Here is a 54,525-nt window from a genome sequence, read left to right as displayed (position 1 = left end):
AAACATGCATCTGACATCAGAGCTTCTCTTGAAGTAGTTCTATTTTCTTGCATAATGATAACTGCATGCATTTACAGGAGCGGGGCGGAAGGAGAAGTTTATCATAGCAGCCTCTGCCCTTCTGCCCCTGTGTGCTATTGCAATAAGTAGTCATAAAATCACTTTTTTTTTTTTCCCTAAACAAACTGATAAGTCTTGCAGGCTACGTTTGTTTAGTTTCTGTGGACACTGCAGTGATCTGCCCAGTTTAGGGCATTTTTGGACTGCGTGTACTGTTCCAGTTTGCTGTCCTACAAACCAATGAACTTTTCAAAAGTTACCCTTTGTGTGTATTATTATATAATAATATATGAACCAATATAATCAGTAATTAAAATAAATATGTGGAAACTCCCTGTGTATCTAAGTAAAGAATACAAAAAAGTCAGAGTGGAAAGGACTGTGAACATCTCTGACTTGATAACAACTAAGCTGAAGAGCTGTTTAGAAATCAGCAGGAAGTGATCAGCTGTACTGAATTCTGACCAAGCTGTGATTAAAGATGTGTGTTGGAGAGAAAGGGTCAGTATTTCAGCATACATTTAATCCACTGTGGGTGCACAAATCGTTTATAGCACATGAAAACAAAAGCTGTGATTGATCTTTCCTGCATGTGAAAAGAACATCTTCACCTGCGGACTTTGAGAGGAGTGTGATCCACTGCAAGTCTGTGGTGTGGAAACAGGCATCAAGGAGGCCGGGAGGCAAACTGTTGTTGAGGAAGCAGTATTCTCGCAGCTGAAAGCAACACCCTGAATTTCAGCTTGCAAATAAACCCATCCAGTTTGGGTGGGTGTAGTGAGTTACTGGTCTCTGCTGTTCTGAGAATCAGCAGAATCAGACTGCCCCTGTGAGCAAGTAGAGGATGACAGTACATTGACAGGATTTGTACAGGCACATATGTGACAAACTTCTTAACGGGGTAATTGTGCCCCGCAGGGATAAGAGAAGCACTGCCTGCTCTGACAGCAGCAATCCTGCTGGTTTACACAGATGAGTGGCACACCAAAGTGTGGCTCACCTACAGGAGGAAGCACGGGCTGTCCTCTCCCAGTTCTGCCTGGCTCCAACTGCCATTTGATAGCCATTTGGTTTGCTTCCATTTTATTTTAAGGGTTTTTTAATCTAAGTCCTTTTCTTTCTTCTTCTGTTCTCTCTTTTGCTTCTTAAAGTACTTCTGTACTTTTATATATTGTTTGCCTCGACTTTATTTACTCGAGACAGCTAGGTTTTGTCTTACAACTCTCCCAGCAATGCCCTGAGCCTTTGAGGTGTATGGAATCTGTAAGAGAGGCAATGCCACAGACATTTTTTGGTAGAGAAATGAATGCCTGCAGCAGGTTCTTTCTCAGCAAGCTGCTTTACTCAGCCTCAGGAGGACACGATCAGACTTCTCCAAACTCAGCTTTGGAGGGGAACAGATGAACTCTGGTTCACCAAGATGCCATGGTTCACATTTTTTTCTATTGTTCACACTGCAATCAGGCAACCCACACCAGGTTTTGTGTCCATCACCGTTGCTCTGCTAAAGTGCATGAAGGTGCATATAAACACAGGAGAAAAACATTCTTTTTCTTCTAAAGAGGATGTACTCCTGAGGGCTGGCTACACCCCAGTTACTTACAGCACATGTACAAGGAGCAATCTCACCTACACAGGACTGCCAGAAGGGCTGTGCTGTGTGTAAGGGATCACCTTCACAGCTGGAAATGGCAGCAGGTACTTGCTGCACGTGCTGTCGTGTCAGAACTGAAATCTGGGAGACAGGTTATAACTGAAAACTTAATATCTTTTGGAACGTTAGACAAACATCCTACAACCACTACCAGTTTGGTCTGAGAATATAGGTAAGGACATCAGTCCTTGTATGTGCTTGCCAACAAATATATATATATATATATAAAACTACTTTTCTGTGATTTTAAGGACCTCAGACAATGAAATGTAAAATACAGATAAGGTGAAGCTGAGCTCAGGAGCATTCTTCCCACTTATCATTCAGGAGAAGTGAGAGCAAAGTCACACTGCAGATCCCCTCCTTGGCACCGGTTATGCACAACTGCTCTCTGATTTTCCAAAAGGAACACTCCTTTTGTTTGCAATTCAAGCAACCAATGTCAAGTTTTGAGTTCCTTATGTTCCTTGAGGCCCTGGTTTTCAGTGAATGTGAAGAAGATGACTGCTGCTACAGCAAAAGCAGGAATAACTGAGTCAGGACACTAAAGAGCATTTTGGAGTATGGAGGGGGAGAAAAAAAAAAGAGAGAGAATGGAGAGAAATAGCTTTTAGCATCATCATAGTTTAAGTAGTTCATAAAATTCAGAGTTTAAGACTCACTTAAATTAACAATAAGAAAATAATGAAAAGGAAAAAAAAGCACACCAAGTTCCTGAAGCTACTTCTGCATTAAGGCCTTCTTCCCTCCTGCAGCCAGGTGTCCCAGTGCCTTCAGAGAAGAGGAGATGCAATTGCAGAGCATGAAGAAGCAGGGGCACAACAAGGAAGGCACAAAGAAAGGAGAAGGAGAGACTCACAGACTGCAGGTGATAGCAGCAGTCCAGGCTGCAGTAATCTAACCAGCGCTCTCAGTACAGACTTTAATGCCACTGGAGGAGGAGTTAGCCACCCCGTGAACATCCATGTGAGTACTGCTAAACTGCCAGCAAGCAGAGCTGCTTTGCCTAAAAAGCTGCTACAGTGCTGGAGTTCTCTAGCACTGACATACTCCTCTCAGTTTTGCTGGGTGAGGACTCCAACCACACTTATTCCTCGGTTTTTGTTTGAATTGTTTAGAAGGGGGCTGTACAAGCAGCAGGTGGGTGGAAGTAGGAAGCATTCCTATGTTGATGGTAGCTACAAAGACCACAATGAATTTTGGTTACCTCGTCACAAGCATCACATCCACAAAGTTTTTGTGCACCTGAAATAATTGGTATGGAATAATGTTAATGTACCATTGTTACAAACATATCCCTATGAGTTCCAATGAATTTCCATCTGCTAATGCAAAGCCTCAGTGGCACACGCTGCCAGTGGTGCATTTAACACATTCAGTGTGTTTTTGTAGTGCTATAAATAGCAATCACTTTGAGCAATAGCTGCTGCATCTCTTCTCTCCTCCTCTCCACTCCCACCCCCAAACAAATCACTCACGTCACCTTTTATTTGAACACAATGAGCTGTAATCACATGAGGTATTACTTTGCTTTAATCCTATTTGCTTCAGTTTGGTTTGTAAGGAGTGGCCAATAATATGCGGTTCCATTGTATCCTATGGTTTCTTATTTCGCACCAACTTTCATCCTCTTTGGCCAGAAGAACAAATTAATAGGTTCTGGCTGGTAAGGAGAAGCCTGTGACTGGTGATATATTTTTTTTTCCCTTTCATTCTTTCTTTTTTTTTGTCCTTGCCTTTCCATTGCTCTGCTGTCACAGCTGTTGGCTAGATTGTGAGCCCCAAATATTTTTCAGGCTTTCACTATTTTGCTTTGTCCAAGAAGAGGTCTGACCTCTCACAGCAAATTTTTACTTCTTTTAGTGCCAAGCAAACAAGTAGATGCACAAATTCAGACCTGTGTTTGATTTTTTTTTGAATCAACACCATAATTTAATTAAATATCACTCCACTGTGTGCAGTTTAGTGCTCCGTTTGCCATGCCTGACAGAGACAACCAACCTGCTGGGTTTGGGATTTAAATGAAATAACAGGCACCAGGAGGAGGTAAGTCACCCTACCCTGCATTCAGATCTGACAGGGAAACTTGGGGTGGGCATCAAGCCACACCTCATCCCATACTCTTCATCCTGGGATGAAGGATGAACCCAGGATGAGGAGGAACCCAGCTCCCAGTGGGCTCAAAGCCAGGTTCATTCAGCATTACTGCACAGGAAGCTGCAGCATTACTGTGCAGCATTACTGCCTGCTGGGGAGCTGGCCCAGGCAGGCTTCATAGAATCATGGAATCAAAATACTTTGAACTGAAAGGGACCCAAAAGGATAATCGACCTCAACTCCTGCCTCCACACAGGACCATCCAAAATTAAACCCTATGTCTGAGAGCGTTTTCCAAAAGTTCCTTGAACTCTAGCAGCCTGTTCCATGCCCACTGTCCCAGGCAGCCTGTTCCATGCCCACTGCCCCAGGCAGCCTGTTCCATGCCCACTGCCCCTCAGCTTCCTCTTCTCTGGGCTAAACATGCTAAGGGACTTCAGCCGTACCCCATTCATCTTCTGTACTCATCACTGTCTTCGTCAGGGCAGAACTGTGCCAGTGCAATGGCAGCAGCAAGTAACTTTGCTCACGCCAACATCATCTTCATGGGCCATTACTTTGGCACTGATCAATGGATCTGCAGAATATTTTACTGAGTGATGGGAAGCAAAAGCAGCTAACACTGAGGGTAGTAAAAATTTGACAGCTTTGAAAAAATATTTCAATTGGCTCATAACATATATATACATTGTTGTTGTATGGTTCATAATTTCCTTCTTCCTCTCATCTTAGCTGGAAGGGAAGTTTAATGCCCTCAGGGTAATCACATGGGGTCTTATCTGCAATTACAGATGCACATACAGTTCCACATTTGGAATTATAAAGGCAAGTTTTAATGTTGATTATACTCCCCACTAATTTCCTGTAATAGCTGTTTAGCTCATAGAGTGCACATTAATTAGACTGTTGTGCTTTAACTATTTTTGCCATAGATTTTTTCTTCAAATCATAAAACACATTAGAAAATGGTTCCTGATCTTCAATAAAAAGAATGAAACATCTGACATTTCTCCATAGAAAAAGAAACAGATAGAATATGAAAGTGACTTATTTAATGAATCAGATCAAGGATAAAGGAAATATAAGCAGAATGTATTTAGAATGCCCGATAGAAAAATATGTTACCTGGTGCAATTGAGTGACTAGGTGTTATGTAGCAGAGCAATGAGAAACACAACTGTCTTCAGATTCAAATAGCTTTCTGAAGATATATCATGCTGAATACCAAAAGGTAAGCTAGCAGTGCAGGACATGTATACAACAGCTCAATCTTCTAGTTGTGAGAAAATATATAGTTGGAAAATAATTAACTACCATTAAAAATAATCAAATTGTAAAATAAATACATAAATAAATCCCATGAGCTTACTGTTTGCAGCAAAATGGTAAAGCACGAATGTCCAGGTCACCAGCTATCTCCTTCTCTACAACCTGTGTTAAAACTGTCACAAACAATTGTTATCAAAAGAATTCAGGTCAAGTAAATCTTGGCAAACAGACATACTGTGGTGAATTAGGAAGTTTATGGACACTTATCAAATGCTCTGCAGGCCAACAGAAAGTAAACAGAGAGCAGGATGAGATGGAGTGGGACTCTGGCATACCTTTCATGAACCTCCAAAGGCAAAGAACTGCTGTAGACCATCATTCGCTTTCCTATGAGAGAAGGTTTCTTCAGATATCAATGTGCTTAGTAAAGACTGTGTTGGATTTTAAGAACGTGTTCAAATTCATTTGATTATATGAAGAGATGAGATGACTACAAAAACTTGAAAATATGTGTACCAGAGAAAGATCTGACCATTCTGTTGGACACAAGCCTGAAAAACTGACTTCTTCCAATCATTATCTGTCGTGCAATGTACACTTGCTCTTGCCCGTTGGTGGGAATCCTCACACGGGAGTACCATCAACCAGAGGTGAAGGTGGATACCGCTCACTACAAAGTACCGCTCTTTATTCACCTCGCATGCACACACAGACCTTACAGCTGAACATCTTATTCAAGATTTATAACATTCATTTATATTTTCAGTTTTCAGCGCTTCACCCAGATGCCCCACAGGCCTTGTATACATATGGGAATGTGAAACCTTGGCCTCCTTCCTGGCACATGCTCCTTGCAGCCCCAGCTGGCAGGACGACACTGGTAGTCCTGCTGCCTGTACATCCACCATCTTGTTCCCTACAGTGCTAGTTTTTTTTGGAGAGAGCTGGGTTTGCCTGCCTGATGCTGGATACTTGTTTCACCTAAGGAAAGCCTGTCTGGTCCCAGCCCAGAGCTCCTTACTGCATCCGTTGGCCCATGCATGGTGATAGGCTCTGTTGAAACTGTATGGGCATGAAGGCAATGCCCCAAACACATCCCAGTCGTCTCCATAGGGATGTCTTTTCACTCATGGAAATCATTGCCTGGGTGAGGAAGAAGTTAAAATCTATTAACATCCATGCTTAAAGGCACCAACGTTTTGTAACCTGCTCAAGCTGCTGCTATACTGGGACAGGTTTGAGCTCTCATCTCAAAATCAGTTTAGTGGGCTCACTTGGTTGAGACCTTTTAAATATCTTCAGTTTTCAGCCTGAAGCCATACAGACATGGTTCACCTAGTCTTGGGTCCAATGCAGATGTGGCTAGATGATGCAGTTTTTGTCTTAGCCTTCCTCTCTCTTCATCTTCTACAGGACCCTTGTGAGACTAAGGAAGTTCTACACTACACCAGGAATGAATCTCAGGGCTGAAAACTGAGTAGAGGGAAAGATGAGAGACAACAGAAATAAGTGAAGCCAGAAACAAAACTATTTGGCGCTTTCTAGCTTCTGCAGAAACACGGTAAATCCTGCATGAGTCTCTTCTTCCCTCACACTGATATCCAAATGCTAAAAGTTTCTGACCTTTGTGTGCTTCCCTGCTCGTCTTCCTCTGCTGAAATTCCCTCAAACTGAAAACAAAACCCTTCTTCACATTTTGAAATCTGTCTCAGAAGTAAAGGGAGCCTTTTCTCCTTCTGTCATCACAAATGATGAGAGGAGCTGATAATCTCTATCACAAGTTGGCTCAGCACCGCCTTTTTTGAGATCTAGTTTCTACTTGCTCACAGTCTCATCAGAGATGTTTTCTACCTCATGAGTCTGACTCAGATTCAGATATTTTCAAGAAAGCAGCAGCTAAAATGATCACATCTTTCTGATAATGTGTTTGCCAGAGAGTATGGTGTGCAGTACACTGAAAAGACACACAGTAATCTTGCTATCCAGACCACCTTGCTTTAGAAAAAGTCTTTTTAGCAAAGAGAGTTGCTTAGCAGAAAGACCACCAATGCGCCTTTTGCTGCAACAACCATAAAATTTGTACAAGATCCCTCTGGGCAAAAAAAAAAAATAATCAGTTCGCATACATTCAGCAGTACGTGTGCCTAACAAGTCTATTATTTAGCAGCTAAAAATCCCACATTGTCCATGAACTCAGTGGACACCAGTCTGAACATAAGTCAGCATTGTGCCCTTGCCACTAAGAAGGCTAATGGCGCTGTGGGCTGCATTAGGCAAAGTATCACCAGCAGAGTGTTCCTTCCCCTCAGCACTGGTGAAGCCACATCTGGAATCCTGTGCTCATCTGGGGGCCCCTCACTGCAGAAGAGACACTGACATACTGGAGAGAGTTCAAGGCCACAAAGATGAAGTGGCTGCAGCACTCTTGTGAGGAGAAGCTGAGAGAGCTGGGACTGCTCAGCTTGGAAGAGGCTCAGAGGGTCACATCAACACTTATACAGACCTGAAAAGAGAATGCAAAGAGAACAGAGCCAGCTTCATTTCTGTGGTGCCCAGTTCCAGGACAAGAGGTGACGGGCACATAATGAAACACAGTGCATTCCCTCTGAGCACCAGAAAGTGCTTCTGTGCTGTGCAGGTGACAGAGCACTGCCACAGGCTGCCCAGAGGCTATGAGTCTCCTCCTTAGATGTCTTCAATCTGGATGTGGTCCTGAGCACCCTGCTCTGGGTGTCCCTGCTTGAGCAGGGGTTGGGCCAGATGCACCCAGAGGTGCCTGCCAATCTCAACCAGCCTGTGTTTCTGTAACACTACTTGTTCCTTTTCAGGAAGGTGGACAACTTGGCTCTGCAACTTGGCTCCCCTGACCCAGGGACGTGCTCCTTGTAAGCACTGGTCAGAGCAAGGTGCTTGCTCATTTACCAGATGAAGCAAAAGTGAAATTCCTCTTTAATTTGTCATAACACAGCACAGATTTACCTCTATATAGGGAACAAAGGCATGTGATCTGCACTGGCTGCACAGTCTATGATCTGTGGCACTAAGCAGCAAACAGAGAGAATTACAGCATGTTTGCTGAGCCTCAGTCCATGCCAGAAAATCTAAAAAGAAAAAGAGAGAGATTTATTTTGATTTCAGCCCTACACTGCTTGTTGTGAGGGAGAATGGAGAACTGTTATCTGTAGAACTGGCTTTGTGGATGGCTGCTGTTTTTCAAGAGGTAAATCATGGTTCCACCTCAAGCTTTAAAGGGCTCTGCACTTATCTAACAAGCTGTGTAGCAGTTTGGCATTGTCAGTGCTCTTATTGGCATCTGGCACAAAAAGACAGGGCCCCAGCTTGCTCCTAGAAGGAACCAAGCATTCCCTGTGTGATGAGAGCAGATACATTCACAGGCAGCCCAGGAACAAGCTGCTTAAAAGCAAAATGTGCACACAGGGATAAGGTTTTTTCAGCCTACATAAGTGTTGATGCATCTGTAAATGGATGTAGATCAATTATTGATTTTCATTGAAGCTGCATCAGAGTTCTCATACTAGGGACAGAAAAATCCTCTCTGTTCACTGTAAATCTAGGGTTTGCTGCTTGTAAAACCTTTTACTTCTTTTTCCATCTTTCCAAATCATTTCTCCAATTTTGCAGTGGCCAAAAGCAACATTTCTCATTTTCCAAAAGCCACCCAAAAATCACAGTGGGCTCCAGTTGTTAAGGGATGGCCATGGGTGCAGGAGGAAAGGCTTCCACCTTGCTTAGGGACTGTTATCAACAGTTGTGATGGGTTCCAGCTCTTTTTCTTCTTCACAGTTAGCATAGAGAACACTAGGAAAGAACTGATAAATCTGTTCCTTCAACAGGATGGCAACTGGATGCTGCCCTTGGTACCCTGCTTTGGGTGTCCCTGTTTGAAGAGGGGTCAGATGGACCCAAAAAGTCCCTGCCAGCCTTCGTCAACTGGTGATTTTGTGACTCTTTCCTCACATAGCCTCTTCTGAGGCTGCTCTCCTTCACTCAGTGTGCACAAGGCAGTATGTTCCTACCACACTTTGCTAGTTTCCTTGTTAGAGAAGCAGCAGGGTGTACTTGGAGTTAAGACAATGACATTGTGGTGAAGCACCACATCACCTGTACTTGCCACGGGTGTTTTCCTTCTGTCCTAGCTATTTTCTAGCATTTCAAATCTCCCTCTCTGTTTATCTGAATATTAGGTTTGGTTTAGAACCTGGAAACCAGCATGGTTGTTGAGTGGAACAAATATCCAGATTCAGAGTCTTTTGGTGCCTCTCAGGTCTCTATCACATGGGAAGCTCTGGGCATGGCTCCTCTTCTGACCTGTGAGAATGAGTCTCCACAAAGATCCACCAGTCTTGCAGAGCTGTGTTTGGAAAGATAACATATCAGCCTCTTTCTGAAGCACTCATCAGATGCCATGCCACCTGAAGGACATTACAAAGTAGAAAAATAAAGGCACACTTGGCCAGTCACCTTAAAAGACTTCAGCAGCTACAGGAGATTTGTCTTTATTGGAGAGACACCTCATGCACCAGCAGGAAGAATGGAACAACCATGCTGGTACATGAAGCGAATGTGTCTAGCATAAATATGTCTGTTTATAACAGACGAATCCTTTATAAGGGAAAGATGTCCAGCCTTAATTTTTCTACCGAGTTTGTCCTCTGGCAAAACTCGCTGTCATGATTTCAAACGTGTTTACATAGCACAGGCTTTCCATTGTTGGAAAGATGAGGTGGTTTAACAGAAGCTTAAATTAAAGAAAATAAAAGGCTGAAAAAGCTAAGTAGATTTTTTTTCTTGAAACTTTAGACTGAAAAAAAAACAAACCCAACAAGGTAGTTTTTCATGAACACGTTCACGTTTCATAACAAACATGAAATTCTCATGTACTTGCAGATATCCTGTTGCCAGCCTTCCCCCTAGCTCTGATTTTTATAAGCTGTTGGAAAGTGTTTGACAAACCGTATCAAGTAATAATCAAAAGATAGGAATGTTTGGCAAGGAGGATGATCCCATCAGACCTACAAGAAACAGGCCTAGCTGCAGGGGATGCTCAAGCATGGGAGCCTGCAGCAAAGGAAAGGTGAGCAGTGATTGTTCACTTGCTGCAGGAGAAAGGAAGCGTTCTTCTGAGCAAAAGGGAGGGCCAGCTTTTAGGGCAAGGGCAGCAGGAGCAAGTCATTACCTGTTGCCGGTAATGTCCTTGTGGGATCGGATCAGGGATGCCCCTGGGCTCACACTGCTGCTGATGCTGTTGTCAGCAGAGCCAGCCCCTGTGGTCAGAGGGGTACAGCCTTCAAAAAGAATATGAATTTGGAAAGATCAAGCTCCGGTCAGAATCCGCAGCAGAAACAGTAACCAAGTCTAGTAAACATAGCATTGCAGGGAGGAAGAAATGTAGTGAGCTACTCTGTGCTTTAAGTATGCAAGAGTGCAGCAATGCAAGCTTTTACAGAAATAAATAGTTCAGTCAACAAAAAAGATGGAACAAACTACACGTTCTGAATGCTGTAGGAGTTTAATAGCCCTAAAAGTGAAACCAATTCTGTTGCTGATTCTCTTGCTTTATGGGTGGTAAGCTTGGAGTTTGGCAATACACAGCACACATAGAACATCTTTATGCAACACTCTGCAAACGTCAACATGTTTCTTTCCGGCTGATCAACCTTTGCAGACCTTTGAAAACGAGGACATCCAGTGGCTAAACGTTGCAGCAGCGATTTTCACGAAGGATTTGTGTTTGTAGCAGAAACACCTGACCCGTTATGTCAAACTTCTGCACTTCATAGAGGCCTAAAATAGGTCGTGTGTGGAATAAAGGCTTTTAGATAAGCTTTCCACACTGGGATAAATTCCATATAATCAAGGGCTCACAGCTGCAACAAACTGGGGGCAGCCTCAGTAAGTTTTACCCAGTAATGTGTAGCCAAGAATATTGCTTCATCTTCTCTTCTCTGCTTCCCTGTGACGATGGGCTCACTATTTTATTTGCATCGTAAAACAAATAAAAATTAACAAACCCCATCACATTTCTAGGTTAGCCTCTAGATATCTTATTTAGCTGTAGATGGTAAACATGGCTGTGAGTTTTAAATGCCCTTTGTTTCCAGTCCCTTTGGAACCAATCAGTACAGCAAGCAACCTGCACCATACCATCAGAAGTTTAACCTAAACGCCCCAGTTGGAATATTAACTCCTAGCTCTTGTTACTGTAGTACTGATAGCAATTAATTGCAAGAGATAATTTAAAACAACATTCTAGGATGCAAAAATTGCACCTTGTAGAAACCACAGTAGAAATAAAATGAAAATACATAAAAATCAAAATCTCTTCTGGAGGAAATGGGCCACTTTTGTACATTTACAGGCTTTGATTTTCCCTGGGGACTGGCTGTCAAGCAACAAGAAGTAACATCTCATCTAAAACCAGACATCTTGTGGAATGATGAAACAAGAAACCCTCACCTTATTCAAAAGTTGTTTTGAATTAATGTCTCTTAGGATGAGAAGTAATGGCCTCAAGTTGCACCAGAGGAGGTTCAAGTTGGATATTAGGAAAAAAATATTCTCAGCAAGGGCACGAAGGCACTGAAACAGGCTGCCTGGGGAAGTGGTGGAGTCACCATCCATGGAGGTGTTCAAGAAATGTGCAGGTGTGGCACTGAGGGACATGGTTAGTGGGCATGGTGGGGATGGGTTGGCAGTTAGACTAGCTGATCTTAATGGCCTTTTCTAATCTTAATGATTCTGTGATTCTTTACTTACATGTTTCAGAGCAACCCCTTGAAGGTTTGTCAGGCAGCTCTTCATACATCCACCATAGCTTTGCACCAGCAGAGCACTGAAAGCAAGAGAATAAGCTCCAGACCTTCCATTAGTAACTTCCAGCATGGAATGCATGGAACAGTCAGAGAACAGGGACCTGTGTAATCTATATCTCCTCTTTTTCACTTTCATTAAATCTCTGCACCAGAAACTGAACCCAGTGCTCATGGTTAGCAAACAGAGAGTGCAGCTCCAAGGTACCCAACTCAGCACTGCTCCCTGGCAGTCAAGTGCAGACAGAGCAGCTCCCAGAAGGTTTCAAGTCACTTGTCCATCCTAAGCCAATCTTCAGCCTAAACCTTTCAGCTGCTGAGAAAACACTCTTCTCCTTCATCTCCTCTTGCCCTGACTTTCCTATGCATTGGCTGCAGCAGAGAAATAATCCAAATCGGTATGAGAAATACAGAAAGATTTATCTTTTCTCAATTATTATTGACATTGTTTTTTGAACCAATGCACCCTCTACTTACAAGAGCACTAGATCTTATTCCAGAAAGGAGGTGGAAATGTTTGCTCAGCAATTTGGGAGCCTATTTTTACGAATGTGTCTCGCTGCTAAATCGGGAAAAAACTCAACTTGGTGCAATGAAGGGTTCAGGAACATAAGGCAAGAGAGGAGAGAAGCTCTGGCAATGCCAGTTGTGATGAGCTCACACTGCTATGAGACTGTAAGAATTTACAGCTTTCACATTTGGGAACTATATTTAGAGCTCAGAGGAAAAAACAACAAGCAGAGAGCATGGTGAGCGCTCCCATTACTGTATTTAATGGAGAGTTGTAGTTTTCAAGACTGACTCTTTTTTCCAGGATTACAGCATACTTTTCTTCTCTCATTGGGAGCAGGAAGAGCAGGAAAAAAATCCCATCATGGATTTCTGCACTCTTAAGTAAAAAGTTCCTGTATTATAGCGCTATCTGGGGCAGCCATGCCTTTTGGCTAACAGCATACAAGCTCCTGCCATCTTTCACTTTGCAATGTGAAATTGAAGAGCAGGAGTGAGAAATTCAGGTTATTTTATTCTCCACTACTGTTGGGGTCTTTGTCACTCTAGTATGTCACAGTTCTTCTGGACCATCAGTAACATACACGGATACTTATCTGATTTTACTTACTGGTAAAGTTAATGATTTTTTAAGCAGATGCTTAAAACCATGCACTAGGCAAAGTCAAGTCAAGGTTCCGAGTTAGACTGCATTGCCCGTCTTTTCTCTTTGTTCCTCCACAGATGTAACTTTAATTACATAAGCTTCATAAAGCAGCTCATGAGAGCAGCTAAATTACAGACAGCAGGCAGGGACAGGTGTGGAAAAGTAGTTTGGAGCTCTGAGAGATGTTGCAACCTGTGCTGCAATGCAGGGGATTTGCCAAAGCGAGTGAATATCGTCAATAGCGGAGCTTCAAGGCTCTATGCTTCCTACAGTGGCACCGTGATGAGTTTTTGACACAAAGCCCCTACCTGCTTGCAAGAATTTCATCCCAAAATTAGAGACATCTTTTCAATTAGCTTAATTTTGCGGCTAAATTGTTCTGGCTTAGTACAAGGTATCTGCGTTTCACTGAGTTCATTATGAATGCAACCGCAAAGCATGTACTTATTTCTCCGGAGGCTGACTCAGATTGTATGTTGACAAGTTATACATTGACAGATTACATGGTGACAAGCGATTCATCCTTCCACTCCTCTCACCAGTCCATCAAAGACTGAAACCCTACTGTACACAGACTGAAAGTGACAAAACAACCGCATTAGTTCCTTCTCATGCGTTTCATTTGGGTTCAGATGTCTGCTTTCAGCTGTGAGGCATAAAGGCAAAAACATTCCTCTTCTCTCTCTTTCAAGTGAAAAAAAAAAAAAAAAAGTTGTTTAAGAACTGTAAGTAACAAAACAACAGCAAAGACGTATTTCAATATTTCCAATGGTACAAAACTTGCATAGACATTGTTGTCACTAACATCAAACTCACGCCTGTACCAAAATACTTCTCCTCCCTCTGCTCTGTAAGACATTGAAAATGTTCTTTTCAGTCAAAGGCCTTCAAAAAGTTACACAGCATCCATGCTTCATCTTCCACAAATTAAAAAATGTACACATCCATATCATCAATTTTCAACAAACTGGATGCTACAACATTGTCATTTTCTCCTTATCACCCTGAGCCCATGATCTGGATGGAAACCTGCTGTCTGTAATCAGAAAAAAATATATGGCAGAGAATTGCTGGCTGGTTCTTGCTGGGGTCTGAAAATAGCAAGGCAATGTCTGCTGTGTTTTGAAGAGATTTATCTAGCTTTGACCAGAGTGCTTGCAGTTTTGAAGTCTGACTACAGCGATCATTATACATTGAAAAATAATAGGTGTGTAGCACAGAGGTTTGTTTTTCCAGTTTGGTGATAGTGGATTTTTTCTACAACTATTGGACTCCACAGACCATGAATACTGCAAAACAATTTATCTGACAGTCTAAGTGGCTGTTATTGTTCCTGTATGTCTCAAGTTCCAGTATATATGCTATAGAATAAATTGCAAAAGTTAAATATTAGCAGAGAAAAAAGTGGTACAGCTTGCGATCTGAGTCCAGGCCTGCACATCCCCCATCCGCCCACAGCAGTGCTTAGGAGTCAACCTCTCCACTCACATTTGCTCTTCAACATCTGGGAGTTTTTTGTGGGTAACTCCTACCGATGTCTCCATGAATTGAGCACAACCACCCCCATGGCCTGCCAGCATCAGCTTTCTCTGACTTCCTGAATCCCATTTTGCCAGAAGCATTGTCTCACACAGGCGGGGGATGTTCCAATACTATTTGCCATTCAGACAGGTAAAGAGGAAAAGCAGAGAGCCAGTGGGGCTTCCTGCAAAGAGAAGCACAAGCCTCACAGTCTGAACACAAATGCACGGTGGCATGTCTGGCAAGCAGTGTCACTCTCCTTCAGCCTCTTGTGCTTACATTTTCCTAAGCGGAAAGTGGCAGTACACGATCAGATGCCCCAGGAAATGCTGCCTTGCCCCTAAGGAAATGTGACATTTCCTGCAAATTGCGGGGTGCCAAATGTGACATTCGAGGAACGTGAGCATGATTTCTGGAGGTTGGTGGTCCTTCCTGTGGCAGAGCGGTTGGAAATTAATGATTCTTGGGATCCCTTCCAACCCAAGCCATTCTATGATTCTATGATGCTCAACTGAAGTGAGGTCGGACCTCTGCTCATGGGTGCTGCTGTGTGCCTGAAGAAGAATAGCCCACCAATAGGTCACCAAGCCTCCTGGGAGAGATCACCAGGCCTCCATACAGCTGTCTGTGACCAGCAGCCATCAGCACGGCTGGTGCTGCTCTGAAGCTCTTTGTCCCCACTAGATAAAACAGCACAGAGGACAACTCAAAAAAAGCAGCTGATCTAAGAAACTATAAGAAGGCACCAGAGTTGCAAGGTGGGGTAGGGGCAATGCTCAATCCTCATGCCTCACCCACAGCTCCAGGTCCCCTGCAGCCCACACATGCAGGCTTCAGAGGAAAAGTCCCATTTTCAAGCGCTAAATTGGACATTCTAAGCCTGAGTTTGAGCTTGGCATCTGTGCTCGGGAACACAAGCACCTATTTCACACCAAATGTCAAATTGGTCAGTCAAAGCGTGAAGAAAACTTATTTAGCAGCCTGAAAAAAGTATGAGCAAGCACTCAGAGATAGCAAACATACCCTGTTTTTGAGCACATCAACAGTATCCTGATTATTTTGGGATCCATTATGCTGTAGGCAGCTACGTCCCTGAACTGGGAGGCTGCCTCTAGGAGCACTCTGCAAAAGGGAAATGCCACTGCAAACACATTTATAACATCTTCATGATTCAGAATAGGGATTGGTTTCAATGTGGGAACTAAGGAGACGCCCTGAAAATGAGGGCTATGAAAGAAAAATGTGTGCACAACATGAGGAAGGTGGAATGTACACCAGGGTATCCCACAAAGGTTTTCCTTCTGTAACATTAAGTTGTTGCACTGCATCAGAGCTGGAGGACGAAGGGTTACAATGCAAGGGAGAAGCAGGCAGGCAGGCAGACAGCAAAGCTAGGTGGAACAAGAAGGGAAGGGGTAAGGGCACCACAAGGATTAATTCCCATTTCAGCTCCTGAAGAGAGGCTGGAAATGACAGCAGGCTTTAGCAGAAAAGAGGTAAAACATCTTAGTGTTATGGGGAAAGCTGGCAACACTATATAGCTCCACTATAACACTAATAGCTCCATTAGCATGTTGGATGGGAGACCAGAAAAACTGAGTGTTATTTTTAATCTCCGATTAGCCTGATGTTGCTCTGATTTTTAAGTTGCCCACACTTGTGGTTTGGCACCCATCTTGAGGAAAAACTTGCAAGCTGCATATCAGCCTGCTCATTAGGCAGTTGTTGCAAGGCAATGATCCAGACCATGATTTTTGTAATTGCTGGAGGGAGCTGCAGATTCAAACTGTGCTGAGCTTCAGGAGGAAGCAGGAGCCCAGATCTGCTGAAATACTCAGGAAGGAGACAATACAAGCCCTGCTGTCCCAGAAAGGACAACGAGAGGCAGTAGATAGGCTTCATGAAGTTACAGAGGTGCCTACAAGGCCCCAACCACCTCCGAACTCTCCTCAGGACCATATTCACATGGTGATGTGGTCATCTTCCTGCAGGCATAATGCTTGCTGCCTGGAAATCAGAGCGCAGCCTTCAAAAAAGCTAAGCAACCTCTAAGCTCAGGTGAGCAACAATACCTGAGGCAGTAGGAGGGACAAATCAGCCCAATATGGGGCAGCAGGGCATCTGTGAGCAGGATCAGCCCCCAAACAAAAGCCTCCACTCTCCTTTGGGCAGGTCAGCTGGAAACTACCACTCTGAGAATTAGAGCAATTCTTTCCTGGAATAAAGGATTTATTTTTTTTTAATTAAATTTAATTCAGCAGATGAATAGATGATGGATAAAGAATAAAGCTTCCTGTTCAGAGCCAGGAGAACTTCAGTAGGGCAAATGGTTGCCCTGTCCCATGCAAACTCAGCATCTCAGTGGGTTGTAACAACTACCAGGAACCATGAGGAATGCTGAACACTGTGCCAGTCACTGCAACACCAAAAATACAGTCTGTCACATACTTGATTTTTTCTCACAAAACTCTCTCTGTGCTATAAATGCTATAATTTGGAGAAAATTACACTGTTTTCAATGTTTACTTAAATGCAAAATATAGCTCAGTCTTACTCAAACAACTGAGACAAATGCTTAACACATGATGCATGAGTTCTTCCACAAAACTGTAAATACAGATTATAATCAAGACACACTGTCATTATAGCACTGAAAGTTTTGATAACACTGAATGATTAAATAACTCAACAGCAGAGCCAGTCTGAGCTTTTGTTGAGGAAGCTCTTCCCTAAGCCTCTCTTGTTAGGCAGGCCAAAGAGATGTGCTTTTCGCTATTCAGGCAGGGCTCACGCTGCTGTTGAACACTGCTGTTAGCTGTGCGTTTTCAGTGGTGACTACATTGAGAAATAGCATTTTGTAGTTGAGAATTTGCTCTATCAGTGTGAGTGCGCTCTTTGGATCTATTGAACTTTTCATGGACATAAGTAGGAGGCATTACTTTGAATGATCTATGCCCATCACCCCAGTTCACTAGGCCAAACAGTGGATGGGGAAGTCTGAGAGGCAAGGCACGCCTTATCTGCTTATGTATTCCTCTCCCCCTTAAAGCATGAGATCATTTTGTACTATGACAACAAGTTCAGTATGGCTGCCAGCCTCCTAATGATACCACATACCCTAATAAAGGCAAGAATTTGAAACACTGCCCACTTGATTGCCCGGGCAATGAACACCTAGAAAACAATAAAACCTCATGGCACAGGGTCCCCAGCTCCTTGGCGTGAGGAGGTCACTGCTCACCTTGCATTCATCTTGCAGTTTCAGAGCAGCACCAAGGATTTTAACAAGAAGGATGTGCAACTCTGCTTGAGGTCAGCACTGTTCACCTCTCAGCAGCACAAGCAAGCTGAGGCTTTCTGGAAATCTGCAGAAGCTGCTTTGTGCTCGAGCCCCTGGGACTACACAGCATTTCATTCTCCCCTTGGTTTCCTAAATGCCGAAAGCCAGAATTCAGCTGTCAGCCCCAATCCAGCACAATACTAATGCTCTGAGAAGTCACACTTTAATGCACCACTTTAGCGTTTATCTAAGTTTCAGACAGACTAATTGTCTAACTTCCAGCCTGAAGGGTCTGAAAGCACTGAAAAGCACAGCAACACAGGTAACTATGGGAGATGTGCTTTGCAGAGAGTTGGCTAGAGCACTTCTGTGGGAGAGAAAAGCAGAGAATGTACTGTGTGTTGTAAAGAACTGCAAGAAGGGAAAGTGCCTCATCGGGGAAAAAGAAACTTTGAAACTGTAAGGAGCAGGGTAGCAGGAGGACAAGGCTTCAGCTTCTTCCCCTCAGAGGTCAGCATTTCAAGGAGAGAGATCATCTCCCCTGCCATGTCTCAGCAGCTTTCTTGCCTTCTGCAGAAGAGACTGCTTCCTTCTCCCAGAGGCAGGCAGCAGCTTGCTCCTCCTTTTCTGCCCAAACAGCTCATATTCCTGCTTCTGCAGGCTTCAGCAAGCAGCATCTCCTCTCATGCAGGTTCCATCACCTTGCAAACAGTTAAGAGATAGGGACTGGAGAAGAGGCAAAGAACTTTCTCTCCTACTTTCATCTCTGCAGAACAACAAGTATGTAAAAACTTCCAGAGCTGTGTAGCCCTTCCCTGAGCTACCACTTTTTCTAGTCTTGTCGTCAGGGACAAGAGGAGGCAACTTTATCTGTAAACAGAGTTCACAAACACAATGTGGCACACTTCCATAGGCCCCACCACTGCTCACAGCAAACACACCATCTTAGTTTAGTCTACAAAGGTGATTTTAAAGTCTTGGAGGGGAGAAAAAAAAAAAAAAAAAAGGGGGGGGGAGGAATAACTGAACACCCCATAGAGAGTGTTCTCCACTATTCTGACCTGAATATTTTCTTCATCCTCAGCAAGCTTTTAGATAACATCAGGCTGAGTGATGCAGCTGACATGCTAGAAGGAAGGGATGCCATCCAGAGGGACCTGGACAAGCTTGAGAGACAGGCCTATGCCAACCTCAAGAAGTGAACCAAAGCCAAGTGCAAGGTCCTGGATCAGGGCAACCCCAAGCACAAAAACAGGTCAGGCAAAAAATGACTTGAGAGCAGCCTTGAGGAGAAGGATTTTGGTGTGCCATCTGATGAAAGACACAACAACGTGAGCCAGCAATGGGCGCTTGCAGCCCAGAAGGCCAACTGTATCCCAGGTTGCATCAAGAGAAATGTGACCAATTCTGCTCCTCTACTCTACTGTCATGAGATCACTCCTACAGTACTGCATCCAGTTCTAAGTTCCCCAAGACAAGAAGGACATTGAGCTGTTTGATCAAGTCCAGAGGAAGACCATGAAGAGGACCTGAGGGCTGGAGCACCTCACCTACAAGGACAGACTGAAAGTTAGGGCTCTTTACCTGGAGAAAAGAAGGCTCCACGGGAACCTTACAGCAATCTTCCAGTACCTGAAGGGAGCTTACAGGAAAGCTGGGCAGGGACTTGTTAAAAGGGCAGGTAGCAACAGGACAAGGGAAAATGGCTTTAAACTGGAAGAGAGTAGATTCAGACTACAAATCAGGAATAAATTATTTACTGTGAAGGTGGTGAGACACTGGAAAAAGCTGCCCAGAGAGCCTGTGGATACCCCCTCCCTGTAAGCTTTCAAGGCCAGGGTGGATAGGGCTGTGGGCAACCTGGTACAGAGGGAGGTGCCCCTGCCTAGAGCAAGGGGTTGGAACTAGATGATCTTAAAGGCCTCCTCCAACTCCAATCATTTTGTGATTCTACTGAATCCAAAAGTCATTTGGATGCCAAAACTAGATTTCTATTCCTTAAAAAAAAACAAAACAAAAACAAAAAACACAGCATTGATCACTTGAACACTGGAATGATTTATTTCTGGACAACTATGATAGCCTTATGCTATATTTCACTTCAGAATCCCAGCAGTTCTGAGCTCTGTTTTCAGTTTTTCTTATCTAGGACCACATTGGTTAAGCCAAATCTTAAGCCCTTTCCCAGCTCTGGGACAGGATTTAGCCTAGAATATGTGCATCTGTGGTCCCTGCTCAGCTCCTGGAGTTTCACGTTTCCTCTGAGGGCAGTCTCATAAGAAAGGCCACTCCACCTCAGAATTTTGCTGTTTTCTCCTCCTACCCTAAGGTAGGAAGCACCAGATCATACACCCTTTTATAAACAGAAAAGCAGTCAGACTGATGTTTTCTTCTTGGGCTCAACCACTAACAAGACGGAAAATAATTCTGAATGCTATGAAACATTGGCAGGAAGTAGAACGTGGGTTTTATCCATGAAATGAACAGTTTAAGACATCTCCTTCATTTGTGGTATTTTCCACAAGAGCAGGGCTTTCCTTTTGCAAACATAGTTTTCTCCCATTACTTATTTCATTTGCCAGAAACAAACAGAGCTTGCTCATGGCATGGAGAAAAGCAGCTAGACTGCTGGAAGAGAGAGGCAAGAAGTATTTACTACATGCAATACAAGCCTCCAGTTGAGTAAAACTTCCGCCACTGACTGATTAGCAACTGTATGATGACCAGAGTCAGACTCTGGAATGACATGTGGTATACTGACTGTTCAGCCAGGCTTGAATCCTGAACATTTCCACTCAGAAATATATTTACAGACATGGAAGACTGACAATGCAGTCCTATTACAGTAGTCAACACTTATTTGAGACAGTCAGAACTCCTCCCCCAGGGGTTTTCACATCAATATTCCTGCTCTGATCTCTCATTCCTTTCAGTGCAACAATGCACAAAGAGAATGTACTAGGGCTGTTCTGAAAGTAACACCTCCTATTTTATGATGTTGGCCTCGTGACATCAGAGGCAGATGGTGGTGGTATGGCAATAGAGGCTGAACATATCCCATTATATTCTGTTGCTGTGTGACAGATGACAGCAGAGGGGCAGTTTGGCAAAATGCTGTCTGACAAGCATATGAAACAAAGGTGTGGAAATGAATTTTCCTCCATGCAGAAAAAATTGCACCCATTGACATTCATTTGACACTTGCTGAACATTTATGGAGACTGAAGTGAGGATGTGAGCACTGTGAGGCAGTGGGTGGCACATTTCAGTAGAGGCAACAATGGGTCACCTCCACTGGTGCAGATCGTGGACAAGCACAGAATGCACACTCCTGTTAATGGATGATGAAAATGCACATCTAATGGTAGCAACTGTGTTGAAAAAGAGCATTGCGTAAGCTGAGAATTTGCTCTATCACATAGCATTATTGTGCTCTTTGTACCTGTTGTCTTTTCCATGGAAATACATAAGAGGCATTCATTTTAGAGCAAACTATTTATGTCTCTGTTCCTTTGACCAATAAACCATGACACACTACCTATGTGCTCACTTAAAATCCTAGTACAGAGCATTTGCACAAGCTTTTATGCATGGGCGAATACACACACCTTATCAGACTGATAAGGTACAGTTGGAGCAGTATTTTTTTTTTAATCAAAAAAGTTACAGGATGCTGAGGCAACACACACAAGGTTTCCTGCGAAAGAGACAGCTGCTAGTTTCACAACAGTCTTGCTATGTGCCTCAGAATGCAAAGACCTACAGAAGAACCAAGTTAATAGCAAAACTATCTTGTATCTAGTGACTGCAGTCAGCCTCCAATCATGTGGAAGCCATGCCATGAAGGCAAAAATCAGACCTTAAATTCATGCAAATAAACTGTTTTAAGAGCAGCAACTAGGAATTCTCATTCCTAAAAGCAAGTCCGTTCATAGATCAGTCCCAAACTGCAGCAGCCTGCAGGTCATAAGAGGACAGCTATTTAAGACCCCATATCTTTTCTCTGAACACAAAGGGCCCATTCCTCAAGGTCCTGAGTTAGGCCTCTTCACAGCAGAGTCAGAGTAGCAGATTAGAGTAAAAAACAACTTTTCACCAGACTGCCCAGACTTATAGAAACTCTGAAGCCAGTAAGATCCCAACAAGATGACCATAACATCAAGCTGACAAAGTTCTTGGCTTCTCTCTCATCCAATTTGTTCCCAAAATACTGACTACTGTCAGGGCTTAGCACCTTTAGAGTCTCACACAATGGGAATTATGTTATTATTATTATTATTATTATTATTTTTATTTTATAACTTATACCAATAACATTCCAACTAGAAGCAACTGCTGAATGGTGAACAGCTTTTCATTAAGTCACTGTTGCAGTCTACCCTATTTGCCCCAGAAGTATATACAGCCTCCTTTAAAGAGGAAAAAAAAAAAAAAAAAGCAATTCAAACTTAAGACATTCTTCTACCTCTCCTTTAAAGTTCATTAAAAAAAAAAAAAAAAAAAAAAAACTAACACAATTTTCTGTCCTAAGTAATGAAATGTATTAAGTTTCCCTTTCTCAAATGCTTGTGCTAACTAACCTCAGCAAAATATATCCATGGCTTGAGTGCTTCCATCAAAAGCTTATTCAAATTCATGCAAAACTGATAAACACAACCTATAGAAGTCCATATGAACCAATTTGTTACTAGCAAACACTGACCTTATTTCAGTTCAGTCTTCCTCATTCATGAATAAGGAAGTGGCAATATGAAAGGAGACCAGGGTTTCTTTTTTATTGCAAATCATTTGCTCTTGCAACATACAACAACTACTTTTGCAGAGGTAAATTGGGAAATTAACATTAATTTTACTTCCATTAACTGTAGCACAACATACAAACATTTCTATAAGCTTCCCATATACATCCTCGTTTTATCGCCGTGCAGCTCTACACTTCAATGCTTTTAAAGTTTTCTTCATGATTGGTGCAATCTCTTCAATAACAAGAAAACAAGAGAGACCAGTAAGGATTACAGCATCATACAAGTAATTTATGTGATAGCAGCATAATATTAAGCATATATTAATAGCCAGCTAGTTAAAGCAATTATTTTGATAATCTCTCCACTTACTTTTAATAGGCTTCTTTCCATCTTGAGTCATTCCATTGGAGCTAGAGCTTCCACTGCTGCTAGCAGAGTTCAGATTTGATGAATTATTGTTTCCATCTCTGCTTTCTGGAGACCTTTTTCTTTTAAAGCCAGGAAATAAAAAAAAAAAAAATTCTTTTAATTAAGTTACTAGTGGCTTTGTCTCATCTGGAGAAAAATGCTGGCAGTGTTTTAACAAGTTTGCTTCATCATCAGTAGTATGGTATATATACAGTCATGGGATAACTCAGGTTAGAAGGAGTTCCAAGTGCTCATCCAGCCCATTTACACCCTTGCATAGATTTTCTCTGTTAGATATGCCTCTTATTTACCCTTAAAATTAAAAGATCAGACTATGATGGATCAAAATATTTAGCAACACCATGATAATACATGATGGTCCACATTCAATTCTTTCCTATTTGTCTTTCTGAACACAAGTGAACTAGCTCTCTGCCAGAAAACAAGAGCAAAGTGACACTATGAGTTTTCAGCTGTGCTTTGTTGTTGTTTTTTAAGTTAGGAATGCCTAGAAAAAGGCACAATAACCCTAACTGTTAGGTTAGATATACCAGTCAACAGGACAAGGCCTCAGGTAACCACAGGAGGCATCAGCTCTGTGCAGGACAGTTAAACCAACCCAGCATTTAGCTGCCAGCATGTCAGCAATCCAGACAGCCTTGTATGCCTCAGGGCCAGTCATTAACGCCTGCTGCCAGTTAAACTACCACATGGCAAAATGCAAACAGCCTGCTGGGGATCTGCATGCGTGCCTCATGGCCCTCATGCAAGTGAAGATTTCAGATGTACACAGTAAAACTGATGGAAGATTTTCAAAGAACGTGCTCAAAGAAGTGAAGTTAATACATCTTGCCTAAACAAACTCATGCTTCTTAAAAAGGCAAAGCAGCAACCCTACTTACAGCTTCTTTCACACAACAGCAGATCCTCCTAGTTTATGATATGCGAATACATCGTTCAGTTGCTGGAGCAGGAAGGACATTTACATTACTGTACCTGAAGCACCAAACCAGAAGGCTAATCTGTCACAGATGCAACCTCCCACAAGTTCACTGAAAGCAGAAGCTGCATTCAGAATGCTTTAACCTACTATATTGGTGGCAGGCTATCTTCTCACTGGTAACAGGATTTAGAAAGAACCTTCCTAATTTAATCACCCAAAGGTACAGCTGTGAAAAGGTCATCTTTGGTATAAAAGCTTGTTTTAATAATTTCATACATGTGGGCTTTTGTTCCTGCCCCATGTCAGCACCATCTCAAACAGTAAGGCAGATGGCTCAGTAAATCAAGTTCCTGAAATCAGCAGACTTTGTTCTTATATACTTTCCCAGTGTTCTGTAGGTGGCTTTTTTGTTGTTTGGTTTTTGGGTGTTTTTCTCCCCTGTAAGCCTAGGTCAGTTTGCTTATCTACTTCAGAGTCTTAGGCACAGAAACAATTACTCAGCATGACTACAGGCCCTGCAGCACAAGGACAGAAGCTATCTGAAAGCAATTCTGCTGACATTGTTATAGTAAGTTAGAGCAAGCCTTATCCTTGCAACAGCTGAGGTTTTCTACTCCCAATTCCCAGTTGTCACTTCACACTCACATATTCAGCAGCCTGCATGACTGTTGGCAAATTCAGAGTAACCAAGAACAATTAGAACAGTTTTCACACAGAAATGATCATTTTGACAGAGCGAGTTGCAGAACAGCTTTGTCAGCATGGGGACACCCAGACACTGCGGAGAAAAGGGAGAGTGCAATGCTCAGCCACAGGCACAGCAAAGTAAGGGACCACAGCGCAAGATTCACACTGCCTGAAAACAGGTATGTTTTTCCTTTTGGACAAGAGCAGATCAAAGCAAAAAAATGTCTTCATATAGTTGAGAAGGCAGTTGAAGCTGGTTCCACAGCTGGTTTATCTCCCTATTACAGCCATTTTCTTGGGTGTAAGAGGAAATCATTAGGCCAGGAGAAATGGCAGGACAAACCCCACAGCTCTTTTTTAGCTGTAGAACTGCCGTGAACTAAGAGGTCAGAAACAAACAACAGAAATATTTGAGGAATCCTAATTTCCTGTTCCTTCAGAGATTAGTGTTAGCTGCTGCTACTGGACAGTCTGTTCCAGAGCAAAAGCCCAATCAAGTGTGTTAATGGCTGTTGAGATTCTCTCTGGTTAGCTCCATCACTCTAGGACCTTATGCTAATAGAAGAATATGCAAGACTACTGAGCAGGTTTACAAATACAAAACATCAGCGCTGGGGATCTCCCTAGGATGTCAAGCAGCATTAACGTAACCTACAGAAAAACAGTGGCCACTGACTCTTCAGCTGGGAGGATGAATTCATCAGCAACACACGGAGAAATATGCAATGACAACACATACACAGCAGAGCAGCAGACCAGACTTAAAAGGGAGTTATTTTCTAGCCACAAGCTGCTTAAGGAAGTGAACAGAGAGCTATGTATAACTTCAAAAATATTTTGCCAGCAAGTTTTTGTACTGGCATAGATGTCTCATCTCCAATTAAAAGCGCAGTACAGAGCACTTACTTCCACTTATCTATGACATGAAGTTGGGTGGCAGATCCTGCTGTTCCATGGATTCCCTGCTGTCGGCGAATGCTTCTGGGTGGCTTTGCTGCACTGGTCACATAAGCCATCTTTACTTGCCGGCCTAATGCAGAAGCAAGGAGCAGAGGAAGTGTGACTTCCCCCCCCATTTTCTATGTTCAAAACTCAGTTAAGAATATGACTGTGAGCCAATTTCTAGAAGTCTAACCAGTAAAGTCAGGCTTGTCTACAACGTGCTGCACATATTACACATTAACACGCTGTATCAATGCATGCACTCATTTTGTGTGCATCCTTACTTGATGCCTTCTCTTAGATATACAGCATCAGTGATTAGAGCAAACATGTCATTAAGTCTCACATAGTAAGTCTTAAGAACAGAAGAGAGCGAGCTTTGAGAACTGAAAAGCTGTCCACAGATATTACCTTTCGGTTTCTCAGACTGAGCTGAAAGAATGTTTTTTGTAAGCATCTTCAGCTTTTCTTCTCTCTCATTGAAGAGTCTCAAGTACATTTCCCGCCAACATTCATATTCCAGGAGGCTCTCATTTTTAAAATCCCTCTGGCAGTGTTTCTTCCACAGGTGGTCAGACTCTTCTGTAAACGTCTTAGTTTGAACACAAGGTATTTTAAATCAAGATTTTTAAAGCAACATTTCTAAGCATACCTGCTTAGCTGAGACTGTAGACAAAGCCAGATCACCTGATGGAGTGCAGAACAGATCCCACCAGATGTGCTCTCGCATGACTGGGCATGACATAGAGTGCCATAGAGAGGTGCCACCTTCAGCTTAGACATCCTGTAGCTCCAGCAGGGCTCTCTGGGTTAATGAGCTGTGCTTTCGGACTACATTTGTGTTTCCAGCACAGGCTCAGGCCATACCAGCTCTCAACTTCAGACATGCAGAGAAGTGACCAAGTTGCACCACAGAGTGCTACACACTTAGAACACCTATGTCCAAACATCACGGAGCCAAAAGCTTAGCACTGTACATGACAGACCGAGCACAAGCAAACTGGGAAGTACCTGTGGTGACATTTCATATGTGCTTTGCAATCTTTGCTGCTTTTAAACCTGAAAACACTTGGTCCTACTGTGCCTGCCAAATATTATGTCTTTGTTGTTGGCTTTTCCCCCTTCCCTCTCTTATTTTCAGGAAATAAAAATACTTTTATTACCCACAATGACTTTCATTTAGATTTCAGTAATAATTCTCTCAAATGCTTTAAGTGCTAATAGTTGAGAAAGAAATAAGTATATCAGGCACAAAAAAAAAAAAAAAAAAAGTAAGCCACTGAAGAACCTCTATCAGAAGGGGTGCAGGGAAGGCAGACAGATGCCCAGTCTCCTCTGTGATTCCCTGACATTAACAAGGCAGAATTTACCGGATTACATTCCTCTACTCGCAACAACTGCTCTGGTGTGCAACGTGTTAGCACAGGCTCGAGGATCTCAAAGGGAACACCTCCTACTTCGTGCAGCACTACAACAGAGGACAGCACTCAGAATAGCTGGCATGTTTTACTCGGTGTGTAGCACCACTTACCAAGCAGTTTAAAAATAAAATCGTAGCAAAAACAGAAGAACATGAGTTTTTAAGTCAGACTATGAAAATACTTGATTTCAACAGACCCAAACTGACTGGCAGCAATACATGAGGATGGAATAAGCATCCTGGAATAGTTGCTGCCCCATCTTTACTGATAGGCATCACTCCCCTCTCTGCATACATAACAGAATGAACGACTTCTCGATCACTCATTCTAGTTTACATAAACAGACGTTTTGAAGGGAAGTCAGGTGCTGTGGGTTTTTTTGGCTTTACAGGACCTTGTATTTTAACTAACAATTGGATCTTTTTTTTGAAGTTAAGCCTTCAGAACAAAGTTACATTTCAACATGATTACAAATCCAGTTTTATAAGTGCCTTTTGGTCTGCTCTGCCCTTGTCTGTAGGGAGGGACAACGTCTATCTTCTAGAAGGCCAGCCTGGGCACAGAGAAAGAAAACAAATCAGATACTCATTCAGCACAGCCTGCTACAAAGCTCTTAAAATACTCACAGTCAATATTATTTTGAAGCACACGGATGCACAGCTCATACAGTGTAAGCATCTTGGAAAGACAGACTGGTTTAGAGCCAGAGTAGACTTGCATCTTGGAGTTCAGTCTCCGTCCTGTGAATTGAACTATCTCACCGACTTGTTGGTGTGCTTCCACAACAGGCTCTAGGGAAGTCAACAAGAAAACATCAGCCAGGGTTTCCTTTACCTTCAGGCACATTACAAGGCTTTAACCATCCAGCTTTCAGAGAAATGGCTGTTAGTACACACAAATTATTATTATTATTATTTTAAATAATGTACCTGTGTTGTAGTTCAGAGCCCTCATGACAGCAACTAACATCTAACAGCAAGACAGCAACTATGCTGAAAGTGTAATGCAAAGTGTAATTTGTGCTGCAGAAACTCACATTAGGCTCACGTTACTTAGCTCAGGACAACTTGTATGAAATTTTGCATCTGGATGCTTAGAATTACATGAGCTGTACTGATATCTGGGTAACTTCAAGCCACTAGTGCATCACATTCTATTGACCCTGGCAAGCCAGAAGGTGCAACAGCAATGATACTTCAAGACCACGGGGATGTGAAGTTCACTGAAACCTCACAGGAGCTGTGAGGGGAAACCACTGGCACTTTGTGCCACCTACAAGTAAGGATGCAGCCAGCTCCTCTGCTGAAGACAGAACTGGTTTTTCCCTAAGACAATTCCTACTAGGGCTTTACCCCCATGATAAGGCATAGATAGACTGGAGCAAAGATAAATGGAGGCTGTAGAACGACTACCTGACCTACATCTCCTATACCTCCATGGTAATCTTTTACAGCATTTCTTCACCTAGAAAGCTGTAAGAGGGAAGCCATTATATCTCCCTTCAGATTCAAAACTAGTTTCGCAGAAAAGTAATTGAAAGAAAGGTGGTTCTTCATCACCGAGAGAGGAGCTAACACAGCTTATTAGGAAAGGAGATGAAGACAGCCCTAGCTAGAGATGTAAAAACGTGCTGTTTCAGATTTCTGAGCATTGCATACTACTTACCTTTAAAGTCAGCAGCATATGGGGGAGAGGAGATTAAGATGCCTGGCAGAAATTTAGGCAGCGGAGTATTAAGAAGATCTTGGAGGGATCCCACCTTGGCCTGTGCACAGTCAGGAAAACATTGCTTTGTTGTTACAAATTTGGGTTTACCGAGGCTTAAAATAAAGTACAGAAAAAGATTGAGACCAAAAGTTACCTACAGTAACTGAAACTACTGCTTCCCTGCACTAAAATTCACTCACTGCATTGCTTTTCAGCATATTCTTCCATGCTCTACCACCAACACTACATCACTGAAGGCACTTAGTGGGATATCTGCAGACAGTGCATAATCAGCAATTAAAGAAAGGAACAAATGTGTTCAGCTAACAGGCTTACAGATAAATTGCTACTGAGGTTACAGGCATGCAGTGAACGAGACAGAACTGCAAGAGGACAAAAACAGGTTAGATGCTTAAAGGCAAGCTAAATGCCACGCTGGAGAAAAAAAGCAAGAAACAGCTTTAGAGCTGGTACTCCCTAGCCTCCAATACTGTGCTTGATAAGCCACATAGTCTGAAGTCCTCCTGGATATACTCCTTAAAAAGGTGATTTAAAAGCTCAGGAATCTGCTAAGTGCTTCCACCAACATCCACCATTTTGGACAATCCCTAAATCAGGTCTTGGGCATCTCCTGGTTGTAAGCCAGGCACTTAGAACCCAGAAGCTGCATCCCCTCAAACTGTATTGCAACTATCTTTAATAACTTTTCAAAACAAAAGCAAGATTCTTTGCTCAACTTTCCCTCAATTCCCAAGCTTATGCTGGAGTATCATGCACAAGCCTCTATATTAATATTTCTCCATTGGCATAGAAGATGTCACATTTGTACTGCAGATCCTTCACAAAACAGAGAACCCCAAAGCTTTCACATCACAATCATGATAAGAGATCCAAGAGACCTCAAATTCCCTCTGCACAAGCAGCTTCTTACAAAAGACCTAAATCATAAAGCATGTTTACTTAGTTTACTTTAATGCATTAGAAGTTTGTTTGTTCCCAATGCAGATCTAACTAATAAAGAGCTGCAGCTTCTTACAGAACAGCTGTGTCACGCACAAACACCTGCTGCAACCATAAACCAAGCCAGTCAAGAGTGAAGCTGTGGGTAAAAAGCAGACTAGCAGATATTGATCAAAGACCACTGCCAGATAGGAAACAGCTGAAAAATGAGACAAACTGATTAAAACTGTCAGTACACAACAAATCTTTTCTGCCCGTTTATCCATAATAATAATTCTGCCCAAATTATCCATAAATATTGGCCAATACAATGCAATTTATGTCAAAACCACACAATCTGTTCTTGAAATAAACATAGCTGAATTTCACTGAAAGAGGCTGGAACACTCATTTGTCTGCAGTTGGTCTGCTTTCATCTCAATTGCACAGTGGTTTACCTTTTTGCTGGGAGTTCCTGACTGATCATCTTCAGAGTTTTGTACTTTTTCTTCTCCCTCATTTGCGTGAGAAAGCATTGAAGTCTTCTGTGGTAATGAGCTGCTCTTCTGTTTACTGCACTTCTCTGGACGTTCACTTGTAGAACAAGCTTTCCTCTTTCTCTTTTTTGTAACGTGATCATAATTCAGGTAAGATTCAAAAGACATAGTAGGGGGCTCAAATTCCTCATCACCAGATAATTCGGCTTTGCTTCTCACAGCAAGTTTTTCTTTCAGTTTCGTCACAATCTTAGCATCTCTCTGTTTGGAAGCATCCTTAGGCTTCTCCTTCTTTGGGAAGGAGTCTTTACCAGCTATACAGGAACGTTGCTTTTCTGGAGCTCTCCTGTCCTTGGAGGCTCTCTTTTTACAGTCACTCTCTTTAGCTTGAGGACTTGTCTCCAGGAAAATATGTTTAGAACCACTGCCATGACATCTTCTGTTATCACGGTCTTTTTGAGACTCAGAGTCTCTATTTCGGTGCTTTTCTTCAATACAGTTACGCTGCTCGTTCAACTTTCTAGATACGGACGAGCTACTGGAACTTTGGGAGGCTGTTACAGATGTTTTGGACTTCTCTGAAGGCTTTCCTTCCTTGGAAACTGAAGATTTTGTCTCATCTTTTTCAATGTTTTGTTTTCTTTCTCTGTGACCATTGCAACACAAAGGGAATTACACCCCATATACCCCAAGCAGATGTTAAATCCTTGAAGAAACAGCCTTTTTATTTAACAAAACAAAAGCATTAAATCACATCACATGGCATAATTCTTACAGGACTTGAAGTTTGAGTGCTGACTGGCTAATGGATCAAAGCAGTCACCGGTTTGTTTTCTAGTTATTCTGTAAAAGTAACATTCATTTCTGTGATTCTGTTTATGGGTTTGTCACAATGTATGTTTGTCATTCCAAATACTTTTCTAAGATCTCCAAGTTCTATTAAATTACACTGCAGTATAATTAACCCCTCCAAAAAAAAAAAAAAAAAAAAAAAAAAAAAAAAAAAAAAAAGAAGCAAGTTCACACCTACTTTTTGTTTTCTGGAGGAATGAGCTTTTTCCATTTCTTTACCAGGGATTTAGCTGCATTTCCAGCAGTGGCATGTTTCCTAAAACTGTTAACTGTTTTGCCTATGCCAGTTTCCTGTTAGAGAAAAGTACAAGAAAGATGAGTGAAACCAATCACAGAGAGCACCCCAAGAAAAACCACTTCTAAAACTGTTACAAACCATATTAGCATGGAAGTCTCAGTAGTCTTATGGCAGCTAAATAAGCACAGGCACTGCACTACAGGCAGAACTGAAAGCAAGGGATATAATTACAACCAAATATGGGGAACAAAAAATAGCCTTAGTCCCATCCCACTGGGAAGAAGGGGAAGAAGTGAGTGAACACTTGTGTGGTGCTCAGCCACCTGCCAGGTTAAATGGCTTCATAAAGCCAATTTCCTCCATTAAATGTATGTATATCAGAACTTCCACTTTGTCTGAACACTTATACCCACAAAATGATTACTGCTAAAGTAAACTAATTTAATCAATTCAGGTCTTCTTCAGGCTTATATACGTACAGTGTAGCATATTAGACAGCGCATATGAGCACTGTACTGTAATCAAAAAACAATCTCAGAGAGGAGTATTACAAGATAGAGGTGCCAGAGAAGGAGAGTTCATACGAGTAACCTCAGTCACAGCTACAGAATAAACCCTTGATATTTAAGATCCACCACGTTCACTGTTCTACACTTCAGTTATTTTCACATCATTGTTGAGCCTTCAGATCTTGCTCTGCTGAGTTCCATGTTGTCTGAGCAGAACTATCCTGCAAACTTTTTGGCTATATAGTCACCACGGGTGAATTTTTCAATCCTGTGCCATCTCTGATTCACAAGCTCTCACTTTTAAGATGCATGCAAACTCTGGAATTTAAGTCAACAGCAATCTAGTACTGCTCTTGCTTACTAGTTAAGGGATGCTCCTGTAAGTTGAGAAGGGTGGTAGTTCACCTCTCTCCCATTGCTCAGGGGGCTAGCTGGGCATCGGCTGGGGGTGGTGAGCAATTGCTTGTGCATTACTTGTTATATACACATTTTTATATATATAAATATATATGTATATAGATTAGTCATAGATTTTTATTTATATATACACTCAATTATTTATCCTTTTCCTTTTCTCTGCTTCCATAAACTGTTTCATCTCAACCTACTAGTCCCATCCCACTGGGAAGAAGGGGAAGAAGTGAGTGAACACTTGTGTGGTGCTCAGCCACCTGCCAGGTCAAACCACAGCACCATGCCAGTGCACATTTACATTCCTAGAAGAGCTTTAAATAAATACATGGGACCTTCAATTGTTTAATAACTCTTTCCTCTACTTCTCTTGAAGGCTTCCATCGCAGTCTATCACAATGTAGCACACAAGCATGCTGGAAACATCAGTTGCCTATGGAAGTCCTTTGTCATTTTAATAAAATTTACAATTCACATGAAGATTACTTCATTTTCCAAAATAAATACCAAAATATTGCTGTATCCTAGCAGAAGCCATCTGCCCTTCGGCAGGTGAATGCCTTTGCCTAAATAAGCTGGCCAAATAGTTACCATATTTTTCTCTTATTCTGCAAAGAGCTCTCTCACAACACACATTTTTCCTCTTTCCAACATACAGACATATTGCCAAAGTAACCAGGAGCTTCCTAAACCAGTGTGAGAATTTCCAGGGCAAAACCTGACAGGATGTAGCTTGGGTAAGGACACAAAAGAGAAGTATTACTATAACTTGGGACACCTGCTCTTTAAATGCAAGATGCTAACCCAGGGCAGCTAGTTAGAGACACATTTAGGCAACGGACCTAATCAATCACCCACAATCTTAAGCACTGATCTGAAAGCAATTGTAAAGCAAAATGAAATCAGCCTTAAATAGCAAAGTTTCCTCTAGACATTCAGATCTGCTCAGTACTGACACTGCTGCTCCAATGCTGCATTTGTCAAGTTGCACAGTTTCTGGAGAAGTCTCCAGAGCTTGTTATACAGAGTTCTAAATGAACAATGGCTAAGAGTCAGAACTACAAGATGTAACACTGCTCACTGCTTCTGGGACAGCACATCCCTGAATTTTGAACTCTTCCATAGTCATTCACTGTGTAAGGTTATTACTGGTCACTTACTGTTAGAATATCCAGTGATATATCCAAATCCTGTAGTAGCTCAAGTACTTTTAGAATCTGGAAGGAAATATTCAAATTTTATTATATTTAGACATACGACTGTAAATCCTGTCCTGCTTTTTCTCATTCCCATTGCTGTGTTTAAACAATAAAGCTTGAGTAACAGCCAGTAAATCCAGGAAAACGTGAGCACGTATGTGTAGTGTTAGAGTGCAATATAAGAACTCTGTGCTGTGAACCAGTGCTGTTCTGCTATACCCCAAACTGCAGTAACACCAGAAAATCCAATAAGTATGAGCTTAGTACTACAGCGATTACATTAGAGATCAATAACACAGCAGCACATGCTGCATACACAGCCCACTCCTGTTATGTCAGTGACCCTGCTCCAACACAGAGCTCATTCAAAGGCTGCGCTATGGAGAAACAGGACCTTGCAGAAAGCAGGGAGCCTCCACTCTCCTTCACCATTCAAGGCCAAGAGGAACCAAGCCCCAAGGCATTCAGTGTGAAAAACAACAGGTTTTGAATCCTTAACTGCTGTTTGTATGCTAATAAGACCAAATCAAGCTACAGCAGCTGTTGTTTCACACCAGCAGATCATGTAGTTTTGATTAAATGCTGCTGTTGTGTTTGCTTTTTTTTTTTTTTTATAAGTAGGAATGTATTTTTCAAATACATACTAAATGGCCCATCTTCTTTTGAGAGGGTTTTTTAAAAAAAAGAAATACAGAAGTTCCATTTGTAAACAGAGTATGAATTTCTTTGATGATGGGTCAGCAGCACACCTGAGTCTTGTGTTTGAGTACACACAATTTGCCTTATCCTTCACAAACACCTACGAAGCTGTCTTATGCAATGACAAAATTAATGTGTTACTGAAATTACAGGATGTTGTAGGGCTCCAGCAAAGCCTGGAACACTTATCTGGGTTTTCAGATCATTACCACTTCTAAATGCAATGGCAGGAGCCTGCTGGAATGCAAAGATAATAATCCAAAAGCTTTTTGAACTTCAGTAATAGCAATGATGGTTTAAGTAACAAATGCCAGAATAACTGCCATTTAGCAGATTAGATACTGCTTCCGAATAATAGCAGGAGGCAAAGGGTAGTAAAAATAAGTGAGCAGCACTGTTTATGAAAAAGTTACAAACTATATTACAGGGTTGTTTTTCTCCACAAAGATTCCCTGTTCACTGCAGGGGAGTTGGACTCAATGGCCTTCAGAGGTCCCTTCCAACTCTAAGGATTCTGTGATAAACCTCACTATTCCTGGAGTACGCTGGAAGCAGAGTATCACTGAACTTCGTTGTGCAGAGGCTCTGTCAGCATATCTGGCATGCAGTTCTTCCTCTCACACATCTGTGCTGCAGTACAGTTACTGAAATCTGAAGAACTTCAAGAGAAACGTTGCACAGCCTAGCAAGAAATTAAAACCAGCTTTCCATCTCAGGAGAATGGCTCATCCTCCTCAGGATGTTACAAGCTTGATGGTTACCTTGCCCTGGACTCTTCACTGATCCAGCCCACGAGCTGAAGACCTATCCTAAAAAAACCCCACCAGGAAAAAAAATATACGCTGCAAAGATGCTTATGAAGTTCAGTAATTGCTGACAATGCTAATCACAAGCATTAAAAACTAAGTTATTAGTGTCAATTTTAGCTAATTTAGTTCATTATTATTATATTCATTCAATTTATTTTGCAACCAGAAGGAAGTAACCCATTGCTGAGCAGGTACATTTCACTCTGTAAGCGGACTAGATAACCAAGCAGTACAAATCACTGGGAATAAATCCCACAGAGACACACCACAATGCTAAAAGATGTTGTCATCAAGCTACAGAGACAATGGGGATTTGGAGCATTTTCTCTTGAGGGGTTAATTTATAGAGCTGAGTTCATTTCAGAAGAATCTCTGAAACAGATTCAGAAAGCAAGCAATTACTACTCATACAGCTTCAGAATAGGCTGTTATACAAGTACTCAGATGACAAGCAGGTCTGAAAACAGTCAGCACGTCTTAATGAAAAGACAAAACTTGCAGTGTTTTCTAAGACAAAGTCCACACTGCTCAGTTTGCTTTCCTGAGATGTATATCACATTTGCAGAAGTAAGACAAAACACAAGAGTTTCATTAAGAAGAAAACACAAAGCAATTACCAAGTGCTAGAAGTCCCCAGAAGAGAAGCACTGGTCTTGTGAGAGCAGGGCACAGCTCAGCCTGCTGCAAGACCTGCAGCCACACACCTGAGGGACTGCTGAAGGAGAGAGCTCTGCCTGCCTGCGTTCACAGCGTGAATGGACAGAAGCACGGCCTCACAGACAAACGGACAGCCAGCACACACATGCCAACAGAGCAAGCTGTGACGAAGGAGAGGAGGCATCTGGAAGCAGAGGGCAAAGGCAGGAAGCACATGACCAGTTTTCCAGAGTGAAAACTGAAAGCACAGCAGTGATAAGAACAGGGCCAGGTGCACCAGGCATGTCTGCTCCCAGCAGACCTCCTGCACAGAGCCCTGGCATCACCTCCCTTCTGGCTGAGCCAGACCCTCAGAAGGATGGGGCCCACTGCAGGCCCCCAATGCCCAGTGACTCATTTCATCTCACCACAACAACTACTTTTCTTTTCCTCCCTCCTCTTCCTCACGCCTTCAAAGGATTCCTTATGATTGTTTAGCCTGTTCTTCTCACTAACAGAGATCATCACATTCCAGCAAGTTGTGAATCTACATCAAGACCTCCTGAAAGAGCACTGCCCAGAGAGCCTATGGATGCTCCCTCTCTGGAGGCACTCAAGGCCAGGCTGGATGGGGCTTTGAGCAACCTGGTCTAGAGGGAGGTGTCCCTGCCTAGAGCACAGGGGTTGGAACTAGGTGGTCTTCAAGGTCTCTTCCAACTCAAACCATTCTATGATTCTGTGATTAAAGATGTTAGAAAACCCAGTGCAATCCCAAGCGAGGCACTCGCATGATACGCTCAGATGTTCTCACTAAATAGCCCTATTTCCAGATAAATAAAAAGTATAGCTTTGCTTTCAACCATTGACTCTCATTATCTTTCTGCTAACTAACAGGGTATAAGATTACCTTTTCCACAGCTTTAGGGCCAAACAGATTGATCTCTCGAGCTTCAGAAGCTGTGCTAGCCATAACTACAGCCATTCTGTTGCCACTGAAAAAAAAATCTTTTCAGCTTGAAACAGCTTTTTTTTTTTTTTTTTAATAACAGCTCCCAGAGCAAGACATAATATTCCTGTAATATTCCTAAAATTATATGGCAGTAGTAACAACATAAACTAACAAATGCTAACTACCCAAAGATAGCATTTATTCCATCAGCCACTGCATTGTACTGCAATTTCATGCTCAAGCGTTAACACATCAGAGCTCCAAATCATTTTCTGAGTCAGTGCTTTCCAAAATACAGTCTCCTATCTGGAATGACCTATATTCATGGCTTCTAGCTGTGACTTTCCACTGAGCCATGTTAAAATGCATGCTGCTCAAATGAGCACAGCCTTGCACGTGATCAAGGCTGCTCAAATTCTTCGTTATTTGATGCAAAGTTACTTTTGTACTTGCAACATTTTACTGCAATGCTTGCTGTCTTCTAAATTAAGAAAGATTTGAGTAAGATCCAGTCAAGAAGAGATGCGTAATCACTTCCCCCCCAAAAAACATTTCTTTCTGATGAGGGCTGTCACTTATTTTTGCTGAGAGCAGTTTCAGTCCATTTTATGTATTGCATCAGGTATGTAACACTGCTACAGTAACCAACATCATAGCAGCAAGTCAAATGCTTTAAGAGATTTTATATACATTTGTGACGGGTAGTATCAGCTGAATACAAAATGAATTTGGTGGTACACATCTACACGAACTCTCGTCAAGTGGCACTGATCATAGCGCCAAGCTTTAATTTTACACCAGTTGCACCTTACATGCAACATTTCACAGCTGCTCATTAAAATGCTTCACAGTCTTCAGTGGGACAACAGCACAAAGAAACAGTTTTGTTTTTGGTTTCTTTTTCCAGACCTGATGAACTCCTCTACTTTCTTAAGGCTCATTCAATATCTTAATCACCAGTTCTGCGCGTTTTTTGGTCAGTTCTTTCTCTCCAGAGTAGCCATCAAACCTGACACACTGCAAAGCTTTTAAAATGAACAGCTGATGTTCTGAATCTTTCCTGGTTCCTGTCATACCCAAGTAGTTGGTAGTTAGTAAGAACAGTGACAAAATCAGAGAAAGAAGCATGGAAAGAAATATTCAGTGACACCAACACCTACCTGCGATACTAATTTATTAATCTTTCTGCACTTATTTAAAACATTCCTCTTTACCTTTAAATATGCCACAAATGTTTTCTTACTAGACTTACCTTTTATTACTAGCACAGTTCATGCCTGCCAATTTCCAGTTATCAGTTTCTCCCTTCCCTCCTCCTTATCCCTTGTTACTTATAGCTATTTCTATCTCACCAGACACAGCTCTACCAAGGCCTGCAGAAGTGCTACAGCACCACCATTAGACCCAGCTGACACAGCTCTTGCTTTTAGCTCATACAAGGTAAAAACTATGCATCTCCTCACTTACAGAGCCAAATCCACCTCACCAGGACCATCCACATTTTTGTCTCTGAAGCTGTCTGTGCTTTAAAAGCCCTTAAGGAGTTACTTCTGGAATCGTTTCTCTCTTCTCCCTTCCTATCTTCTGTTCAGAACTGCCTATCAACACTAAAGTTTAGATATAAGGAAAAGATTCTTTTACAGTGAGGCTGGTGAGGCACTGGAACAGGTCACCTCATCTTGTGGCTGATGCTCCATCCCTGGAGACTTCCAAGGTGAGGCTGGATCAGGCCCTGAGCAACCAGATCTAGCTGTGGTGTCCCCATTCATCACAGGGGAATAGATGGCCCTCAGAGGCACCTTTCAACTCTAGGGATTCTATCAATCATAAACAAATTGTAAAGACTAAAATCTGATCATTTCTGTAGCACAAGAACTGCAAGGTCAAACATCTGCACACAGGTATTTCATTTGACAGAAAAAGCTTATAGAATCAGCATTAGGAAGACAAATCATTAGTGGCTAATAAAAACATTTTTCAACATGTATAAACACACACAGTAGATTTGAACATAGTAATGAAGATTTTTAAGTTTATTACCTACCAAGGACAACGCAAATTAAGCACTCTTCGCCTCCAAGTCCTTTCACAAACTTGCATCAGCTTCCAACACCCCGCAAACCGACCAACCCACCACCAAAGCGTGCTTTTTATTTTCAGCTAGAATTCAGCCCGTCAAGAAGTTCTGGTTTGGTTGCTTATCTTTACAGTCCCTTTTGAGTACACTATCTTTTGTCAAACGACATTCACTAGGAAACAGCCTGCCAGATTCCTGCATCGCTCCCACGGGGAGTGCCTTCTCTCCTTCTCCGTGCCTCAAAACCTGAGGAGGGCCCATCTCACGTGGCCCTGAACCACTCTGAACGGATGCGTTCTTAGTGCAGGTGCCCCTTATCTGCTTCCTGCAGCTACAGAGCAGCCCTGCTCTCCCACAGGTAGCTTAATTCCTCCCAGGTAGGAGAGCAGCCCTATTCTCCCCCATACCAGGGCCATGAACGCAGGATGTACCAGATCCCACACTGCGCACCATCAGAGCGCACCCGGAACGCTTCTCTCACTGCGAGAAGCCCTTAGGAACACAGCACGGAGCACCGCCGCAGCTCAGCTCTGGATCTCCAGCCAGGGCAGGACCTGACAGCACCGCTGCCGCACAGCGCGCTCCAGGCACGGCAGCGCTGTACCCAGTATTCAGCCTTTCTCCTTGACGCCGCCCTAACAAGCTCTAACAGGCCCAGCAGCCTCGACTCAGCTACCTCCGCAGGCTCCTCCGCGCGGCTCAGACGCGACTTGAGCGCCCGCACGCTGCTCCGCACCGCGCTCCGCCCCTCCGCCATCGCCGCGGCCCAGAGCCCCGTCCCTCCCCCGCTCGCCCCACTTGTAGCCCAAAGGCGGTGCCTCCCCGCCCCGGCCTCGCCCTCCCGTCCCGAGGCGGGGCCGCAGTGCGCTGCCCGGCCCGCAGGGGGAGCGCCCGGCCGCTCCGATGCTGCCTCCGGGCTCCCTGCGCGCCGGATGCTCTGCCGGGCTCGGGGATTGCTTGGCCATGGGGCGCGGCGAGATGCATTCTCCATGAGACCTCGCAGAGAGAGATCTCAACACAGTGGAAGGCTTGCAGCCACTCACCACATGGAGTTTAACACGAGTGAACGCTGGATTCTGTGCCTGGGACAGAGCAACCCCAAATATTCATACGGACTGGGAGCTGAGAGGCTGGAGAGCAGCCCCATGGAAAGGGAGCTGGGGTTCTGGTTGATGACGAGTGGGACAAAGCCAGCAGTGTGCCTGGCAGCCCAAAGGGCCAACGCACCCTGCGGTGCCCCAGGCCCAGCGCTGCCCCTGGGAGAGGGGAGGGGTTGTCCTGCTCTGCTCTGTGCTGTGCGGCCTCGCTGTCTTATCGTCATGATCTAAATACGGGCTTTGGAGAAGCATAATGCTTGGCTGAATATACGCAAAGGGTTCCGAGCCAACAAACCAATCAGGATCTAAAGCTGAGCCACAATTTTGCTAACTAAATAGTGGAACAGGGCAGATCTCCACATAGCCGTAGCTGTGATGCTAGCATTCCACCAACAGAACAGAACACACTAACTTTAAGAACAAGGCTTTACAGTTACCAGAAAGCGTGCAGCAGTGGTGCTGCATGGAGTATAAAAGATTGCCTTGAGGGTTGCCTAGAAGTCCCTATTTTAGAAGTCTTCTCTATTGCCAGTTCTGGTTCATGTCTGTGCAGATAACAGCAATTATACTGGTTTACTGTTCTACAAACAAATCTCTTGAAATTTTTGGGTTTTTTTCCCCTAAAGAATGTTAAAATCTTAACACAGGACCTGCTGCATGGATTGATAGCATTGCACTTAGCCGCTCACGACTGACTATGGAGAAAATTAAGTATTTTTTCCCCCCAGCATTCACTCATAGCTAAAAGGATATATCTTTACAAACTTAACATCACTGCCAAAATGCACCATCCTGTCTCTTAAAAGGCCATAATTCGTAACTAGTTTGCCAGGATTTACATTTTCTGTGAACATTATCAAACTATTTGTATAGTAATTAATTTCTATCCCATTGGAAAAGAAATAATCAGAATGACAAGAGATTATTTTCAAGATATCGAGGAAATAATGTGAAGAATATTTGAGAATTAAAAAAAAAAAAATCTTAAAGTTTGAATTTTAAAGATGCATCACAACCCACAGCCAACACTGCTACTATTTGCTTTTGAAGAGACTTTGTGTGTGCAAATGAATGGAAAATGAGAATGACAGTTCCAAGATCAGGTTGGATGCTACATAACAGCCTCTGGTCTGGAGGCTGAGTGAGTAAGGGTCTCATGGTTTTGCCCTGAGGCACAACCAGAGTTTCAGAACGATGGAACTTATTTGACTGTGTCAGCATTAATATACATAAATGCTGAGGCCTGCCCCCCCATGATGGTTATCTCTGTCCTGCACAGCACAGCTCAAAGCTTGTTCAGCCTTTTCTGGAAATAAGAACTTAGTGCTGTATTGTATTCCTCATTGTAGTTTGTGTGATATTTCTACTGCAGCAAATCATGTAGGGATATTGGAAATGTATTTTAAAGACTAAATAAGAGTTGAATTTATTTTACTGTTTCCAAATACGTTTTTCAGAGCTAGTATTAAAATTAGAATGATATATTTTTTCTACAGAACATGACAGAGTATTCTTCCTGGAGAATAAATGTCCTCGTTATCAAATTAGCTCACCAAAAAATGTCAGATAAGAAATTCTTTCTCTGAAAAATGTTGGCTTTTCAGAACTTCTTTAATTATAAAAATTGATGGAAGTCTGAGTGCGAGCTGTTAGAACTGATCTGACAACATCCAACTGCTGCCTCTGTTTTTTGTCTTATAACTTGGTAACTATGCTGACACAGAGATGTCCTGTTGCTTAAATGTGCTATTTTGCAGCAGTTGCTGTAAAAGCCCATCTGAGTCAGAGGCTAATCGAACAAATCTACCAGATGAAGTATTACACCAAGTCTAGTCAAAAGGAAGTCTTCTCTTTCCGTGACTTCCACACCCCCGATGCCTCTCCCTTCCCATGCAGTCACTTCTCCCTTTTCTATCTCTTCCTCTCTCTTCTTTCCATCTCCCATGGTATGAAATTCCTCTGGGATGTAGAGACCTGGCTTCAAACTAGCCAAAGGTGAAGGTAAAATACTACAGAGTATTTTCCAACCCACAAATAAGGTTCATATGGGTTCAAAGGATTCAGAGTTCAAACCTTTGTGGAAATGTATCAGGAGATGTGAGCCAGCATCCTTGAAAGCCAAGGCAAGCTTTCATGGGAGCAGTGACCTACTTGATAAACAGGACATGACTGTGAATCCCCCCATCAGTCCATTTCCTTCCCTTTGCCCAGAGGTAAGCAGCCCAGTGCAACAAAACATGGAACTGAAGTGCCAGCTTCTTTCTGTTTCCCGCTGGTTATTTCAGATGTTTGTTTCAAGAGCACACTGGCTTTTGCACAGCCCACCCTCAGATGTCACCATCGCCAAGCAGTGCTCAGGGAGCCCAGGCACCCAAAGCAGGGTAATCTGATGGTCTCCCTACGCTTACCTGGCCCGAGCACTACCTGGTGTGGATATGTCATCTTCACCTTCCCCCGCTGCCTTGACCCTGAACATGACAGTTGTCCGCGTTTGCCCCCCTGGTTTCTGAAGGCTGGGCAGACTGGGGAAACTTAATGCCTGTGTCTGGGCAGAGGCAGGGAGCGAGGCACCGAGAGGAGGGGTCATTTTAAAGAGCACTCGAGCTCAGGCTGCGGTCTCTTTTGCTCGCTGTGACAGCAAAGGGTCACAGTAGAAATCACAAGCTGGGACTTACCAGGTGGCCTCTGATCTTCCTCTCTTCTTTTTACCACCTTTCCTGTCTTTGTCTTCTCATTTTTCCTAGGAAGAGTCAATTTCACTGGCAGCGTCTTGGACAGCTCTGACACAACCTATTTCTGAGGAGGGTAAGGGGTTTTTAACTCCTCACGTTGATAGCGTTTAGAAGATAGCGTATTAAAGGGGGGAAGGTCGTGTGTTTGAGTGTGCTGTTTGGGGACCGTCAGCGTCCTTTGGCATGAGTTGCTGTTAATCTAAAGTAAATCAGGTGAAGGCAAACAGCTATAGGAAAGAAAATTATCCAGGGCTTTCAAAGCTCAGCAACAAGGAGTTGTAACAGGTTTGTTTGGTTCGATTCGCTGGTTCTGAATCTCCTGTTGCTTGTGCGTTTATGCACTGAGGTGGCCAGTGCAATTGCTGCTGATGGAAAAGTAATTTTCAGGAAAAAAACTTTGGAGAGTGGACCCTTTTTAACAAATTAAATACATGCTTTGAATATTTAAATAAGGTCTACAGGGAATACAGTATTTAAATAAGCTCTACAAGTGAAGCAATAAACATTAAGTGACGTATTTATTGGAATGTTTAAGTTATGGGCCTCTAAAAATATGTAGAACTACAAGTCTGTCTGCCAAAATAATGCATTGCCTTGCCAGCAATAAACTTGTGGCTATTAGTATGTCCAAAGACACCCAATGGTTCTGTTTTGCTTTTATTCTATGTCAACGATTATACATTGCAGGGCAGACAGCATAGTTTTATTGCAAAAAGTTGCATTCAACAACCAAGTGGACTAAAGCACCAGATGCACCTCCGATTGAACCTGTCTTAAAATGGCAAGCTGCTGGGAGGCTGCTATTCCTGGAGGTGACTCTGATAGCTCTCAACAGATGCAGCTTCTGGAATGCAGCTGGAGGGGGGGAGGCGGGGAGCAGCTGACCCCAGTGCTGGCACCCAGACATTTGGGGACTGCAGCTGACGTCAGCACGCGCTGACACTGACACTTCCAGCACACATGGCCTTCTCCCTCTCCTGCTCTGCACGCAGTCGTCACCCAGCAGAAGAAGAAAAAAATGCCTGGTACTCACAGGCAGCAACCATTCCTTTCTAAAATTAAATCACCATTTTTTTTATGTGCTGTGCACTTAAGGGAAAATCAGTGTGCTGAGACTTCAGATTGAAATGTGGTCAAACTTCTTTTAAGTTGATCTGAAACAATCCAGAATGTTTTATCGTGAATTAGATTTCTTTGCGCTCTGTCTGCTATGAGCACAAAGGAAACCAGCTTAAGCGAGATGTTTTAAAATCAGTGGCTGCATCAAAGATAAATGTTATACCTGTTGTGTGTATTGGAACGCTGATCTCAGCAATTCCGTTTTAACTCTGTTACTGAAGATCAGCACTTTCCTTCAGTGTGTGTTTGCATACATAGATATATATTTAGGAAGCTCCTTTGAGAACTGGTTAAGGGTCACATTGCTTGTGTTTGACAAAAACCAGGCTCTTCATTTCAGCAAGAACTGGAACTTGTCCAGAGTTGATAAGTGTAATTCAGATTCAAAATATGCATGACTTTTTTTCAGATAAAAGTTAGACAGCATCTCTTCTCCCTCAATCTCCAGAAAATCCTAAAAATAACATTATAACCATTTCAAATTACAGACAACAAGAAGCAGAGAGAGGGTCTGTGAGTAGAAGATATTTGCAAATCTGACATGGGAATAGAAGATCATCAGTCTCATAAATTATAAAAAGTTGAAGCAATTTGGAACAGATTTTAAATTCAAAATCAACATAAGATCGTACCTGTAATTCACTTTCTTACCTTTTATGTTACCATCTCATTAAGAATTTCCCCACTCTCAGTATTTCCTGGTTACACTCTGAATTCGCTTACCTGTAAATCTGTATTAGTCCTGCAGTGAGGATGAACAGAAGTAGGGGCCCATATTTTTCTTATACTTTGGATCTAGAACCTGGCTCATTTCAGAACTGTACACTCTGGCATACTCATTTAATGTTTATTAGGAAGAGAGTTTAACTCTTTGAATGTGTTGACGATAATTACTATTTTCATCTCATTATTAAAAAGAAAAGGAATTGTGGAATTACTTGTGATGTATTCTTCATAATTTGAACATGCATTGTTACAGATAAGCAGCTACATTACCATCCAGGAGAGCACAACAGTTAATAGGCAGATAGACTACCCTGTGTATTTTGGTTTTGTGGCCTTTGTATGTATTGACAACGATTAGATTTGTTGCATAATCACTCGGGTATTAAATTTCACAACTGCAGTGCAGCTCTAAACATTTTCAATTTATTTTTAGCAAGCTCTTGGCTGTAATATTTCATTGCAGTCATGGCACCTAAGAAGAAGAACGTGAAGAAGAACAAAGCAGCAGGTATCAGTGAAATGACTATCATTGTGGAAGATGGCCCCCTCAGCAAACTAAATGGATTGAATGGACTCCTGGATGGAGGCAATGGTTTCAGCTGCGTCTCGTCCGAAGTTTCTGACCCGTCATACAGCCCAAACCTCTTGGAAGGTCTAAGCAGAATGAGACTAGAAAATTTCCTTTGTGACTTGACTATCAGTACCAAAACCAAATCTTTCAGTGTTCATAAGGTGGTGATGGCTTCAATCAGTGACTACTTTCACAACATCTTAAAGAAAGATCCGTCCACTCAGAGAGTAGACCTCAATGATGTATCTCCATTGGGTCTGGCTACTGTTATCACCTACGCTTACACTGGAAAGCTCACTCTCTCACTTTATACGATAGGTAGTATTATTTCCACAGCCATTTATCTTCAGATTCACACCCTTGTAAAGATGTGCTGTGATTTTCTAACCCAAGAAATCAGTGTTGAGAATTGTATGTACATTGCCAATATTGCAGAAACGTATGGACTGAAAACAACCAAGGAAGCTGCACACAAATTTATTAGAGACAACTTCATTGAATTTTCAGAAACAGATCAGTTCTTAAAACTTACTTTTGATCAGATTAATGAACTTCTTGCAGATGATGACTTGCAGTTGCCTTCTGAAATTGTTGCATTCCAGATTGCAATAAAATGGCTGGAATTTGACCAAAAAAGAGTAAAGTTTGCTGCTGATCTCTTAGGTAACATTCGTTTTGGTACTATCTCAGCTCAAGACCTTGTCAATTATGTCCAAACTGTTCCAAGAATGATGCAAGATGCAGATTGCCATAAGCTCCTGGTAGATGCCATGAACTATCATTTGCTTCCCTATCATCAGAATACACTTCAGTCTAGAAGAACAAGGATTCGTGGAGGTTTCAGAGTGCTAGTTACCGTCGGAGGACGCCCTGCTCTAACAGAGAAGTCTCTCAGCAGAGACATCTTATACAGAGATCCTGAAAATGGATGGAAGAAGCTTAGTGAAATGCCCGCTAAAAGTTTTAACCAGTGCGTGACGGTGATGGATGGATTTCTTTACGTGGCCGGCGGGGAAGACCAGAATGATGCCAGGAACCAAGCCAAGCATGCGGTCAGCAATTTCTGCAGGTAACTCCTTTGTTTGTTTGCTTGTTTGTTTGTTTTTAACAATACTTATTTACTCCACACAGTGCAGGGAGATAGGCCAAGCTGAACTGTGACGTGCAGCGTGATCAGATCAGACACGTGGAAAGACGGGGTGGAGGAGCTACAGGTGCTATTCTTTATTAAATTCTGAGTGAACAAAACAGTGCAACTGAAATGCACAATAGCTTCACCATGATGCACAATGAGAAGTGAGGAAGTGAGAAATTAATAAGGGAGGTTCTGAAGTAGCACTACAATGCATTAGATCTGATGAGACTTTAAATTCCAAGAGCTGATGATGCCTCACAGAAAACTCTGAAAAATATTACAATTCTGACTTTCTATGCACCGCCACTTGTATTTGTAACATCTCTCATGATGCATTTCATATCTTTTAGCTTTTGATTTATGAAGAGCTTAGAAACAATGAAGGCTGAATGTCTCTTGTACAAGACACTCCAAACAATACCCTGCTTACAGTTCTTATCTGTAGTCATCCAAGAACTGCACAAGCGATAGCAAATACTGTCACTTGTGCATAATATAACACGTACTAGTCAAATGAATGGTGATGGTTTTTAAATAGCTTAGCCTAAAAGTTAGTGGCACGTAGCAGGTTGAAGCAGGAGTTGAAAAAATTCACCTTCTGTCTAGTAACAGACTATGGACACACAGTACAAACATGCAGCCCAACAATGCTTCCTTTTCTGCTCCCAGAAAAGAACATTCCATTCAGATAACTTCTCCCAAAGAGGACCACCAACATATAAAATTAATGAAAAAGGGAAGTTACCTAGATCATTTCTATTGTGATCTAATTTATCAGAAGAAAATATATTACCTAAAGGAGATTACGCTGTTGCTCTCCAAGCTTCTGCCTCTGAGCTATGCCTCAAATTCTATCAAGTCGTGTGCTTGGTGCATACCTGGGTTGTGCAGAGGAATGGTGGAATTCTTGTGGTCTGCTCAGTGTTCCAATCCCTCTTCTGCCATTCACTTTGGCAATGCTAATTAATATGAAAATTAATTAGTATGTGCACTTGCTATCAGAGTTTTACCAATAATAATATATAACAACTAACAATTATTGTTTGCTCTCCCATAGTCTTTTCCTCATTCACTGATCCACTCAGCGCGCAACAGGAAAAATGTAAGGGTCTACTAATGTACCTTACAAAACCCCTTGCCCTAAGGAAATGTAATTTTCTATTTGCTACTTCACAACTGCTTATTGAATAGTCAAAGACAAAGAATGTTCTTTAAGATAGATACAGTGTTAGGAAGCAAAGATGTTCTCTCCACATAAATCTTAATTGGCAGAAGTGGCAGGAGGAAACACCATTTAGAAAGTACTAAGAAGGTGCTAATACAAATCACTGCTCAATGCTTTTTAAAACACTGAATCAATTTTGACAGCTTTTCAGTAGGCTTAAATTGCAAAATTTTACAATTTCTACTGTATTTTAAAAGTATCACTTTCTGATTACGAAGAGTTTATTACACAAACTCAGTTTTCAGAAGAGTCAGATTTGTTTTATTCAAATAATACTGATTGTGAATGGCATAAACACGTTTTCCTCCAACAAAGAACTAAATGTATTTGGAAATTTAAGCAGGGATGGCAGTTTCATTCCATTGACTTCTACCGGGCTAAAAAAGTAGCTGCACATTATTGATTTAGCGTGATTGATTTTAACAACCACAGCAGTAGGGGGACAGACGTAGGACTGTGGAATGTACCAGAGCTGCACGTGAGACGGACACTCTCTGTTTTTACCCTTGTAGATACGATCCTCGTTTCAACACCTGGATTCACCTGGCAAATATGAATCAGAAGCGTACCCACTTCAGCCTGAATGTGTTCAATGGCCTCCTGTTTGCAGTGGGCGGTCGCAACTTGGAGGGTTGTCTCTCCTCGATGGAGTGCTACGTGCCTGCAACCAATCAGTGGCAGATGAAGGCACCCCTGGAGGTGCCCCGGTGCTGCCATGCCAGTGCCGTGGTGGATGGTAGGATCCTGGTCACGGGAGGGTACATCAATAATGCTTACTCTCGTTCGGTGTGCATGTATGACCCCAGCAATGATAGCTGGCAGGATAAGTCCAGCCTTAGCACCCCTCGGGGGTGGCACTGCGCCGTGTCCCTGCTGGAGAGGGTCTATGTCATGGGTGGGTCACAGCTGGGGGGGAGAGGGGAAAGGATCGACGTCCTTCCTGTGGAGTGTTACAGCCCTTACACGGGGCAGTGGAGTTATGTGGCACCCCTGCAAACTGGAGTTAGCACAGCCGGCGCTTCAATGCTGGATGGGAAAATTTACTTAGTGGGGGGCTGGAATGAGATAGAGAAAAAATATAAGAAGTGTATTCAGTGCTATAACCCAGATCTCAATGAGTGGACGGAGGAAGACGAGCTGCCTGAAGCCACTGTGGGAGTATCCTGTTGTACTATATCCATGCCCAACACCAAGACAAGGGAGTCCAGAGCAAGCTCAGTCTCTTCTGTACCAGTCAGTATTTAAATCTTGGTCAAACCAGCAACCAGTACAAATGTTTACCAGCATAGCAGTATAATTAACCCTTTAAGTAGCATTTATGAGCTTACACAGAAAAAAAAAAAACAATTGACTTTGCAACAGTATTAACACTGCAAATTTGCCAGTTATCATGACCTTTAAGACATGTGCTGTAAAACAACCTATTAGGGAAAAGATGAATTTACTTAGCAGGAAGAGAGTTAAGCCATAACTGCAGAGAGAATTTCATTCTGTTCCTGACTTTGCCACTGACTCACTGTGTTATCTGTGGCAAATCACACTTTCTTTGTGCCTTGATTTCCTTACCTGTAAAATAGAGATAAATTTGCTTCAGAAGATTGTTGTGAGGCTTTTTTTAATACTGAGTTTTAAATGCTTTCTCAACTCAAAATGAAAGTCAAATGTTGGTAGTAATAAATCTCAACAGAAATTAGAAATGTGCCATGTCAACATAAAATTGGTCAGTTTTGTTATTTTTTAAGCTTTTTATATTTTGAGAAACAAAAAAAAAAAAAAAGGAAAAAAGGAAAAAAATACAAAAAAACTGCATATAGCATGTGCATACTTTACTTTTTGGAGCACTGATATTCACAGAAAATTTGTCAAAACTTTTTCTTCTTCAGAAGCTAGTAAGAGATCCCTATCTTCTGCATGAGAGCCTTTAATTCTCTTATCTGATGCTGTGACATGGCTTTCAAGACCAGAATCTACAAAATACATTAGCTTCTGTAAGCATTATGTCCAGCCCCAAGGTCTTCCTTGGGTGCTGCGTTGCTCTCCTGGCCTCCGTGTACACCGTGGAGCAGACAAACTCCTCCTCCTCCTCCTCATGCCAGGGAGACTCTCCTGTTGCTCCAGATGGAAGACATGAAGGCCATCCAGTGTGTCTCCTCTTCCCCTACTCTACCCCACCTTTGTAGAAATGTACCTCTGGGTTGTCTTCTCTTGTGAGAAGGTCCATGCCAGAAGCCAGGAGGTGCCACAGCAGGGACAAAATCTGGAAACTGAGTTCATGCCAGGAGGCACCGAGGGCTAAATGGTATCTCAGGATGGAGAAAGTGCACGGAGCATCTCTCCTACTCTACTGTTCTGAAAAAGAAAATTTCCCTGTGAGGTGATGAACAAAGATTAAATGAAGACTGCTTTTAAGCGTAGGATAGATGTGTGGAAAGCCACGAATCACGGGAAACTGGATGAAATCAAAGAGACATTCCTTAATAGTAACCGAGAGATCTTAACACTTTTCTTACCAGGTGCAGGCACAACATCACACAAACTAACATTTTTCTTGATGTATCATTAAGTATCTCCTATTGAATTCTTTGCTAGAGCCCTATTTATGTTTTGAGGAGCTCTTGGGCACATTTTCCAAAGGCTAGATTAACTCAGATTAATTTCCAAGAACTTTTTTCCTAATCTCAATGGACACTGGAGGTATTCGTGTAGTCAAAGGGATATGCAGCCCACAGAGTCCCTGGTGAATTTGATTCGAAAGGACTGCTGTCCGTATGACATGCTTACATCCTTCTGTTTGAGAAGAATTAGATAATAAAATGATTTAGTATAACAAAAAGGGTAACAATTCACTCAACACGTGCAACAGTTTATTTCATTTGCAAAAGAGAAGTGCTGTAAAATTGCCTGTGTGTACAGACTTTGCTGAGACAAGCATTTAAAGGACTCTCCTACTCAGTACTTTGTAGCTTTGTTACAACTCCGTACTGAGCATGACACAGTTTGTTAGGGATGAAGTAATTCACGCTGTCCTTTGCAATTACACTGAATGGTACTCGATCCTGTTTTCCAATTCTAAGAATCCACATCTGCATCCTGCAGACTGCAGAAATTTAAATCCCAAATTCAATTTCTGAGTATTGCATGCTATTAGAATACACTGCATTACAAAGACCTGTAATCAGAGTACCAGTCAGTTTGTTTTGGTTAATTTGATTTGCATATAGTTATCCTTGTCTAATTCAAATGAGTAATAATTCAAATCCAGTCACAGAAGAAAGCATGGCATTGTGTAACAGAGTAGGATTACTGTGTTTTAAACACAGATATACTGGTCCTGCCCCCTCTAGTCAAAAACATTCTAATGGATGAGAGCAACATTTCTCCTTTCTCAAAGTCATGATCTCGTGTTCCATACAAAAGTATTTAAGATGCTCTTTGAAAAATCCTTCTGCTCCAAAAAATTTTTTGCCAAATTGTAATACTATAACTATAGTTGCTTAGACACCCAGATCAATGAAGAGACAAATTCATTTATGTCTGTATATATATGCTAGTTTTTTCATGCTTCTACGGTACCCATTAAGAAGGTATTTAAGAACTGAATACATAATCATTTTGCCTCAGATAAATATGGGATAAAATTCTGTCATGCAAGCATCTCTTTTTTCCCTTTAGGAATTCAGGTCCCAAATGATGTTAGTAGTCAGATGTTGCTGCATGTTTTTCTCTTTTGTGAACCGACGCTTTCTGTACTTCAACACCAATCTTCTGGTCTTGGATATAAACTTATTTGTGAATGATGGGCTAAGTGCAATGAAACCACTCTCGTACTACTTAAAGGGTTAAAAACACTGGGGGCCAAATCCTTTTCATCTTACTCACAAAAAAAAGTTCCATTGACTTCACTGGGACTATTGAATAAGATGTATAGGATTTAAAACTCTTGGCCAAATTCTGGCAGAACAATACATATAGATGCCTGCAAAACTGTCATATCCAGAGGGAAGACTGACCTTTCAGCCCTCACCGCCCTTGGCCGCAGTAAATCTATAGGGAAGTGTCCTAGGACAGGAGTCAAGCACCACTGGCCACGTGTTTCTTCCACTGCACAAACCAGGTACATACCATAGGCAAAGAATCTTAGGTAGATGAATAACAGACATTGTCGTCATTATGGCACTTCAGTGTGGCTTTGTGTTTTCATTGTTTTCTGTAAACATCTGTTTAGGCTTCAACTGCACATTGAGCCAGGATTTGGTCCTTAGTATGTGACAGTATCAGCTGAACTTAATATTTTTCTGATCATACCAACGTACTGAGCTAATTGTGACATTTTTATGTACAATCTCATTTTGTTAGAACTGTAAGAAGTGGTTTGTATGTTACGTGTTATGGGACGGTGTTCTTTCATTGTTCAGTACCATATTTTCAATCTCCAAATATTTAATAAGAAAATCTCAGTTGAATTTGAAATATTGTGTATCCCAAAAAGAAAATCTTAAATGCAGTTTAGGAAGTACTGTATACAGTGATATTAAGTATGGTAGAACTTCCAACTATACGAGACACAGGTTGCTAAAACACTACAGGGATCTTCTTTAATGCTACAGTAATATTTAAAGAAATAATAATGTTGTCTTCAAAATTCCTTGTGCCCATGCATATATAGTCTACAACATCCGTGCTTCCAAGGAATTGAAATCTGAAAATGATCTCTCTTCAGTCTGTGATTTAAACAATTTGATTACATTTAGTTATCTTGTTTAATAATGCTTCTACAGGTGTATGGAAGAGTGTGTTGTAAGGTTATGAGTGAGGAGCTTACTGTTGAAAAGCAATGCTGAAAGGGAGATTTTGTGCATAGTTCTTAACCACGATGAGACCATGACCATTCCTGAAGTTAACCTGTAAGATCATCTGTGGATGAGTCAAGAGTCCATTAAGCTTGGGTGCCAACTTCTAGCTGGTCAGAGAGGGGAGTGGTGAAAATTAGCATCAACCAAAAATACAAGGTGTTAAAAAGTGTTGCGTGTTGAGATTTTTAAATGGCAGTTCTAGCAGGAAAAAGTACGTGATTAATTAAATGACTGATGGCCATCCTTTATATTATTCTTAAGCCTAGATTCACTGATCCTACAGCTTTAACTCTTTCAAAACCCATGATGGGTTTGGGGGGATTTTTTCCATAGTAACAAAAATAAGTTTGTAGCTGCAAACCTGGCAATCATAAATATAGTTGTATGAGTACATATCCCATTTTGAATACAGTGGGGCCTCTTATGTATGTGTATATATATATATATATATAATATATGTATTATATATATTCTCATGCATTAATGTTTGGAAATGTAAATTACAAGAACTAAATGCATGAGTACATAAGAATTAATACATAATAAAGGCCAACATGGAGGTATCAGGTCAACATTCTATATTACCATTCAAATACCTACATTGACCATACATAAGACATGATTTCCCCAGTGAAATCCTGTGTAGGCTTTGCATTTTTTTGTGCAACACACAGGACTGGAGATGCAAGAAGATCCAGACAGTGGAAAGCAGAAGATGGAGCCCCTTAGCATAGTCAGGAGATTAAGATTTTGATGCCATTTCTCAAGGATGTGTGAGAAATACATGCTGAAAGGAAATATCTGCTTCAACACACCTTTCCACAAGCAGCTTTTGTTACACAGCTGAAATTGGCCAACATTTCTTATGAAAACCAAGTTTCAGTTTTCTATTGACTGTTAATTTCCATTCTCAGTGGAATAGAATTTTCAACTTAGTGTAACCTGGGCTTACCCAAGCCAGGAAGTATTTTTCAAGCTCTGAATCTACCTGCTTGGAGAATGCAGCTGAAGCCAATAGTCCTTCAACACTTTCCTGGCATTTTTGCTATGAATCTTCTCATCCTTTTGTCAAAGATCTGCTTTGTATAATTAATCAAAAATATTTTCATGAACAGATTTGTACTCTGATTCCTCCATGCAGGAGGAGAATCTTGTCCCTTTTTATTTATATATATATATATATATATATTTTTTTTTTTTTGTCCATTATTGAGTGGTTCTCTCACAAGCAACCAAAGCAGATGCTTATGGTGCACAGATGCATACAGTTCATAAAAGCTCATCTGCAAATCTAATTAAAAAGCAAAACAAAGAAAACCTCTTTGCTAGTGGCTGTAGTAAAGAAAAGGTCATAATCTGGAATGCCTGTTGGAAAAAGAAGGGTGAACAATGAGTCACAGGTGCTTATTTTTAAAATGTGGCACTGCTAAGAGCTCTATTCCCAGTAGTTCCCAAAAAGACAAATGAAAATACATGCAATTCTGTACAGCTTGAGTGAGAGATTCAGATAACATCAGATGCGTTTTGCCATGCAAAATACTAGTGTGTTCATTGGTTTCTCAATGGAAATTAAATTTTCAGTAAAAATCTAGACAGTAAATTTACAAGGAATACATCATAAATCTCAGTTGGTAAGAATGGGAGCACACACTTTTAGATACACTGGGTGTTACACTGGCTGCTGCCTTGGCAGTTTTGTTGTCAACAAGTTAAAAAAGATAATTTATTTGTGTAAAACATTTCCCTGGCTTATAAGTGTTAGACATACTGCTATACAAATAGGTTTTCTAATTATACACTGTAAGGATGAACTGTGATAACACATGGGAACATATTTCAACAGAAAAATCTATATATGTAATGTGAGAATGTTACTACTTAAAAATTAAAATGTGTGGTGCAGCAGTTGTTAAGTGGAATAAAACAGCATGTCAGTATTTTTCATTGTATGCTTCAAATAAAACTGTTGACACATAGAATGAATTAATTTTGCTGTCAAGTCCGTTTGTATCTCTGGGACTGTCTTTCTATCAGGCTAACCCCTGGCTGCAGTTTAAATATCCTTTGTATTCCAAGCCCCATGCTGATCACCTCTTCCATACCAGCTAATTGGCATGTTTGTCATTCGCTGGCTGTCAAACCGTGGTCATGGTGAGCTACGCAGGATGACGCTGGTACCACTTGTATCCTGTATTTTTCATTTCTTTCACAAGGAAAAAAACCTTTCCTTTTAACAAAGCATTTCACAGTCATTTTTCATCATTCAAATGCCTTACAAGAAAAGATAACAGAATGGATGCGTGATGAGCAATCTGGCATATTTTCCTTTTCATTGTATGAGTAACATCAGAGGAAATAAAAGCATCTAAGTTTTGAGGGGAAAAAATTAGTCACAACTCTAAAAGGCAATTAAGTTGTACCTTTTGAGAGGTTCTGATGTATTGAAAAGTGTTCCCTGAGTTTTGACAAGAGTTTTCTTCAAAGCATGATTTGCCATTCTGTGGATGTCCAAGACAGCTTGATGAGACTGCT

The 54,525-nt window shown here is 41.9% G+C and overlaps 2 protein-coding genes across 6 annotated transcripts; one reads left to right on the top strand and one right to left on the bottom strand.

The window, feature by feature from the left end:
• Positions 1 to 22,617: 22,617 nt before the first annotated feature.
• Positions 22,618 to 42,165, bottom strand: LOC128077513 (elongin-A-like). Of its 5 annotated transcripts, none has more exons than XM_052676829.1 (11): positions 42,057 to 42,165; positions 33,327 to 33,383; positions 31,187 to 31,299; positions 30,118 to 30,802; positions 28,679 to 28,778; positions 27,640 to 27,804; positions 26,963 to 27,060; positions 26,004 to 26,184; positions 25,557 to 25,680; positions 22,982 to 23,100; positions 22,618 to 22,843 (listed from the first exon to the last, which is right to left on the bottom strand). In XM_052676829.1, exons 1-11 carry the CDS (start codon positions 42,072 to 42,074, stop codon positions 22,782 to 22,784), a joined length of 1,722 nt encoding a protein of 573 aa, XP_052532789.1. In that variant the 5' UTR covers positions 42,075 to 42,165; the 3' UTR covers positions 22,618 to 22,781. The 5 variants fall into 5 exon arrangements, with proteins under 5 accessions (XP_052532789.1, XP_052532772.1, XP_052532797.1 ...); XM_052676812.1 differs by lacking the exon at positions 42,057 to 42,165 and adding an exon at positions 39,212 to 39,301; XM_052676837.1 differs by lacking the exon at positions 33,327 to 33,383 and having other exon boundaries at positions 42,057 to 42,156.
• A 55-nt stretch (positions 42,166 to 42,220) lies between these two features.
• On the top strand, positions 42,221 to 53,310 carry KLHL31 (kelch like family member 31). Its single transcript, XM_052676773.1, has 3 exons — positions 42,221 to 42,437; positions 44,643 to 45,849; positions 47,653 to 53,310. The coding sequence occupies exons 2-3, from the start codon at positions 44,675 to 44,677 to the stop codon at positions 48,383 to 48,385; spliced, it is 1,908 nt and encodes a 635-aa protein (XP_052532733.1). The 5' UTR covers positions 42,221 to 42,437; positions 44,643 to 44,674; the 3' UTR covers positions 48,386 to 53,310.
• Positions 53,311 to 54,525: the final 1,215 nt, after the last annotated feature.

This window comes from Tympanuchus pallidicinctus, unplaced genomic scaffold (genome assembly GCF_026119805.1).
Source record: "Tympanuchus pallidicinctus isolate F22 unplaced genomic scaffold, pur_lepc_1.0 scaffold1, whole genome shotgun sequence".
Lineage (NCBI taxonomy): Eukaryota > Metazoa > Chordata > Aves > Galliformes > Phasianidae > Tympanuchus > Tympanuchus pallidicinctus.
This window is presented reverse-complemented; position numbering and strand designations above follow the sequence as displayed.

Bases quoted from the DNA above. Each gene is read 5' to 3' on its own strand.
- KLHL31 (XM_052676773.1), top strand. From the start codon at position 44,675: ATGGCACCTAAGAAGAAGAACGTGAAGAAGAACAAAGCAGCAGGTATC. The intron at 45,850-47,652 runs GTAACTCCTTTG...TTACCCTTGTAG, and splicing joins GCGGTCAGCAATTTCTGCAG to ATACGATCCTCGTTTCAACA.
- LOC128077513 (XM_052676812.1), bottom strand. From the start codon at position 39,292: ATGGCGGAGGGGCGGAGCGCGGTGCGGAGCAGCGTGCGGGCGCTCAAG. The intron at 27,061-27,639 runs GTGAGTATTTTA...CCTCTGTTGTAG, and splicing joins GCTTCAAAATAATATTGACT to TGCTGCACGAAGTAGGAGGT. The intron at 22,844-22,981 runs GTAAGTGGAGAG...TTGTTATTGAAG, and splicing joins TGGAAAGAAGCCTATTAAAA to AGATTGCACCAATCATGAAG.